At 51.8% G+C, this 68,022-nt stretch overlaps 1 protein-coding gene across 1 annotated transcript; it reads left to right on the top strand.

The window, feature by feature from the left end:
• Positions 1-13,011: 13,011 nt before the first annotated feature.
• On the top strand, positions 13,012-65,215 carry LOC136001069 (olfactory receptor 14J1-like; the record flags this gene model as incomplete). Its single annotated transcript, XM_065655117.1, has 2 exons — positions 13,012-13,473; positions 65,132-65,215. Coding segments are annotated over 2 exons (546 nt in total), but the record flags the coding sequence as incomplete, so codon positions are not given.
• Positions 65,216-68,022: the final 2,807 nt, after the last annotated feature.

Raw genomic sequence — 68,022 nt, 5'->3', positions numbered from 1 at the left:
CATGGAACGGGGGGCAGGCGACACACCTGGGGTTCAAAGTTGTCATCTGAAACTGCTGCTGGTGCAGAAGGGCCTGTCAGCATCTGCACTGTCACAGAGAATGGAACAGGATGGTAAAATGAAGTTTGAAATGATTGGGGTTTTGACAGCTTTGCAGAATCACAGAATATTAGGGATTGGAAGGGACCCCGAAAGATCATGTAGTCCAATCATTGAACTCCCCTGGAGAGTGTTGTTGGGTGTCAGAAACCCTCAGCATTTCTGCTGCACTCAGAGAGAACAGAGCGAGTCCTGCGAGACCAGAGGATGCCTGTGGGTCAGTGCAGAGTGAGGGCAGCTGCTCTGTCCCTCTGTCTTGCTCCAGCTGCCCTGGGCTGGCACCTTTCTGAGATGGAGGTTGATCACACTGCCATGTAACCCTGAAAAGCCACCAGGCACTGCTGAGAACAGAGGGATCCACCGCGGACCATGACATGTCTCACCCTTTCGTCAGGTCTCAGCACCCCACTTCTGTCCCAGGACACACACGGCTCATTTCACAAACCAAACAGCATTTCTTCCATCATAGCATCTCTGCACTTCTGCATGAGTAATTCAGATAATGCTAATGTGTTATAGGACAGGTTTGCATCCTGGAGGGAAGCTCGCAGCTTGGAAGAAAAACACTTAATGAGACAGCCAAGGGTCCTAATGATGGCATTTGATTCAGGGAGACTCAGCTCATTCCCCAGCCCCACAGACTGCATTGCCCACAGCCCCACAGGTCAGAGCAAAGCTGGGACACGTGTTCCCATGGACACAGCTGCAGGAAAGGACCCACAAGATCAGGCTGTGACTCTGCAGCTGAAACTCCCATCCCCAGAGAGCCTGACAGCAAGAACCAGATCACACCAACAGTGACCCAGAGCAGTGGAGCAAGAAGGAAACTGCGGTGAGGGTGGGTGTGAGAGAGGCCAGGGCAGAGGCAGCCGGGCACTCAGACAGCGTCACCCTTCCCCAGCTGTGCAGCCACCTCCCACACACCAGCATTGCCGGGCAGCTGCTCTCAGCCCCTGTGCTCTGCAGAGGGAACTGGAGCTCTGGCTGCACAGGAGCTGCTTCATGCCTTGGAGCCCCCGGCCCTGAGGGCAGAGGCTTTGCTGGCTGGGAGAGGAGGCGAGGGGGCTGCTCACAGGAGGGATCTGCACTGCGGAGGATCATACGGAGTTTTCTGTGTTCTCCCTCCCAGAACAATTCTGAGTTTAGTTACCTCTCATTTCTGATCATTTCCCTGCTGTCTGGAGATTCTCCCCCTGGGAGGTGTTTCCCTGTCCATGTCTCTTCCCTGTCAGCACTCACAGACCCCATCCCACCCTCTGTGCCCTCACCCTGGCCCTACAGATCCTGCCTGTTCACAGGGCACAGCCTGGGGGCATCTTCCTGTTTGCAGACTGGGGAAAAGGACAGGTCAGAGTAAGACTGACGGGTATAGCCAATGTGATGCTGGTGCTGTGCACAGGCAGAGCAGCAGCTGAAGGGATGTTATGAGGCTTCTGGCAGATGTACTGATGACTCTGAGTTGCAGTTCAGGAGTCTCAGTGACTTGTTTAAGCATGAGAGCTCATCTTCATTTTATCCTTTCCTGCATCCCCCAATCCTCGGGATAGGAAACTGAAAAGACAGGCTCAGGAAAGCTCCCTATCTCTCTGGTAATCCTTGCATTGATCTTCTGCTTGAGGCATCCACTTGGAAAAGTCCTGGGGGTGATCTGGAGCTGTGAGCAGCCCTGACCCATATAGCATCCTCTCCACAGCAGAAGCACCTTTCCTGCCCTAATAGGGGTCACTCCTTCCCCCCACAGCTTCCCCTCTCAGTGGTGTTGGTATCTCCCCGGGCAGGCTGAGCGCTGACCCTGGCAGGCAGCAGAGTCCCTGCCCCGGCACAGCCCTGGGGTGCAAGGACCCTGCTCTGCAGGACAGCCCTGGGCACCCCTGGGTGCTCACCCTGCTACACAGCTGTTCACCATTGCCTGACAAGAGCCCCCTCCTTACAGATCCCTTAAGCTGTGCCTGTGCTAACTTGAGGAGATGCCTCCAGGAGCTACAGCTGCATTGCCCTGCACCCAGAGACTTACCATGGCAAGGGCTGCAAAAGTTTCTCCTCCAGTGAGCTCTCAGTCATCCTCCCAGTCCTGACCACCTTTAATCTCCCTCTGCCTTGCTGGTCTCCCTGAGATCCCCAGGCAGAGCCCTCAGCCCTGCTGCGCTTTGCAGAGGAGCTGCTCCTGGGCAGAGCTGTCTCTCTGCAGCGCTGCCGCTTGCCATGAGCTCCCTGTGTCCCAGGAGCCCAGCCCAGCTCAGCAGCACAGGAGCAGCCCATGATGTCCCTTTCTCTGTCCCCTCTGGGCTCCCTCCAGCTGTCCCTGGGGCTCCAGGGGCACATCCTTTGAAACAACCTCAAGTAATCAGTGATGTTGATTCTCTCTCCTCTGCACAGACACTTCTTGCCAGCATTGTGTTCTTTGTGTTAAAAAATAAACTGGTGTGACAGTCATCTTTTCTTGTCCCATCATTAGACAGGACACCAGGAAGGTTACAGCAAAGGATCTAATTTCTCCAAGCTGGAAGGGGGAAATCTTCATTTGAAGGAATTTAGGCATTTTATTCTGGTTTTATACTCCTAGGTCTAGAGAGAAATTCAGCAATCTTTGACCATCTCATGTCTGTGCTTTAAAGCAAAGCATTTGCACGCATGGGATCTTGGACACTTGGTACCAGGTTTCCATGGGGCAGGTCAGAGGTTTCCTGGTGCCACAGCTGGGGTGGTTCAGCCCAGATGTGAGGCAGTGTCCTCAGCCAGGGACCTGACTGGCTGAGCTGGAGCTGTCAGTGTTGCAGACAGAGCTGTGACACGGATGGAATAAACTGCCAAGGCAGGGTGGCAGAAGTTAGTTCATCTGGTCTGCAAGCACAGCAGCCTCCAAGCACAGCAACAGGCCAGAGCAAAACTCAGTCTAGACCTGTAAGGCAATTCAAGGGCCCCATAATGAGCTGTTACTACTGCAGGAACAGTTAAAGGAGAAACAAAGACACCGTGTGGGTACTGATTAATTTAATAAGGGAAAGAAGTGATATTCTCTGTGTCTCTGGTCCTCCATCTTCACCAGCAAGCTCTCCCAGGCCTCTGTCACTGGAGGCAGAACAACCAGCAGTGGGTGGGGATCAAGTCAGGGGTCACTTGAACTAACACAATCCTTTCCAGTCTATGGGACAGGAGGGGCAGCATCCCAGGAGCTGAGACAGCAGGACCATGTCACAGTGAGGCCACTCTCCACCTTCTTGGAAAGCTCATGGAGACTGGGGGGACTCCCTGACCACTGGCAGCTCTCACACATTGGGTGCACTTTTCAAAAATGGCCAATGGGTGAGCAGGGGAACTAAGGGCTGTGCCCCAGAACATGTCCACTGGGACCCCATTTCTGGGTGTCTGAAGGTGACAGGGTTTACCCAGGGCAGGTTGTGCCTGTCCATCCTCTTTGCTTTCTGTGAGGAAAGGACAGGGTTGCTGGACGTGGGGAGAGCAGTGGTGGTCTGTTACCTGGAAGTCAGCAAGGCATTCAGCATCATCCCCCACAATATTCTTGTGTCCAAGGTAGGATATTATGGTTTGTGTCAGTGTGTAAGTAGACGGGTAAAAAATAATCTGGATGGTCAGGCTTGGAAAGCTGCTATAGAAAGGGAGAAACTTTCCAATCCTGAGGACAGTCAAGCCCTGGAAGCTGTTTCCCAGGGGTGTGCATCCACTCTGTCCCAGAAAGTGACCAAGATGTGTTTGGAGAAATCCCTGAGTAATCTGGTCCGACCCTGCTTTGAGCAGGAGGTTGGTCAAGACACCTCGTGAGGTCCCATCCAGCCTGAATGATGCTGTCCTTTCATCCCCTTCATGTTTTCAATTTAGGGACAGCTCTCAGGTTCTCTCTGACCACAGGAATAATTCACATGAGGTGCAGGGCTGCTTTACAAGTGCCCCCAAACAGCCCTGACCACATCTTGTGCATCCCTTTTCATTTGCCCCCACCCAAGTTCTTCTGTTCTGCTGTCCTCATGCCCACCTTGTTCATCCTTTCAGAGCAGGTTACTCAACAGGTGTCAGCATCCATGTACAGAGTCTGCACACCAGCCAGGCGGCAAAGCCATCGTTACAGAAATGGAGACGGGGCTCTTGACCAGCTCCTTGCACCCAGGAATCGGCACAACTTGTCTCCTGAGATTCCTGGGAACACCTGAGCTTTAAGTGCAGAGCATGTGAGTCCTCGTTGGGTATCCTGGCTCGTCTCCTGACCCATGTGGTGCTTCAGGCTGTGAAGAGAATCAAAACCAACTCTTTGGCTGGGGTGGTTTCATTTTACATGTGTCACGAAGGGCAGATGAAGGGAGCTCAGAACTCCAGTCTCTGCTGCACTGTTGGGACTTGAGAGACTGGAAATGCAGGTGACGGTGTGTGTCAGTGCACACCACATAAACATTCTGGATGCCTTTGTGCCTTTGCACGGACCTGAGATCTGTTCCTTGGCCTTCTTTGCCTAAAAAAGAAGTAATCTGCCCTGTCTCACCTCCACTCACACCAGAAAAAAAGGGGGGAAAGTATGAAAGGGGTGATTTCAGGGCAATTCTGTCCAACGAAATACTTTCTAAATGATAAAAATGGTAGAAGTGAGAGGAAAAGCTCTTAAAAAGAACTCCATGCAAGAGGTTAGCTACTGAGACATAGCAGCTGTTTTGAGAAGCAAGAACGACTGTTGGGAATGAAGTTAAAAAACTTTAGTTCATCGTCATCATCATCATCATCAAGAATAAGGAATTCCCTGTTATTCTTATTAGTGATTGTACCACTTTTCAAAAACATCCTTGAGATTGTCTCTATTTTTCGCTGGCTCCAAAACTGAGCCTGCTCAGATTTTGAAAGGACTGCTTCAAATCTCTGCAACTCAGATCTCTACGACTGTCTCTCATCGAAGATCTTTTGCCCCAGAAAGGGGAAAACTCCCAATGCAGGCACCAAACCAGTGTCCAACCTGCCTGGAGAGCCAGGTGAGTGGTGCCACACAACAGCCGACCTCGGGGGCAGCTGGAGGTGATGGGAATTGAAATGGTTTTGACTCAAATCATGATTTAGGTTGGAAAAGACCCTTAAGGTCATAAAGTCCAATCGTAAATACGACACTGCCAAGCCCACCCATTACACCATATCCCTAAGCATCATGTCTACACATCTTTTCAATACCTTCAGGGATGGAAGCTCCAATCCTGAGCTGGCAGGACAACACTGTCTGCAGTTACACATCAGATACCTGTCATGGCTGTGACTTCAGAGTTTCTCATACCCTTCACTGAGCAGGGCGGGTGTTGGGAGATGGGCGCACACTTCAGTTTCCAGATGCCAGGACAGAGCCCAAGCCATCCTGCCCTTGCCCTCTGGCATCCCATTTCTTGAGATGCAAAGCTGCTGGGCCTTCTGTGGATAATCGTGGTAAAAGGCATCAATAATCATTAAAGTCTTTGTGCAATTTCCCTAAGAGTGTCAATATTAAAAATAATAATAATTAAAAAAATAGAAAAGGGTTCATCTGCCTACATATAAATACCTGCAACACAGCAGTCTGCATCTGTGGTAGCCTCACTGGCAGTGCCAATCCAATAGGTATTTGCAGTATAAGGCACGACACCCCATCCATAAGTACACATCTAAGTGGTTCAGATGAAGGGTGGTCTGGCAAAAATCACCCTGTTCCTCCCCAGGTGCACGGACACTGCCCATGTGCCTCTCCAGAGAGTGGCAGAAGCTGGATGCCCTTCTGGGGACAGACTCCTTCCAGGAAAGACACAGCAATGGGAGTAACTCCTCAGGTCTTCATGGCATTTCACTCGGCTTCAGTTTTTATATATTTGTTTTTTTCCTGAGACTACTCTTTCTGCACAAATGCTCACAAAAAGACACCCATTTAGTAAAACATGGTCATAAAGGTGCTGTGATGGACAAGAAATCTCACCATGAGCTCTGGAGGGAGTTAGGAAGTTTATAACAAGCGCCAGGAAAAACCAAGAAGCTCAAGGCCTCTTCTGAAGAGTGAGAGGCCCTGAGCAGCAGTGAGCGGCCATGTGTGGTGTGGGAGGGTCAGGGGATGTGAGGTAGAGAAGGGTGATGGCTGATGAATTCAGCAAATCCTTACAACCTTGTTTAACTCCGCAAGTTGAATGTGGTTGATGTTTGTGGGTGGAGGGGGAACAGGAGGAAGATTTTCAGGGGGTTATGGAAAGTAGGCAGGCTTCTCTTGGACTAGTCATATATGGCAGTGACATTTGCATGCTGTGGGCATGGCTGTGCCTGGGAGATGGGAATGGCTGCTGCTGGGGGGGCTGTGCTCAGGCATGGCCCATGAGCTGACCTTGCTCTGCTCCTCTCTTGCACTGCCCACACTTGGATGGTCCTCAGGAATCATCCATGAGCCTGGAGGAAGCACCAACCTCCTGGAGTGTTGGCCTATTACTGGAGGACAAGAGCGAAAGGTCTGAGAGACACATGGGAGTGCAGGAAGAGAGGGGTCTATGCGTAGTAGTAAACGTGTTAAAGAAGAAGACCTAAAGACCATTGGCTGATCGTGCTAATGTGGAATAGATTGATTTTTCTTTTTTATTTTCGGGCAGCAGAAGAAGGAACGTGTGCTTTCAGTGCTGGGGCATGGATCCAAAGAGCGGATTCAAGCAAGTTTGGGACTAGGAGAGCTCAGGTGATTGGTGACCATTGCAGGTCTATGAAAGAAGCTGCATGGGCTTGGGGAGCCTCATAGGCATTGCCAAATCCTCAGAAAACCAGAGCCTTGTAGTAAAAGTAACAGCACTTGGCACTAAACCCACACCCAAACCACAAATACCCTCCCAGTGACCACAGGCAGAGCCTCGAGAAACATTTGACTGAAAGGGTCTCCTTTGCCAGGCCCTGGGGGTCAGGGCTTGGCCATTCTGATGCTAAACAACCATGAAGGGCTGACAGGGCACCAGAGCCACCTCCACATCGCCTTTACCACCTCTGACCATCGTCTCCAGGCTTTTCCTTCAGCAGCCTCCAGGGACAGGGACTGCTTGTGTCAGCAATGGCCCCTCGTGGGGTCCCAAACACCCTCAGAAACTTGGGGTGTGTTTCTGCCTTTCACTTCATTAGAGGTTTGTTCATTCTTTCAGTAGCTGCAGTTCAGGACCATGGCAGCAGAGGGCTCATTAACAGCCAAAATGAGCTTATAAGGCTCTCTGCAGAACTTTGCTAAAGGCTTCAAGTCTGGTGTGGATGATTAGAGACATTTCAGAACTGTAGCCAAACAGTGAGCATTTCCTTCATAAGTAGTCATAAAGCCAAATTTCTTATATTTCCGTCCCCCTCCCAATGCCCTCATTTCCAGAACAGCTGGTATCAACAATGTCCACTAAATATTGATCTAGAGAATCTCCTGATAAAGACTGAATGTGTCAGAAAAGTGGGTGCCTGGCACACCACTTGAGCGAGGAGACAGGCCAGGACACCGCAAGAGGAGTCACACAACTCTGGACCCAGAGGTGGGAGTTCCTGGGAATCTCAGGTGCCACAGCACAGCGATACTTGTGTTCAGGGAGCTGGTCAAGTGACCCATCTCCTTTTCTGTAATGGTGTCTGAGTTTGCTCAGGTAACTTCTGGCTTGAGCCCCATCCACTCCTGGCTGTTCTCCAGACTCCTGCCTTCAGGAACAAAGTCCCAGGAGACCTTGCTGGTGAAGATGGAGGCAAAGAAGCCATGAAGTACATCAGTCCTGTCTGATTCTACTCTTAGGAAGTTCAGCAGCAGGCCCACAATCACCCTGTCCATAATTTTACTGTAAGGAAGCAATGTCAGCTCATCTTGCTGCCCTCAGCCTCCCCTGCAGGTATCAAGTCCAGGGCAGCTTTGGCATCATCCCCACATCCATGGACAAGGATTCTAAATTCCTCCTTTACAACTTGACCTGCTTCCACCTCCCATGAGCTGCCTTTTTGCCCTGGAGCTCTGTCCGTTCAGACAAGCAGCCTCATGACGTAAAGTCTTCTTTTCATGGGTACTTGGAGAGATCATTCTTGTGCTTGGAGCAAGGTGTCCTGTAAGGCTTCTCGGATTTCCTGAGCTCCTTCACCCTTCAGACCTACTTCCATGTCACCACCTTTATTGGCCACCATCTCCCAGCATGTCAAAGTCTTCTCCTCTGGAGCCCACCAGCCTGTGCTCTGCTGCTGGCCTTCCTCCCTCCCCTCTGGTGCCTGGAATCCCACTGTTGCTTGGTCACCACAGCCAAGGTGGACACTGATGTGCACATCCCTCACCAGCTCTTCCTTGTTTACGAGTTCCAGATCCATGTGAGCATCACACTTGTTGGCCCACCAGGCAGTCACGTTAAGAAGTTGGCCCAAGATCCTCTGGACTGTTGGCACCTGCCGATTTGCCTGGCCAGTGAATGTCAAGGCAATGACAGTTCCCCATAGGAACCTACTCATTGACTTGTGACTTCCTCAGGTTACTAACAGAAGATCTTTTCCATTTCTTCCCCATGATCAAGAAGTTTGTAACACCCAACACGTTATCACCCTGTATTGGGTTTACACGGCAAAGTCTTGGAACTGGGGGTGAGTGTGGGTGTGCTACAGTTGTCACCTCTCTGAGAAGACAACAGGAGTTTGATGTCAGACAGAGCCGATATGAGCTGACTCCAAGATGGACCCACTCCTTGACAAATCTGAGCCACTCAGGGATGTTGGCAGCACCTCTGTGATATTGTATTTGAGAAAGGGTAAAAAATGCTGCACAACAGCAGGTAGGAGAGAGGAGGGAGGAAATGTGAGAGAAAAAACACTGCAGACACCAAGGTCATATCCCATGGGACCCAAGCAGGTCCCTCAGCAGGACAAAGCCTGCTCTCCTGAAATCCTGCTCTTTGCCTTGTTATCATCTTCCAGGAGCCTCAACTCCACTTCCCCAGCCCTGACTGTTCCATCCCTGACCAACCCTTTCTGGTTTGTAAGTGTGAAGTCCCACAGGGCACCTCACCTCACTGACCCCTCAGCCACCCGTGTCAGGAAGATGTTGTCCATGAGCTCCAAAACCCTCCTGCATGGCTGGTACCTTGCAGATATTGGGATATCTTATGTCTGCCATGAGGACACTGCCTGGAAACATGAGGCTTCTTTCATTTGTCTGAAAGAGGCCTCATCTAATTCCTCTTCCTCATCAGTGAGTCAGTAGCTGATGTCCACCCACCACAACACTGTCCATGTTGCTCTGCCCTCTCATGCTGACTCCTCAACTTTCAGCTGATATTCTCTGTCCCCAGGCAGAGCTCCACACATTCCTGCTGCTGTCCCACATGAAGGGAAACTTGCCCTCTAAGTCCAGACCGCTGGCATTACGAGCACTAGCCCCCCAAGACCGCGAAGTTTCTCCTGCAGGTGATATTCGTAGTGTCCTGTAACTCCTCATGATGTTATCTTGGGATAGACGCTCTCATCAGGATAAACCGTCTGCATGTAAACACTAACAGCTGGAGCTTCTTCTCCCCTTGGCTATGGCTGTTGTCTCCAGCTCTGATGCCTGTGAGGAGACACCTTGTCCTTACAGCACAGGGGCCTCATGGCCTCCTTGTCCCCAGCCAGGAACCTGGGAGGTGTGGGACCATAGTCCTGCCCTTGGCCTTGCACAGCCCCACATCACGCTGTCCCAGGAAGGGCCCTGGGCAACGTGGGAGGGACAGGATCTGCCTTCCCAGGGTTGGGGGTCAGGGCTTGGCCCTTTGATTAATGAAACACATCCAGGTTTATTCAGCATCAGAGAGACCTTCACCTTGCTTGTCCTGACCTGTCATCTCTGCCTCCGTTTTTCTTCTCTAACCAGACCCTGGGGTCGGTTCATCAGTAGTGTTCCTCAGGGGGACGCAGTAACATTACAAGAAACTTTGGAGTTTGAATCTGACTTGGGCTTCTTGAGAGGTTTCTTCAACTTCCTCCAGGGTCTGAGGTTCATGGACTCAGCACCAAACCCACCAGAGGGGTCATTAAAGCGCCTTGGGCTGCTCCTGTGCTGCTGAGCTGGGCTGGGCTCCTGGGACAGAGGGAGCTCATGGCAAGCGGCAGCGCTGCAGAGAGACAGCTCTGCCCAGGAGCAGCTCCTCTGCAAAGCGCAGCAGGGCTGAGGGCTCTGCCTGGGGATCTCAGGGAGACGAGCAAGGCAGAGAGAGATGAAAGGTGGTCAGGATGGGGAGGATGACTGAGAGCTCACTGGAGGAGAAATCTTTGCAGCCCCTGACCCGGTAAGTCTCTGGGTGCAGGGCAATGCAGCTGCAGCTCCTGGAGGCATCTCCTGAAGTTAGCACAGGCACAGCTTGAGGGATCTGTAAGGAGGGGGCTCTGGTCAGGCAATTTTGAACAGCTGTGAAGCTGGGTGAGCAGCCAGGGGTGCCCAGGGCTGTCCTGCAGAGCAGGGTCCCTGCACCCCAGGGTTGTGCCGGGGCAGGGACTCTGCCGCCTGCCAGGGTCAGCGCTCAGCCTGCCCGGGGAGATCCCGACGGTGCTGTGGGGAGAAGCTGTGGGGGGAAGGAGCCACCCCTATCATCGCAGGAAAGGTGCTTCTGCTGTTAAGGGGGTGCTGTGTGGGTCAGGGCTGCTCACAGCTCCAGATCATCCCCAGGATTTTTCCAAGTGGATGCCTCAAGCAGAAGATAAATGCAAGGATTACCAAAGAGAAAGGGAGCTTTCCTGAGCCTGCCTTTTCAGTTTCCTATCCCAAGGGTTGGGGGGTGCAGGAAAGGAAAAAATGAAAATGAGCTCTCATGCTTAAACAAGTCACTGAGACTCCTAAACTGCAACTCCGATTAATCATTACATCTGCCAGAAGCCTCATAACATCCCTTCAGCTGCTGCTCTACCTGTGCACAGCACCAGCATCACATTGGCTATACCCGTCAGTCTTACTCTGACCTGTCCTTTTCCCCAGTCTGCAAACAGGAAGATGCCCCCAGGCAGTGCCCTGTGAACAGGCAGGATCTGTAGGGCCAGGGTGAGGGCACAGAGGGTGGGATGGTCTGTGAGCGCTGCAGGGAAGAGACATGGACAGGGAAACACCTCCCAGGAGGAGAATCTCCAGGCAGCACGGAAATGATCAGAAATGAGAGGTAACTAAACCTGGAATTGTTATGGGAGGGAGAAATCATGCAGAGGGAGGGAGATCATACAGAGAAAACTCCGTATGATCCTCCGCAGTGCAGATCCCTCCTGTGAGCAGCCCCCTCGCCTCCTCTCCCAGCCAGCAAAGCCTCTGCCCTCAGGGCCGGGGGCTCCAAGGCATGAAGCAGCTCCTGTGCAGCCAGAGCTCCAGTTCCCTCTGCAGAGCACAGGGGCTGAGAGCAGCTGCCCGGCAATGCTGGTGTGTGGGAGGTGGCTGCACAGCTGGGGAAGGGTGACGCTGTCTGAGTGCCCGGCTGCCTCTGCCCTGGCCTCTCTCACACCCACCCTCACTGCAGTTTCCTTCTTGCTCCACTGCTCTGGGTCACTGTTGGTGTGATCTGGTTCTTGCTGTCAGGCTCTCTGGGGATGGGAGTTTCAGCTGCAGAGTCACAGCCTGATCTTGTGGGTCCTTTCCTGCAGCTGTGTCCATGGGAACACGTGTCCCAGCTTTGCTCTGACCTGTGGGGCTGTGGGCAATGCAGTCTGTGGGGCTGGGGAATGAGCTGTCTCCCTGAATCAAATGCCATCATTAGGACTCTTGGCTGTCTTCCTGAGTGTTTTTCTTCCAAGCTGTGAGCATCCCTCCAGGATGCAAACCTGTCCTATAGCACGTTAGCATTATCTGAATTCCCCACGGAGAAGTGCAGAGACGCTATAACGGAAGAAATGCTGTTTGGTTTGTGAAATGAGCCGTGTGTGTCCTGGATAGAAGTGGGGTGCTGAGACCTTAGGAAAGGGTGAGACATGTCGAGGTCTGAGGTGGGTCCCTCTGCTCTCAGCAGTGCCTGGTGGCTTTTCAGGGTAACATGGCAGTGTGATCAGCCTCCATCTCAGAAAGGTGCCAGCCCAGGGCAGCTGGAGCAAGACAGAGGGACAGAGCAGCTGCCCTCACTCCGCACTGACCCACAGGCATCCTCTGGTCTCGCAGGACTCTCTCTGTTCTCCCTGAGTGCAGCAGAAATGCTGAGGGTTTCTGACACCCAACAACACTCCCCGGGGTAGGAGGGGACATAGAGCTGTAGAAACTCCAAACCTCTCAAACTCAGTTTCTCAGGTCTGGGGGTACAGATGCTGACAGTCCCTTCTGCAGCAGGAGCGGTTCCATCTGACAAAGCTGAACCCCAGGACTGGCCCCTGCCCCACCCCATCACACAGGGTCAGGCTGACTCCTCAAGAGCCCCTGGGCAGAGACCCTGCTCTTCATTGCACACTCATCAAGCACCGACAAGGGCTCCAGCCAGGACGTTTTCCTGGAAAAAGAAAAGGGTCTTTTTGTGGGAGGGTCTGTGGGAAATGACTTTAGTTTTGCTCAGAGAAGTCTCCCTTAACTTGTCGCTGTCTTTTCCTCCTTGCACAGGTCCTCATGCCCACAGGCAGCAAATGTCCAACAGCAGCTCCATCAGCCAGTTCCTCCTCCTGGCGTTCACAGACACACGGGAGCTGCAGCTCTTGCACTTCTGGCTCTTCCTGGGCATCTACCTGGCTGCCCTCCTGGGCAACGGCCTCATCATCACCACCATAGCCTGTGACCAGCACCTCCACACCCCCATGTACTTCTTCCTGCTTAACCTCGCCCTCCTTGACTTGGGCTCCATCTCCATCACTGTCCCCAAATCCATGGCCAACTCTTTGTGGGATACCGGGGTCATTTCCTTTGCAGGGTGTGCTGCCCAGGTCTTCCTTTTATTTTTCTTGTTTGGTGCAGAGTATTTTCTTCTCACCATCATGTCCTATGACCGCTACGTTGCCATCTGCAAACCCCTGCACTACGGGACCCTCCTGGGCAGCAGAGCTTGTGTCCACATGGCAGCAGCTGCCTGGGCCAGTGGGTTTCTCAATGCTCTGCTGCACACGGCCAATACATTTTCACTGCCACTGTGCAAGGGCAATGCCCTGGACCAGTTCTTCTGTGAAATCCCTCAGTTCCTCAAGCTCTCCTGCTCAAACTCCTACCTCAGGGAACTTGGTCTTCTTGTGGTTAGTCTCTTACTAGTATTTGGGTGTTTTGCGTTCATTGTGCTGTCCTATGTGCAGATCTTCAGGGCTGTGCTGAGTATCCCCTCTGAGCAGGGACGGCACAAAGCCTTTGCCACGTGCCTCCCTCACCTGACCGTGGTCTCCCTGTTTGTCAGCACTGCCATGTTTGCCTACCTGAAGCCCCCCTCCATCTCCTCCCCATCCATGGACCTGGTGGTGTCTGTTCTGTACTCGGTGGTGCCTCCAGCAGTGAACCCCCTCATCTACAGCATGAGGAACCAGGAGCTCAAGGATGCCCTGTGGAAACTCATATCCAAGTGTTTTCTGAAGCAATAAACTGCACATCTGCTTCTACATAGCAGTTTTAATGTAACTACTTAGAGGCCCAGCCTCTCATCTCTATTTTCTGTTGTTATTGATGGTTTTTTTTATTGTGATAACATTGTCATCCCCTTTCTAAATTACTTTCTGCTTTTCTTTTATAACCACTGGCTGTGTAAATGAGGAGCCATGATCTGTGTGTATTTAAACAAAATAAAGGGTCCTGTAGTGACTTGTTTTTCAATATATATCCTTCCTGCAAGGCCTGTTTGGTGCTGCAGGGACAGTTCGTGTGTGCATGGGAGGAGGGGAAAAGAGTCCAGCCTGGCAGCCCTGCCAGGGAGCACCAGCGCTTGGCCTTCCAGAGCTGTTCTCGTTCCACTCCCACACTCTCCTTCTCATCCCTTGTGTTGGTGCAAGGCCTGAGTGCTCTGGCAGCCTGGTCACCGTCCTGCTGTGTGTGAGTCCTGTGAGCGCTGGCAGGGACAGGCCATGGGCACTGCTGTGACAGAGCTGGCCTCACAACAGCCTTTGCAGATGGCAAGGTGATCTCCTCAGGGCAGGGCCAGAAGGTTTAGCTCTTCTTCCAAACCTTCTCTCAAAAACATGCCCAAGAAAATGGCCACAGATGCAAACACCAGGTTACAGCTGCACAGTGTGTGTGTGCAGGGCTGGGCACACAGCAGTGTCCTCTCACAGCCAGGCCTCCTGCCAGAGACCTGCAGGACCAGCAGAGCAGGGGCTGGGCTGTGCCCCTGTGCACTGGACACCCCTTGAGAAGAAGTCTCAGGACAATCATTATGGACTGGCCCCTCACAACCTTCATTTCCAGCCCTGGCCTCTCTCCCCAGCTCACAGAGGTTGCTCTTCCCTCCTTGGTGGGACACTGAATGAGTTGTTCACCAGTCCATGTTGACTTTGTACAGATGAGATGTAGGCACACACATCATGTACGTGAGGTGACATGAACGCGAGTGATCACAAACACCATCAATTATTCCTTGTTTTTCCATTAAGGTCTGTGGCACAGACAAGGTCTTGAGGTCACTTGATGTTGGGAGGAACACCCCATGGGAAATCACCTGAATGCAGCACTGCGATCTTCTTCCTTGAACTGAGGTCCCCGTATCCATTCCTCATGACGTGGGACATCTCAGATGAGTGCAGAGCAGGGTGACACACCACAGGGCTGAGGTGTCTCCCGTCCTTTGGGAGTGGCAACAGGAGGCCAGAGGGACACTGTGACTCCTGCCTCTGTGTGTAAAAGGGACAGACTCTGTCTCTGAACATCCCTGGGTGCATAAGCAGTCCTGAGACCAGCTCAGACACGGATGCCTGATGGAACCCTGGCATTTCTGTGTGTGACTCCAGGAACAAACCTCAGTGGCCGAGTGAGATTCATCTCAGCTGCCTGGGACAGGCTCATTGCAAGTGCTCCTGTCTGCTACATCACCCTTGCCCATGATTCTGGACTGTGCTTTCAAAAGTGGCAGCAGAAACACGGGAGTTCTGAGTTCCTTGGGAAAGGAAGATGTCAAACCCATCTTCAAGAAGGGCAGGAAGGAGAATTTGGAGAATTACAGGCTGGTCAGCCTACCTCCATCCCTGGGAACGGGATAGGCCGCGTCTTCCTGCACCAATCTCCAGGCACCTGAAGGACAAGGAAGGGATTGCTGAACCAAAATGAGCAGAAAACCCAATGAGTCCCAAGAAATGCTCTCAACTCATTCCAGAGCTTTAAACCCCCGGGAAAGAGCTCAGTGACAGTGCAGCCCATGCAGTTGCATCTGTGTCCCTCACTGAGCAGCACAACCAGTGTGGAGTCACCCCATGGTCCTGCAGCCAACCTGCTCTGTAGAGCATCAGTGCCAGGTTGGGGCCCTGTGGGGAGCAGAGGGAAGGGGCCAGGAGCACCAGACCAGATCAGAGGAGGGATGGGGGGAGATCAGACAGGAGCTGACCGGGGCTGGAAATTGCCTTGGAGAGAAAAATGCTGGTGTTCAGTTGCCCCAAGATAATACCCAGAGTTCAGGGTGCAGGGCCAGAAGTCCTTGCCGTCCTGGTGCTTCACCAGGCCTGGGAAGTAGCTGCAGAAGGATTGGTGTCCCCCACTTGCCATCTCTTAGTGCATCATCCCTCGTGAAGGGTGGCATGGAAAGCAAGTCTGGGACCCTGTGTCACGACTTGCACTGAAGAAAGTATTCGCCCAGAAGCCACATCATTTTGCTCTGGTACTTCAGTCCTGGTGCTCATCACATGTCCTTAAGACAAACTTATGCACCCCTCTTGTCAACCTTACCCCAAAAGTCACCCCTAGACAAGGCTCCTGAGCTGGGGCCAAGCTGGAGAACTGGGGTTCAGCTGTGACCAGAGGAAGGACAAGGCCTGTCCTGGGTCCTCTAAAGGGCCGGCAGCCTCTGTGATCTCCACCAGAAAAGGCAGCATGCAGGAGACTGTAGACCATCCCCATGCCCATTGGAGGCCCTTAGGAAGAGTTCCTCTCTCCAAATATCCAGCCCAGCTTGTTGCTGCATGAACAACCAGGAGAAACTGCCGCAGGACCCTCATTCCAGACCCCATCTCCTCCACCCCATACAGGCAGTGCTCTCCCCCTTGTCACTGAGGTGGTTCCAGGGACCCAAGAGACACCTGTGAGGAGGAGATGTTGGGTAGGGACATGGTGTCTTTCAGTGCTCCTCATGCTACCTCCTGCTGGGCTTTGTGCCACTGGTCACAACCCTCTGAGCCTGGCTGTTCAGTCAGTTCTCAGTGGTGCTAAACAGGAATATGCCCATGAGCACGTTGGGCTGCACTGGGAGGAGCGTGGCCACCCAGCCAAGGGCAGTTATTGTCCATCTTGACTCCGCACTGGTGTGGTCACATCTGGAGCGGGGTGTCCCAGTGGGAGGTTCCCCACTCTGGAGAAACGGGGAGGAGCTGTTGTGTGGCCAGAGAGAGTCTGGGTCATGTGTGGAGGTGTTCAGAGACCCAAACTTCTTTAGCCTGGTGAAGTGGAGGCTGAGGAAATGTGCTGTTTTTACTGAGATTGAGTTAATTTTCTTCATGCATTTTGAATCTCTCTCCTTCATAGCTACTACAGTCTTTTGTTTAGATTTGCTATGAGAATAATAACACTGTTTCTTCCCTGGGATAGATTTAATTTTTCTTTTAGCAGCTTTACAGTGTTTGCCTTTTGGTATGAAAGGAATGTCAGAACTCACTGATATCTTGGCTGTTGTCAGGGAAACCAAGGACTTCTTTGGCCATCCAGCTGCAGATGCAAATTGGCAGGAGAGGACACAGACAGGACAGCACCTGGGTTGACGTGCAGGCTGATCAATGAAATATTCCCTATGATTAGTGTCATGCTCAGTCTAAAGCTGGAGCCAGCTTTTAGGGCTTGTTACATCCGTTACTTTGGGTTTTCCAGCTGGTTTGGTTAGTTCCATTCAGAAGTTTCATTCTGTCAGGAGTTCAATGTTAGTTCGGCCTTTTGCCATTCTGCCATTTTGCAGTTGTCCTTTGGGTCTTTCTGCCTGTTGCCCTTTTGCTCTCTCTTGCTGGGATCAGCTGTTCAGCAGCACAGGTGGGGACACACCGGGGTGAGAACAAGCTGGGGAAGCGCATGGGGTGTCTGCAGCCTGTGGGGAAACAGCCACAGGCCTGGGACAGTGTAGGATGGACTGTGGTGGAGATGGCCAAGGGTGCTGGCAAGGCTGGATGTCCCTTAAAGACCCAAGGTCTTTGTCCCCTTGGCTATGGCCGATGTCCCTGACAGCGAGGCCCAAGAGGAGACACATGGTTGTCATGGCCATGGCACCCCATTGCCTCCTTGCACCCCCCAGGGAGTGTCACACCATTCTCCTGCACTGGGCATCATCCCCACATCCCCAGGAAGAGCCCTGAGACACACATGTGAGTGGCAGGATCTCCCTTCCTAGGGGCAGGGGGTCAAGGCTTGGCCATCCTCCTTCATCAAACAAATCAAGGGTTTTCTCAGCATCAGAGCTGCTGCACTTTGCCTTTGCCTGATGCAATCACTGCCTCCAATTATCTGCTCTAACGAGTCCCTGGGGAGGCTTTGTCAGTAACAGCCCTCAGTGGGGCCCATTAATGCTTCAAGGTACTTTGGGCTTTGCTTCTGACTTGGACTTCTTGAGGAGATTCTTCAGTCTGTCCTTGGTATCTGAGGTTCATGGACTCAGCACCAAATACGCCATGGGGCTCATTGAAACAGAGAAAGCCATAACGAGCGATGTTTCTTTCCTAATTTTCTTCCAATCTTCAAGAATTGTAGAACTAACTGGAGAGGTTTCAATGGGACGCTTACTGATGAATATTTCAAAGAAGATTTCATAAAGGAGGGTTTTTTCTTTCAAGGGTATTTTCTGTCATTTTTCAGTGTGTAGAAGAAGTGACAGCAGCATTCTGCAATGGACATTGATCCAGAGGGTCTCCTGAAGCCATCTGGACAGGCAGGAGAACAGTCCCTTGAGGCTGGACACTGTATGGACACCCTTGCTCCTGACCGCCCACCCCCAGTCTGCCCGTTCCCTCATTGGCCACCTGGGACTTGCATCACTTTTCCTCACATCAGACTTCTGCACTGAGCTCTGCAGGTGGATGCTGCAGCTCCTGCACACCAGCTCCCACCTGCTCTCCTGTGTAAACACTACACAATTTCATAAACACTAAACCACTTTCCTCAACTGTGTGTGTGAGCTGGATCTAATGAGGTCCACCATCCACAAGGGACATCCACACAAGAACTGTTTTAGACAGCGAGATGGGAAAAGATTAATTAATTAAACCTCTGAAGAATGGGGCAAGTTTGTAACTCCCTGAAGCTCTGAAGCAGAAAGCAGACAGTTGAGAGGCAACTGAGTGACCAAAGAGCAAGTGGAGGAGGAAACCTGAGAGCACTGGGAAGGGCAAACGTCCAGACAGTCTGCTGGAAAGTTGTCCTTTGACATGGACATTTAATCAGGAAAAGTGGAAACTCCTGAATGAAGACGGAGATGAAATAATAGAGTGTTGGTAATAGAAGTACAGGGGAACACCAACATTTGTTTTCGTACTCTTAGTACACTTCCCGGTAATTCACTTTTTAACATTTTTTTGTGTTTCTGGTGGGGGTTTTTTTGTTTGTTTTGGATTTTTGTTTAAATATGTTAAAAATAAGCCAACAAAAAACCCCAGAAACAAACAAACAAAACAAGCAAAACAAACAAAACAAACAAAAACAAAAACCCAAACCAAACCCAAAAAAACCAACAACAACAAAAAAGTGCAGCTTTCCAGGCAGACATCAGTCATCAGTTGTCTCACCATAAACAGCCAGTGCCATTTTCGGGGCCCCAGTGCACCTGAGGTGCTGGCCTGGGATTGGCATCTATCACAGAGGACCTGGGGGAGACCAGAGCACCTTGCAATGCAGGTGGAGCCTGGGCAGGGGTTCCCAGGGCATCTACACTGGCACCAGGTGTCTGTGTCCCTGGAGCTGAAGACATTTGTGTCCTAAATCCATTCCCAGTTCTGGAAAACTCTTTCCTTTTCAAAGAAAAGAAATCGCCCCACAAAGGCTTAAAAAAAAAAAAAAAGAAAAAAAGAAAAATAAAGAGAAGTATTTTGACACCTTCCTTTGCTTTGGATCTTTGTCTTCAGTTCTTCTTATTTTAATTTTCATTGACATTAACTGACATCCGATGGGCCCACAGGCATTAAGCCAAGATCATTTTGTGTCTTGCATAGTACCCCATGCCCTCTAAACCTTCCCTGCCCAGGACTCCTCACACTTTGCCCAGAGCGAGTCATACTGAGCTGTTGACTGGTTCACTGGTTGAGATGTTGGTTTAGATGGTCACCTCCAGCACACCTGGATTCATGGCCCATAATCATCTGCTCTGACCAGTTAGAAACAGAGCCCAACATCACAATGGGATCATAAGAGAACTGAGGTTGAAGGGACCTCAGGAATCTGCAGTCCAACCTGTCAGAAACTGGGTCAGACCAAGGTGTTCAAGCCTTGATTCAATCAGAGATTGAAAACTTGCAAAGACAGAGCCTGTGCAGCCTCTCTGGGTGACCTGAGACAGCACTTGGCTGAGCTCCTGGGGAAAAAGCTTTTCCTTATGTCCTGGCTGAACCTCTCTCACCTTCCACCCATTCTCTTTTGTTCTTCTACCACGCACCATGGTGAAGAGCCTGGCTGCGTGTTCTCCATGACCTCCTATAAGAGTTGGTTCGAAGAACAGTATTTGCCTGAACGTCACCATCAGGGACTTGGAGAACAGATGCCCTGATAGAAAGAACTGTACAAGGACTTGGAGAGAGGCCTGAGGAAAAGAACTGTGTTGTACAGGTCTCTCCGACCTGGGGCTACAGGTAACAATAGCTGCTGTCCAGAAGATGGATTTTCACCTGCTGCCTCAGCCAAACTTGCCCCCACCTCCTCCCTGCTACTAAGGCCAGCGAAGCAGAGCATGCGCAGAGGCTTGACGAAGGTCTAGAGGTCACCCAGCGGACCAGTAAGAGACCCCTGAACCGAGGTGACGCAGGCGCAGACGGGTTCTGGCAAGTGAAGAGGGGACTCTTCGGGCCTGCGCAGTTAGGCCTGGATTGCGAAACAAAGGCGGTGATTGGCCTCAATCAACGGGAGAGAGGAGGGGTGAAGAAGCGTAAAAGACGATTCCCAACTGGACATCATTGAGATGTCCCCACCAAAGGATCATGGATCATGACGGAGGACTGGCAGGATGCTGCTTTTGGGACCTGAGACCATAGGGACGCCTTTGGAACTCATGGTGGTAGCTAATCCTCTTTCCCCCTTTTTTTTCTCTTTCCGTTTTCTCCACTTTCTCTATCGCGTGCCGCTTTATGGGCAAAATAATAAAGTTAACACTGTTTGACTGAATTGTAACCCCTTGGCATTTTGGTCGCCTTAATTTTGCGCTTCGAGATCAAGGTAAATGAACCATCACGAGTCCATCATTGAATGGACCGTGACATTAAATTGGTGTCACGGACAGGATTCTGAGAATACAGAGGAGTGCAGGTGCTGTGTGGTCTGTAATAGGGGAAGAAAGTTTCGCTCCAGCCACACCTGGCCCTACACCCGATAAGGTGAGAGGTGTCCAGAAAGTAAGGGGGGCGATTCAGTTTTTTTGCACACCACACATGCCTTGGTGTTGAGCACTCCAAGCTTGAGTTGAGGGCTCTGTCTCTGGGATCTCAAAGTGCAAAAATGGGTGTTGTTCTCATGTTGATGAGAATTGTCTGCTAGAGAGAGTGAAGGGGCAATCCTGTGTGTTTGCGTAACTAAGTTGAGCCTGCCCGTAGCAGATTTTTGTCCCCTCCAACCACTCGGGAAAGAGAAGGGTGACACAGCAGTTGCTGTGCTTTTGTATAACTAACTTGTGCCTTCCCGACGTGGGTTTGGTCCCTTCATAATAAGAATGACTGAAAAGGTTGATAATCAAGATTTTTGGTTAGGGAAAGATCGAGACTCATTCTACACACTTTTAGCAAAGTATGGGGCTCGACCCTCCATACCCAGAGAGGACTGGGCTTGTGATAATTGGGCTAATTTACAGAGTGTAGTTGTGGATAACTTTTTAGGAGACATAACATGTATGTGTGGTAAGCAATCCAGGGCTCCACATGGCCGCGGTTTAGGTTTAGGCTGACGCTTGCCGTCCTCTGCCAGCAGAGACATGGAACAACGTCACGGCGCGTGGACAGTGGCTGATCACCAATAGCAAATGGGGATGGGACACGTGATCAGCGCATTGTAGCCAATCATTACCGTTTCTTTAGCGCGTGCTCAGGGAAAAAGTTCTATATAGTCTTTGTTGTTATGTTGAATAAAGGAGAACGATTTAACCCACATTGGGATGCTGTCGTTATTCTGGCCAACTCTTTCCGTCCAACGAGGCTCATCCTAAGGATCCACTCCGACATGTAGTGGACCGAGTGATTTCTCTACAGACTAAGTCTAAGTTCAGATCAGATAAGAACAAAGCTATGGTCTGTGCTGTCCTAGGCCAGCCTAGTAGCAGCGATTGAAGATCACCTCAGGCAACGTAGTAATGAAAGCAAAATTATAGAATCCCTTGAAAATCTGGTGCAGATTTCGCAAAAAACGATCTCCAATTTAGAACAATTAGAAAATTCTTCACAATGATTCGAAAAAGAGAGGGAAGAAAACCGCTCATTAAAAGCTACTCTAAAGGAGGAATGTTTAAAAAGCACAGGAGTGCTGAGGGAGCGGCAGCTAGAGGAGAAAAGTATCTAAGAAATAAATCAAATTTACCCTCAGAAAGAATTGGAGGAGATGAGAAAACGTGATGAGGAATACCCACACGTGAGACCCTTAGTGAAAACAGAATATTTTTGTGCAAATGAAGAGGATACTGACCCTCACATTACAACTAAGCAAACACCTGACACTGCCACCAAGCTGGCCAAGCTAAAGAGAGAGTATGGGCGCCTCCCTAAAGAATCTGAAATGGAGCACATGTGGCACATATCCCTAACTGGGGGAGACCAAATTCAGTGAAGTGAACAGGAAGCTAATGGTTACTGGGGGCATGGAGTTTTCTTAACAACTGGTGACAGACGTGCCCCATGGTCCCTAACCCAGCGAGCTGCTTATTGGGCTGGAGGGCTGAACCCTTTAGATAGAGGAGAGCCCTGGCAATCACTGGCACACCTCATCAATTGCTAGAAAGTGCACACAAAGCAGCCTGCTTGCAAATGGTACATGAAAGAAAATTGATTCCTGAATGCGAATCCTCAATGATGCTGGCAGTGAGTCCTGACATGATGACTCCCTTGATAAGGGGACTTCAGGAATCACTTAAACCTTCAACGGACAATCGCGTTGATGAGCCCAGTAGGTTGGAAGGTTTGATTAGAAGCCAGGGTACCAGAAGTGGGAGCCAGAGAGGTGGACCTGACACTACCATTGATTCACTCTTTACCCCTGCCCCGACTTCCCCCAACCAACTAAATACTAAAAAGGTGTGGACGTGGGGGGAAGCAGCACAAGAATTGATACATTATATAATAGGAAATATGGCCCTGTAAAAATCTTAAATGAAAGGTCAAGAGCAATCCATCATATTGAAGGAAAGAATCTGCCCCTCTCTACTGGTACTGCTGCTGCTACCAGTTCTGCGAGAAAGCAGCATCCGCATATTAAAAGAGGAAAGGGAGAACAACCTAAGATCTGACAACAATGGTGGTTTTTAGGAATTAAAAAGGGAGTTCCCAGAGATATAATAAAGGGCTTACCCCTTGATAAACTGAGTAAACTGGTATCAAGGTGGCATAATCCAAAAGAACATTCACAGAGCATGAAAGAAGTCCTACCCGTTATACCTTCAGCTCCCTCCTCCACCGAGCATGAAAGTGTCTCCCAGAAACAGGAAAACTAGAACCTCCATTCCCTCCATTCCGCACTCGTACCTGAGGGCAGGATGTGACAGGCTGTGGATATTACAACATAGTCCAGGAGCTTCTCAGTCTCTCTGGGCACCTCCTTTGCTGAGGACCCTGTCAACTGACCGAGGGTCCCACCCCTCCTGCCCCCCAGCTGGTGCAGGTGAAGTCACCCTGCCCGGGGCAGGGGAGGATGTGACTGTCAGCACCTTGGTACCACCCTGGTGTGTACGTGGGGACAGGCACAGTGGGGTACAAAAGGTGCGAAGGACCCATCGACTGCCCCATTGAAGGCTCTGGATCTCAGGGGGATGTGCAACTGCCACAGTGGGGCATTGTGATGTCACTGGTGATGTCACAAAGGGCCCCACCCAGGCACCCCTTTAAAAGCGGGGCAGGGGCAGCAGAGCTGCACCCTCTGGCAGGACAGGGACGTGGCCACCCCACTGTGGCCCGGTCCTGGTGAAAGAGGAGACGTGGTGGCAGTCAGACACGCTGCCATGGCTGGGACTGCTACCGGAGCCGCTCTCGCTGCTGCTATGTCCCATCCCTGGAAACTGTGAGGCCACTAAGAGCCAAAATCTCCCATCCCTGGACACCTTGGGCCGCTCAGGGTTAAATTTCCTGTCCCTGGACCCATTAGGGCCCCAAAACTTAAAATGTCACGTCCCTGGACAACTTGGGCCACTGAGAGCCAGAATGTCCCATGCCAGACCCCGGATATCCCATCCCTAGAGACTTTGAGACCAAGACCTAAAATGTCCCATCCCTGGATCCAAGATGTCCCATCCCTAGACACTTTAGGCCACCCAGGCCCAGATATCCCATCTCTGGACCCCATGAAGCCTCTGAGACCCAGGATGACCCATTCCTGGACACTTTGGGCCACCAAGACCTAAAATGTCCCATCCCTGGATCAAAGATGTCTCATGCCTGGAGACTTTGGGCCACCAAGACGCAGGATGTCCCATCCTGGGACCCAAGATGTCCCATCTCCAGCCCCCTTGGACCATCCAGGCCAAGATGTCCCAACCCTAGACACTGTGAGGCCATGAAGACCCAAGAAGTCTCATCCCTGCACCCTTTGGGGACACCAAGTTGTAAGATGTCCCATCTCCAGCCCCCTTGAGCCATCCACGCCAAGATGTCCCATCTCGGGACCCCTTAGGCCACCAAAAGACCTAAAATGTTCCTTTCCTGGACCCACTGAGCCACCAAAACCCAGGAAGTCCCATCCCAGACTACAGATGTCCCATCCCTGGACACTTTGGGCCAATCAGACCCAAAATGTCCCATCCTTGGAACACCCAGGGAAAGATGTCCCATCCCTGAACACCTTGGGCCACCAAGACCTAAAATGTACCATACCTGGACTCTTTGGAACACCCAGGCCAAGATGTCCCATCCCTGGACAGTTTGGGGCCACCAAGACCCAGGTTGTCCCATCTCAGGACCCAAGATGTCTCATCTGCAGCCATCTTGGGCCACCAAGACCTTAAATGTCCCAACCTTTGGACCTCTTGGAGCACCCAGGCCAAGGTGTCCCATCCCTGAACACTGTGAGGACACCAAGACCCAGGATGTCTCATCCCTAGACCCTTTGGGGACACCAAGTCCTAAGATGTCCCATTTCCAGCCCCCTTGGACCACCCAGACCAAGATTTCCCATCTCTGGACAACTTTGGCCACAAAGACATAAAATGTCCAATCCCAGACCCCGAATGTACCATCCCTGGAGACTTTGGGTGATCAAGACCTAAAATGTCCCATCTCTGGACCCCTCAGACCACCAAGACCAAAAATGTCCTATCCCTGGACCCCTTGGGCCACAGAGAGCAAGGGTGTCTCATCCCAGACCCCGGATGTCCCATCCCTGGACATTTGGGCGAACCAGAGCCAAGATGTCCCATCCCTGGACCCCTTAGGCCAAAGAGACCGAGATGTCTCATCCCTGGACACTTTGGGCCAACAAGACCAAGGATGTCCCATCTCTGGACACAATATGTCCCATCTCCAGCCCCCTTGAGCCACCAATACCTAAATGCCCTAAACCATGGACCACCCAGGCCAAGATGCCAATTCCCTGGACACTTTGAACCACCAAGACCCAGGATGTCCCTTTTCTGGACCCCTTAGGCCACCAAGATAAAAAAAGTCCAATCCCAGACCCCTGGACACATTTGGCCACCAAGACCTAAAACGTCCCATCCCTGGACACTTTGGGACACCCAGGCATAGATGTCCCATCCCTGGACACTGTGAGGCCACCGAGACCCAGGATGTCTCATCCCTAGACCCTTTGGGGACACCAAGTCCTAAGATGTCCCACGTCCAGCCATCTTGGGCAACCAAGACCAAGATGTCCCATCTTTGGATTCCTTGGGCCACTGTGAACCAAAATGACCCATCTTGGAGCTCCGATGCCCCATCTCTGGAAACTTTGGGCCACTGAGACCAAGATGTCCCATCCCTAGATCCAAGACGTCCCATCTCTGGACACAAAATGTCCTATCCCTGGACACTTTGGGCCATCAAGATGCAGGATGTCCCATCTCTGGAACTTTTAAGCCACCAAGACCCAAAATGTCCCATCTCCAGGCATCTTGGGCCACCAAGTCCTACAGTGTCCCAACCCTTGGGCCCATTGGACCACCCAGGCCAAGATGTCCCATTCCTGAACACAAGAAGTCCCATCCCTGCACACTTTGGGCCACCAAGACGAGGATGTACCACCTCCAGTCATCTTGGTCCACCAAGACCAAGATATCGCATCACTGGACCCCTTGGGTCACCGAGACCAATATGTCCCTTTCCTGGAGCGAAGATGTCCCATCTCTGGACCCCAAATGTCCCATCCCTGGACTCTTGGGGCCACCAAGACCCAGGATGTCCCAACCCTTGGACCCCTGGAGCTCCCGGGCCAAGATGTCCAAATCTTGCACCGAAGATTTCCCATCGCTGGACACTTTGGGCCACCAAGATGCAGAATGCCCAATCTCCAGCCCCCTTGGTCCACCAAGACCAAGGTTGTGCCATCTCTGGACCCAAAATGTCCCATCTCCAGCGCCCTTGGGCCGTCAAGAGCCAAAATTTCCCATCCCTGGATATCTTGGGCAACTCAGCGCAAGATGTGCCATCCCTGGAACCCTTAGGCCACCGGGACATAAAATGTCCCATATCTGGACACTTTGGGCCACCAATACTGAAAATGTTCTATCCTGGGACCCCTTAGACCACCAAGACCCAAGATGTCCCATCCTTGGACACTTTGGGGACAATAAGACCAAGGACGTACCTTCTCTGGACTCAAGATGTCCCATTTGCAGCCATCTTGAGCCATCGAGATGTTAAATGCACCAACCCATGGACCACCCAGGCCAGGATGTCCCATCCCTGGACACTTTGGGCCACCAAGACCTAAACTGTCCCATCCCTGGACACTTTGGGACACCCAGGCCTAGATGTCCCATCCCTGGACACTGTGAGGCCACCAAGACCCAGGATATCCCGTCTCTGGACCCTTTCGGCTACCGAGATCAGGATGTCCCATGTCCAACCATCTTGGGACATCAAGACCAAGATGTCCCACCCTGGACCACCTGGGACACCCAGACCCAGAATATCTCATCCCTGGACTCAAATTGTCCCATCTCCAGCCCCCTTGGGCCATCAAGAGCCAAAATTTCCCATCCCTGTATCCTCTGGGCTACGCAGAGCAGGATGTCCCATCCCTGGACCCCTTAGGCCAAAAAGACCTAGAATGTCCCATCCTCAGACACTTCGGGCCACCCAGGCCAAGATGTCACATCCCTGGACCCTGTGAAGCCATCAAGACTCAGGATATCCTATTCGTGGACACTTTGGGGACACTAAGACTTATGATGTCCCATCTCCAGCTCCATTGTGCCACCCAGGCCCCGATGTCCCATGTCTGGACCCCTTGGGCCAACCAGAACCTCAACATCTCCCCTAACTTCATCCCACCTTACGTGGAGAGTATTGAACTCCAAGACCTCAAAACTTCTCCCCAAACTTACCCCCTCCTCACCTGGGGATGTTCAACCCCAACCATCTCCCTAACTTCACCGCACCTCATCTAGAGGATGTTGGACCCCCAGACCAAACATCTCCCCCAACTTCACCCCACCTCACATGGAGGAGGTTGAACTCCAGCTGAGACCAAACATCTCCTCCAATGTTGTCCCATCTGGGGAATAGTGAACCCAAGACCCCAAACACCTCTCCAACTTTGTCCTACCTCATCTAGCCGGTGGAGAATCCCAAGACCCCAACCACCTCCCCAAATTCACCCCACCTCATATGGAGCATGTTGAACCCCAACCAAGACCCCAAACATCTCTCCAACATTGTCCCACCTCATCTAGAGGGTGGAGAACCCCAAGACAACAAACGTCTCCCACGGTGTTGTCCCACGTCATCCAGAGGATGTTGAACCCCAGCATCTCACTCAATTTTGTCCCACCTGGAGGATATTGAACCCCAAGACCCCAAACACCTCCCCAACTTCATGCCTTCTTCACCTGGAGGATGTTGAACCCCAACCAAGACTCCAAACATCTTTGCCAATTTTGTCCTACCTCATCTGGAATGTGGAGAACCCAGGACTCCAAAACATCTCCCGCAGTGTTGTCCCACCTGGGGGATGGAGTACCCAAGACCCAACCATCTCCCCCAACTTCATCTCTCCTCATCTAGCCGGTGGAGAACTCCAAGACCCCCAACATCTCCCTCAGTGTTGTCCCACCCAGAGGATGTTGAACTCCAACTAAGACCCGCAAACATCTCCCCAACTTCATCCATCTTCCCCTGGGAGGATGGAGAACCCAAGACATGAACCATCTCCCCCAATGTTGTCCCACCTCACGCTGACAATGTTGAACTCGAAGACTCCAAGATCTCCCCAACTTTGTCCCACCTGGAGGATGTTGAATCCCAACTGAGACCCCCAAACATCTTCCCAACTTCATCCAATCTCATCTGGTGGATGGAAAACACAAGACCCTAACATCTCCCACGAACTCCTCCTGATTGGTGAGTGGAGGGGGTGGGGCCTGTGGGTGGGGTCTGTGGGTGGGGCCTGCCAGGGGCAGTGGCCACTGCTGCTCTCCCAGGGAAGTTCATCTGGATCCATTTTGGGGCCACCAGGAAGTTGGTGTCACCCAACAAGACGTGTGAGTGGGCGGAGGGCCCAGCAGGGGCCATCTAGTTGGCCGGCGTCTACTTGTCCATCATCCATCTGTCCATCCATCCATCCCTCCACATGGCCATCCCTCCATCTCCTCATCCCACCACCCACCTGACCCTCATTCTCCATCTCCTGGTGTCTCCACCCTCATCTGTCCATATGTCCATCCCCATCTTCTCACCCATCTCCTGGTCCCTCCGTCTCCATCCCCTGGTGTCTCCATCACCTCATGTCTCTGTCCATCTGTCCATCCTGAGCTCTCCACCCACCACCCACCCGACCCTCCCTCTCTTGGTGTGTCTATCTCCTCATCCATCCATCTCCTCACATCTCCCTCTCCTGGCCCCTCCATCTCACAGAATCACAGAAATCAGGGATTGGAAGGTATAAGAGTCGGTCCGAAGAACAGTACTTGCCTGAACATCGCCATCAGGGACTTGGAGAACAGATGTCCTGATAGAAAGAATTGGACAACGACTTGGAGAGAGGCCTGACGAAAAAGGTTCTGTTATACAGGTCTCTCTGACCCGGGGGCTACAGGTAACAATGGCTGCTGTACGGATTCCACCTGCTGCCGCAGCCAGACTTGCCCCCACCTCCTAAAAGGAATGGTGTTCTACAGGTCTCTCCCACCTGGGGACAATAACTGCTGTCCAGAAGATGGATTTTCACCTGCTGCCTCAGCCAAACTTGCCCCCACCTCCTCCCTGCTACTAAGGCCAGTGAAGAAGAGCATGCGCAGAGGCTTGACAAAGGTCTTGAGGTCACCCAGCAGACCAGTAAGAGACCCCTGAACCGAGGCGATGCAGGCACAGACGGGTTCTGGCAAGCGAAGCGGGGACTCTTCAGGCCTGCGCAGTTCAGCCTGGATTGCGAAACAAAGGCAGAGATTGGCCTCAATCCATGGGAGCAAAGCGGGGTGAAGAAGCATGAAAGACGATTCCCGACGGGACATCGCTGAGCTCTCCCCACCAAAGGATCACGGATCACAACGGAGAACCGGCAGGACTCTTCTCACGACACCTGAGACCAGAGGGACGCCTTTGGATCTCGTAGTGGTAGCCAACCCTTTTTTTCCCCCTTTCTTTTCTTTCCTTTTTCTCCATTCTCTCTATCACGTGCCGCTTTATGGGCAAAATAAAGAAAGAAATATTGATGATTGAATTACAACCTCTTGGCTTTTTGATTGCCTTAATTTTGCGCTTCAAGATCAAGGTAAATGAAGCATCACAAGTCCATCACCGAATGGACAGTGACAGGCCTGGATCACAAGTCTTATGAGGAGCAGCTGGGGGACATGAGGCTGTTTAGCCTGGAAAAAAAGAGACTGAGGGGAGACCTTATCGGTCTCTACAACTACCTGACAGGAGGTTGTAGCGTGGTGGGTGTTGGTCTCTTCTCCCAAGTAGCAAGTGATAGGACGAGAGGAAATGGTCTCAAGTTGTGCCAGGGAAGGTTCAGGTTGGATATTAGGAGACATTTCTTCATGGAAAAAGTTGTGAAGCAGTGGAACAGGCTGCCCAGGGAAGTGGTGGAGTCACCATTCCTGGAGGTGTTTAGAAGACATTTAATTGGGTTTCTTAGGGACATGGTTTAGTGCTAGAGTTGGGTTATGTTTGGACTCGATGATCCTGAGGGTCTCTTCCAGCTGAAATTTTTCTATAATTCTATTGACAAATCAAATTCAGGGCAGTTATTCCCTTTAATGCCAGTTACAGGCCTGCAGTGTTACGTGAGGTGCCAAGGCTCTCACACACCCCCACATGCACTGGGCAGGGACAGCGATGGTCCTGTCCAGGGCAGCCATCCCCATCCACAGTGAGTGTGGGACAGACACCCCAGACAGCACTGCAGACAGATTCGGTGCCTTTGTGCAAGAAACTCATTCCCACCTCTGAAGCATCGCAAGATCTGTCCCTTCTCTATCCAGTAGATGTAGGGCAGCCCAGGAAGAGGAAGAGCTTCACACCTAGGTTTCCATGCGTATATCAACACTTCCAAATCTCCTTTTTTTCTTTTCACCACCCTGTTCTCACCCCCTTGATAACACAATCAAGGAACAGACGAACCGTTGTCACATTGGGCCTGTCAGCAGCACCTTGTCATTCCTAGAGATCAGTGACACGTCTGCCCAAGTACCTCCGGGGCAGCAGAGACGCCACTGACAAAACACACGTTTCCTTCCAGGTCTGTCATTCCCAGCCCTGTTTCTCTCTGGCCTTGGGGACAGCAGGGCTTGCTCACTCTCCTGTTGCCCAGTTTCAGCCCTAACTTTCCATCTACCAAGCACTGTGACATTGCTCTGCTCTGAAGTCAAACCTTTGCACACATGGGGACCTGGATTCTTGAGACCAACCAGATTTCCCTAAGACTCTCAGAGCTTGGCCGGGTGCTACAGCTGAGGTGCCACAGCCCAACTGTGCACTGATGCCCTCAGCCAAGGGCACAGCCAGGACAAGCTGCAGCCTGTGCTGTTTGACACCCATGGAGTCACCGCCAGGCGTGGTGGGACAAGTCACACAGCTTGGGGTGCTGCAATGGCTGGGTACAGGCTTTTCAGGAGAGACGGGCTGGAAGGGTCAGCAGTGGGATTCCCTCAGAGTGAAGAAGTTGCTTGGATGTATGGAGCTCCTTTATGTGGGGAGTGACCAGATGGGTTTTCCCTTGTGAGTGAGGGCACCAATGACAAAGCCCTGGGGCTGTGGGGGCACATGGCCATGCCCCCCAACAATCTGGTGCCACTGAAAGTGGGGCACGGCAGTCAGGGAGAGGCACCAGCATAAGGAGGAGAAAGCAGCACTGAAAGACTGTGCTAGGGAAATTGGAAATTATTTCCTTTTTCTTGAATAAACTCTTGATGGAACCCTGCTACTGCTGCCATTTTAGTGGCCTCTTCCTGGGCTCAGGAGAGTTCTAGGGGCCAGGGGCCCCTTTTCTTTAGGGGGCACCGGGGGCTCCCCAGGCGAGTGGTTCCACCACTCAGGAATCTCTGAAGTTTTAAAAGGAGAAGCGGCCAGTCCTGTATCGGGGCAGGAGAATAACCCCATCCACCAGGACAGAGCAGGACCTGACACGCTGAGCAGGGACCCTGAGGAGAAGGGCCTGGGCACTACAAGGGCCGCCACACAAGCCCGTGCCGCACGCTCACCATGAACAAGGCAGCTGCACACGGGGCTGCATGAGGAGGAGCGTGGGCACCCAGACACCTGGAGTTCTCATCCCATTCGGTTCAGCACTGGTGTGGCCCCACACACACGGGTGTGTGCCAGTGTGCGGCTCCCAGTTTGGAGAAGCAGGGAGGAACTGGAGAGTGCAGGGCTGTGCCAAGGCAGGGTTCAGGACCTTGTGCACATGGTGTGGGATGCTGAGGGACCTGGGCTGCTCTGGCCCAGCAGCACTGGGGAGGCTGCAGCAGTGTAGGAGTAGCCTGAGAGTGCTGGAAGGGTGGTTTCCGAGATGGTGGAGGTTTTCTTCATAGTGGGAAAGAGCACGAGAAAGAAATAATCACACAAAGTGCAGGTGGGGAGGTCCAGGCTGGACATGAGCAGCAAGGAATGTGAGTGGAAGGGCAGTGCTGTGGTGGAGCAGGTCACCCAGAGGGAGTCTGCATCAGCCCAAGGCTTTGTGCTTCAAGGAACAGCTGGGGAGGATGGAGAGAGATCAGCAAAGGAAGGAAGATGATCAGACAAGAGCAAGGTGGGGCAGCAGGGGGGATGTCTCCAGCCTGCAGGGAAAGAGGTGCAGGGGATGCCACAGCATAGGACAGGCTTGCGTGGAGATGATCAAGGGATGTAAAAAGGCTGAAAGCCCCCAACAGACATGAGCTTCTTCTCCCCTTGGTTATGGTTGTTGTCTCCAGCTCTGCTGCCTGTGAGGAGACACCTTGTCCTTACAGCACAGGGGCCTCATGGCCTCCTTGTCCCCAGCCAGGAACCTGGGAGGTGTGGGACCATAGTCCTGCCCTTGGCCTTGCACAGCCCCACATCACACTGTCCCAGGAAGGGCCCTGGGCAACGTGGGAGGGACAGGATCTGCCTTCCCAGAGTTGGGGGTCAGGGCTTGGCCCTTTGGTTAATGAAACACATCCAGGTTTATTCAGCATCAGAGAGACCTTCACCTTGCTTGTCCTGACCTGTCATCTCTGCCTCCAGTTTTCTTCTTAACCAGACCCTGGGGTCAGTTCCTCAATAGTGTTCCTCAGTGGGACCCATTAACACCAGAAGGAACTTTGGAGTTTAAATCTGACTTGGACTTCTTCAGAGGTTTCTTCAACTTCCTCTCTGTATCTGAGGTTCATGGCCTCAGCAGCAAACCCACCAGAGGGGTCATTAAAGCGCCTTGGGCTGCTCCTGTGCTGCTGAGCTGGGCTGGGCTCCTGGGACACAGGGAGCTCATGGCAAGCGGCAGCGCTGCAGAGAGACAGCTCTGCCCAGGAGCAGCTCCTCTGCAAAGCGCAGCAGGGCTGAGGGCTCTGCCTGGGGGTCTCAGGGAGACGAGCAAGGCAGAGAGATGAAAGGTGGTCAGGATGGGGAAGATGACTGAGAGCTCACTGGAGGAGAAATCTTTGCAGCCCTTGCCATGGTAAGTCTCTGGGTGCAGGGCAATGCAGCTGCAGCTCCTGGAGGCATCTCCTCAAGTTAGCACAGGCACAGCTTGTGGGATCAGTAAGGAGGGGGCTCTTGTCAGGCAATTTTGAACAGCTGTGAAGCTGGGTGAGCACCCAGGGGTGCCCAGGGCTGTCCTGCAGAGCAGGGTCCCTGCACCCCAGGGCTGTGCCGGGGCAGGGACTCTGCCGCCTGCCAGGGTCAGCGCTCAGCCTGCCCGGGGAGATCCCCACGGTGCTGTGGGGAGAAGCTGTGGGAGGAAGAAGCCACCCCTATCAGGGCAGGAAAGGTGCTTCTGCTGTGGAGTGGATGCTGCGTGGGTCAGGGCTGGACACAGCTCCAGATCACCCCCAGGATTTTTCCAAGTGAATGCCTCAAAGAGAAGATCAATGCAAGGATTACCAGACAGATAGGGAGCTTTTCTGAGCCTTTCTTTTCAGTTTCCTATCCGAAGCGGTGAGGGGTACAGGAAAAGAGAGAAGGAAAATGAGCCCTCTTGCTTAAAAAAGCAACTGAGACTCCTGAACTGCAACTTTAAGTGATCGGTATGTCTGCCAGAAGCCTCATAACATCCCTTCAGCTGCTGCTCTGCCTCTGCACAGCACCAGCATCACATCTGCTGAACCCATCAGCCTTAGTCTGACCTGTCCTGTTTTCCAGCCTGCAAACAGGAAGATGCCCGCAGGCAGTGCCCTGTGAACAGGCAGGATCTGTAGGGCCCGGGGTGAGGGCACAGAGGGTGGGATGGTCTCTGAGTGCTGACAGGGAAAAGACATGGACAGGGAAACACCTCCCAGGAGGAGAATGTCCAGGCAGAAGGGAAATGATCAGAAATGAGAGGAAACTGAGCCGAGAATTGTTATGGGAGGGATAATAGAGAAAACTCCGTATGATCCCCGCAGAGCAGATCCCTCCTGTGAGCAGCCCCCTCGCCTCCTCTCCCACCCAGCAAAGCCTCTGCCCTCAGGGCCGGGGGCTCCAAGGCATGAAGCAGCTCCTGTGCAGCCAGAGCTCCAGTTCCCTCTGCAGAGCACAGGGGCTGAGAGCAGCTGCCCGGCAATGCTGGTGTGTGGGAGGTGGCTGCACAGCTGGGGAAGGGTGACGCTGTCTGAGTGCCCGGCTGCCTCTGCCCTGGCCTCTCTCACACCCACCCTCACCGCAGTTTCCTTCTTGCTCCACTGCTCTGGGTCACTGTTGGTGTGATCTGGTTCTTGCTGTCAGGCTCTCTGGGGATGGGAGTTTCAGCTGCAGAGTCACAGCCTGATCTTGTGGGTCCTTTCCTGCAGGTGTGTCCATGGGAACACGTGTCCCAGCTTTGCTCTGCCCTGTGGGGCTGTGGGCAATGCAGTGTGTGGGGCTGGGGAATGAGCTGAGTCTCCCTGAATCAAATGGCATCATTAGGACACTTGGATATCTCCTGGGAGTTTACATAGATGCTCTGAACTACCCTCCAGGATGCAAACCTGTACTAAAGCATCCTTGTGTTATCCGAAAGCTGCATGGAGAAATGCAGAGCTGCTGTGACAGAGAAAATGCTGTTGGGTTTGTGAGATGAGCAGTTTCCGGGCTATAATTTGGGGTGTTGAGACATTAGGAGAGGGTGAGACATGTCATGGTCCGAGGTGGATCCCTCTGCTCTCAGCAGTGCCTGGTGGCTTTTCAGGGTGACATGGCAGTGTGATCAGCCTCCATCTCAGAAAGGTGCCAGCCCAGGGCAGCTGGAGCAAGACAGAGGGACAGAGCAGCTGCCCTCACTCCGCACTGACCCACAGGCATCCTCTGGTCTCGCAGGACTCTCTCTGTTCTCCCTGAGTGCAGCAGAAATGCTGAGAGTTTCTGACACCCAAGAACACTCCCCGGGGTAGGAGGGGACATAGAGCTGTAGAAACGCCAAACCTCTCAAACTCAGTTTCTCAGCCCTGCGGGTACAGATGCTGACAGTCCCTTCTGCAGCAGGAGTGGTTCCATCTGACAAAGCTGAACCCCAGGACTGGCCCCTGCCCCACCCCATCACACAGGCTCAGGCTGACCCCTCAAGAGCCCCTGGGCAGAGACCCTGCTCTTCATTGCACACTCATCAAGCACCGACAAGGGCTCCAGCCAGGACGTTCTCCTGGAAAAAGAAAAGGGTCTCTTTGTGGGAGGGGCTGTGGGAAATGGCTTTGGTTTTGCTCAGAGAAGCCTCCCTTAACTTGTCACTGTCTTTTCCTCCTTGCACAGGTCCTCATGCCCACAGGCAGCAAATGTCCAACAGCAGCTGCATCACCCAGTTCCTCCTCCTGGCATTCACAGACACACGGGAGCTGCAGCTCTTGCACTTCTGGCTCTTCCTGGGCATCTACCTGGCTGCCCTCCTGGGCAACGGCCTCATCATCACCACCATAGCCTGTGACCAGCACCTCCACACCCCCATGTACTTCTTCCTGCTCAACCTCGCCCTCCTCGACCTGGGCTCCATCTCCATCACTGTCCCCAAATCCATGGCCAGCTCTCTGTGGGATACCAGGGTCATTGCCTTTGCAGGATGTGCTGCCCAGGTCTTCTTTTTAACTTTCTTGTTAGGTGCAGAGTATTTTCTTCTCACCATCATGTCCTATGACCGCTATGTTGCCATCTGCAAACCCCTGCACTACGGGACCCTCCTGGGCAGCAGAGCTTGTGTCCACATGGCAGCAGCTGCCTGGGCCACTGGGTTTCTCAGTGCTCTGCTGCACACAGCCAATACATTTTCACTGCCACTGTGCAAGGTCAGTGCTGTGGAGCAGTTCTTCTGTGAAATCCCTCAGTTCCTCAAGCTCTCCTGCTCAAACTCCTACCTCAGGGAACTTGGTCTTCTTGTGGTTAGTCTCTTAATAGTATTTGGGTGTTTTGCGTTCATTGTGCTGTCCTATGTGCAGATCTTCAGGGCTGTGCTGAGGATCCCCTCTGAGCAGGGACAGCACAAAGCCTTCTCCACGTGCCTCCCTCACCTGGCCGTGGTCTCCCTGTTTGTCAGCACCATCATGTTTGCCTACCTGAAGCCCCCCTCCATCTCCTCCCCATCCCTGGACCTGGTGGTGTCTGTTCTGTACTCAGTGGTGCCTCCAGCAGTGAACCCCCTCATCTACAGCATGAGGAACCAGGAGCTCAAGGATGCCCTGTGGAAACTCATATCTAAGTGTTTTCTGAAGCAATAAACTGCACATCTGCTTCTACATAGCAGTTTTAATGTAACTAGTTAGAGGCCCAGCCTCTCATCTCTATTTTCTGTTGTTATTGATGGTTTTTTTAATTGTGATAACATTGTCATCCCCTTTCTAAATTACTTTCTGCTTTTCTTTTATAACCACTGGTTGTGTAAATGAGGAGCCATGATCTGTGTGTATTTAAACAAAATAAAGGGTCCTGTAGTGACTTGTTTTTCAATATATATCCTTCCTGCAAGGCCTGTTTGGAGCTGCAGGGACAGTTCCTGTGTGCATGGGAGGAGGGGAAAAGAGTCCAGGCTGGCAGCACTGCCAGGGAGCAGCAGCGCTTGGCCTTCCAGAGCTGTTCTCGTTCCACTCCCACACTCTCCTTCTCATCCCTTGTGTTGGTGCAAGGCCTGAGTGCTCTGGCAGCCTGGTCACCGTCCTGCTGTGTGTGAGTCCTGTGAGCGCAGGCAGGGACAGGCCATGGGCACTGCTGTGACAGAGCTGGCCTCGGAACAGCCTTTCCAGATGGCAAGGTGATCTCCTCAGGGCAGGGCCAGAAGGTTTAGCTCTTCTTCCAAACCTTCTCTCAAAAACATGCCCAAGAAAATGGCCACAGATGCAAACACCAGATTACTGCCTAATAGTGTGTGCGTGCAGGGCTGGGCACACAGCAGTGTCCTCTCACAGCCAGGCCTCCTGCCAGAGACCTGCAGGACCAGCAGAGCAGGGGCTGGGCTGTGCCCCTGTGCACTGGACACCCCTTGAGAAGAAGTCTCAGGACATTCATCATGGACTGGCCCCTCACAACCTTCATTTCCAGCCCTGTCCTCTCACCCCTGCTCACAGGGGTTGCTCTTCCCTCCTTGGTGGGTCACTGAATGAGTTGTTCAGCAGTCCATGTTGACTTTGTACAGATGAGATGTAGGCACACACATCATGTACGTGAGGTGACACGCACGCGAGTGATCACAAACACCATCAATTATTCCTTGTTTTTCCATTAAGGTCTGTGGCACAGACAAGGTCTTGAGGTCACTTGATGTTGGGAGGAACACCCCATGGGAAATCACCTGAATGCAGCACTGCAATCTTCTTCCTTGAACTGAGGTCCCCGTGTCCATTCCTCATGACGTGGGACATCTCAGATGAGTGCAGAGCAGGGTGACACACCACAGGGCTGAGTTGCCTCCCGTCCCTTTGGAGTGGCTGCAGGAGGCCAGAGACCCACTGTGACTCCTGCCTCTGTGAGTAAAAGGGACAGACTCTGTCTCTGAACATCCCTGGGTGCATAAGCAGTCCTGAGACCAGCTCAGACACGGATGCCTGATGAAACCCTGGCATTTCTGCGTGTGATTCCAGGAACAAACCTCAGTGGCTGAGTGAGATTCATCTCAGCTGCCTGGGACAGGCTCATTGCAAGTGCTCCTGTCTGCTACATCACCCTTGCCCATGATTCTGGACTGTGCTTTCAAAAGTGACAGGAGAAACACGGGAGTTCTGAGGTCCTTGGGAAAGGAAGATGTCAAACCCATCTTGAAGAAGGGCAGGAAGGACAATTTGAAGAATTACAGGCTGGCCAGCCTACCTCCATCCCTGGGAATGGGATAGGCCGCATCTTCCTGCACCAATCTCCAGGCACCTGAAGGACAAGGAAGGGATTGCTGAACCAAAATGAGCAGAAAACCCAATGAGTCCCAAGAAATGCTCTGAACCCATTCCAGAGCTTTAGACCCCCGGGAAAGAGCTCAGTGACAGTGCAGCCCATGCAGTTGCATCTGTGTCCCTCACTGAGCAGCACAACCAGTGTGGAGTCACCCCATGGTCCTGCAGCCAACCTGCTCTGTAGAGCATCAGTGCCAGGTTGGGGCCCTGTGGGGAGCACAGGGAAGGGGCCAGGAGCACCAGACCAGATCAGAGGAGGGATGGGGGGAGATCAGACAGGAGCTGACCGGGGCTGGAAATTGCCTTGGAGAGAAAAATGCTGGTGTTCAGCTGCCCCAAGATAATACCCAGAGTTCAGGGTGCAGGGCCAGAAGTCCTTGCTGTCCTGGTGCTTCACCAGGCCAGGGAAGTAGCTGGAGAAGGATTGGTGTCCCCCACTTGCCATCTCTTAGTGCATCATCCCTCGTGAAGGGTGGCATGGAAAGCAAGTCTGGGACCCTGTGTCACGACTTGCACCGAAGAAAGTATTCACCCAGAAGCCACATCATTTTGCTCTGGTACTTCAGTCCTGGTGCTCATCACATGTCCTTAAGACAAACTTATGCACCCCTCTTGTCAACCTTACCCCAAAAGTCACCCCTAGACAAGGCTCCTGAGCTGGGGCTGAGCTGGAGAACTGGGGTCCAGCTGTGACCAGAGGAAGGACAAGGCCTGTCCTGGGTCCTCTAAAGGGCCGGCAGCCTCTGATCTCCACCAGAAAAGGCAGCATGCAGGAAACTGTAGACCATCCCCAAGCCCATTGGAGGCCCTTAGGAAGAGTTCCTCTCTCCAAATATCCAGCCCAGCTTGTTGAACAACCAGGAGAAACTGCCCCAGGACCCTCATTCCAGACCCCATCTCCTCCACCCCATACAGGCAGTGCTCTCCCCCTTGTCACTGCGATGGTTCCAGAGACCCAAGAGACACCTGTGGGGAGGAGATGTTGGCTAGGGTTGCGGTGTCCTTCAGTGCTCCTCATGGTACCTCCTGCTGGGCTTTGTGCTGCTGGTCGCAACCCTCTGAGCCTGGCTGTTCAGTCAGTTCTCAGTGGTGCTAAACAGGAATATGCCCATGAGCACGTTGGGCTGCACTGGGAGGAGCGTGGCCACCCAGCCAAGGGCAGTTATTGTCCATCTTGACTCCGCACTGGTGTGGTCACATCTGGAGCGGGGTGTCCCAGTGGGAGGTTCCCCACTCTGGAGAAACGGGGAGGAGCTGTCGTGTGGCCAGAGACAGTCTGGGTCATGTGTGGAGGTGTTCAGAGACCCAAACTTCTTTAGCCTGGTGAAGTGGAGGCTGAGGAAACGTGCTGTTTTTACTGAGATTGAGTTAATTTTCTTCATGCATTTTGAATCTCTCTCCTTCATAGCTACTACAGTCTTTTGTTTAGATTTGCTATGAGAATAATAACACTGTTTCTTCCCTGGGATAGATTTAATTTTTTCTTTTAGCTGCTTTACAGCGTTTGCCATTTGGTATGAAAGGAATGTCAGAACTCACTGATATCTTGGCTGTTGTCAGGGAAACCAAGGACTTCTTTGGCCATCCAGCTGCAGATGCAAATTGGCAGGAGGGGACACAGACAGGACAGCACCTGGATTGACATGCAGGCTGATCAATGAAATATTCCCTGTGATTAGCGTCATGCTCAGTCTAAAGCTGGAGCCAGCTTTTAGGGCTTGTTACATCCGTTACTTTGGGTTTTCTGGCTAGTTTGGTTAGTTCCATTCAGAAGTTTCATTCTGTCAGGAGTTCGATGTCAGTCTGGCCTTTTGCCATTCTGCCATTTTGCAGTTGGCCCTTGGGCCTTTCGCACTTTTACTTTCTCTTGCTGGGATCAGCTGTTCAGGACCAGGGCGCTCCCTTCTCTTGGGCTGTCTGTTTGGCACAACTGGAGTTATGTGAGGGATTGCACTGAGTATCATATATTTTACTTTATGTATATTCTAGTATATTAGTAGTAGTAGTGTATTATTTTTATTGTCTTATTATTTTTTTTTTCTAAACCCACAGGTTTCTCCCTTCCCCTTCAGTTCTCTCCCTTATCCCACTTGGAGACTGGGAGCAGGATGTGAGCAGCTCTCATGGTCTTAGTTGGTGGCTGTGGTAAAACCACGACAAGAAAGAGTACTAGTAGCTTCAGAAATCTTGAAAATCACTTTCCGAGATGATGGCACGCTTGTTTGGGTTTTTTTTTTTTTTTTTGGTAATGGGAAACAGCATGAGAAAGGAAAACCATCAGAAACTGCAGCTCTGGAGGTCCAGAGTGGACCTCAGGACAAAGAAATGTCATTCTGAGCACAGTGCTGTGGTCATTCAGAAGGACTTTGGATCAGCCATGACTTTGTGTTTCAAGGAACAGCGGGTGGGGATGGAGAGACAACAGCAGAGGTGGGGACACACCGGGGTGAGAACAAGCTGGGGAAGCGCATGGGGTGTCTGCAGCCTGTGGGGAAACAGCCACAGGCCTGGGACAGTGTAGGATGGACCGTGGTGGAGATGGCCAAGGGTGCTGGCAAGGCTGGATGTCCCTTAAAGCCCTGAGGTCTTTGTCCCCTTGGCTATGGCTGATGTCCCTGACAGCGAGGCCGAAGAGTAGACACATGGTTGTCATGGCCATGGCGCCCCATTGCCTCCTTGCACCCCCCAGGGAGTGTCACACCATTGTCCTGCACTGGGCATCATCCCCACATCCCCAGGAAGAGCCCTGAGACACACGTGAGGGACAGGATCTCCCTTCCTAGAGGCAGGGGGTCAGGGCTTGGCCATCCTCCTTCATCAAACAAATCAAGGGTTTTCTCAGCATCAGAGCTGCTGCACTTTGCCTTTGCCTGATGCAATCACTGCCTCCAATTATCTGCTCTAACGAGTCCCTGGGGAGGCTTTGTCAGTAACAGCCCTCAGTGGGGCCCATTAATGCTTCAAGGTACTTTGGGCTTTGCTTCTGACTTGGACTTCTTGAGGAGATTCTTCAGTCTGTCCTTGGTATCTGAGGTTCATGGACTCAGCACCAAATACGCCATGGGGCTCATTAAAACACAGAAATCTCTAACGAGTGATGTTTCTGTAATTTTCTTCCAGTCTTCAAGACTTGTAGAACTAACTGGAGAGGTTTCAATGGGACACTTACTGATGAAGATTTCAAAGAAGATTTCATAAAGGAGGGTTTTTTCTTTCAAGGGTACTTTCTGTCATTTTTCAGTGTGTAGAAGAAGTGACAGCAGCATTCTGCAATGGACATTGATCCAGAGGGTCTCCTGAAGCCATCTGGACAGGCAGGAGAACAGTCCCTTGAGGCTGGACACTGTATGGACACCCTTGCTGCTCACCCCCCACCCCCAGTCTGCCCGTTCCCTCCTTGGCCGCCAGAGACTTGCATCACTTTTCCTCACATCAGACTTCTGCACTGAGCTCTGCAGGTGGATGCTGCAGCTCCTGCACACCAGCTCCCACCTGCTCTCCTGTGTAAACACTACACAATTTCATAAACACTAAACCACTTTCCTCAACTGTGTGTGTAAGCTGGGTCTAATGAGGTCCACCATCCACACGGGACATCCACACAAGAACTGTTTTAGACAGAGAGATAGGAAAGGATATATATAAACACAACTAACTCATTAACTACCATGTTAATTAGACTTCTGAAGAATGGGGCAAGTTTGTAACTCCCTGAAGCTCTGAAGCAGAAAGCAGAGAGTTGAGAGGCAACTGAATGACCCAAGAGCAAGTGGAGGAGGAAACCTGAGAGCACTGGGAAGGGCAAACGTCCAGACAGTCTGCTGGGAAGTTGTCCTTTGACATGGACATTTAATCAGGAGAGGTGGAAACTCCTGAATGACGAGGGAGATGAAATAATAGAGCTTTGGTAATGGAAGTACAGGGGAAGACCAATATTTGTTTTCGTACCCTTAGTACACTTCCCAGTAATTCACTTTTTAACATTTTTTTGTGTTTCTGGTGGGGGTTTTTTTCTTTGTTTTGGATTTTTGTTTTAATATGTTAAAAATAAGTCAACAAAAAACCCCAGAAACAAACAAACAAAACAAATAAAAAACAAAAACAAAACCCCAAACCAAACCACAAAACAACAACAACAACAAAGTGCACCTTTCCAGGCAGACATCAGTCATCAGTTGTCTCACCATAAACAGCCAGGGCCATTTGAGGGGCCCCAGTGAACCTGAGGTGCTGGCCTGGGATTGGCATCTATCACAGAGGACCTGGGGGAGACCAGAGCACCTTGCCATGCAGGGGGAGCCTGGGCAGGGGTTCCCGGGGCATCTACACTGGCACCAGGTGTTTGTGTCCCTGGAGCTGAAGACATTTGTGTCCTAAATCCATTCCCAGTTCTGGAAAACTCCTTGCTTTTCAAAGAAAAGAAATCCCCCCACAAAGACTTAAAAAAAAAAAAAAAAGAAAAAAAGAAAAATAAAGAGAAGTATTTTGACACCTTCCTTTGCTTTGGATCTTTGTCTTCAGTTCTTCTTATCTTAATTTTCATTGACATTAAGTGACATCTGTTGGGCCTGCAGGCATTAAGCCAAGATCATTTTGTGTCTTGCATAGCACCCCATGCCCTCTAAACCTTCCCTGCCCAGGACTCCTCACACTTTGCCCAGAGCGAGTCACACTGAGCTGTTGGCTGGTTCACTGGTTGAGATGTTGGTTTAGATGGTCACCTCCAGCACAGGTGGACTCATGGCCCATAATCGTCTGCTCTGCTCCTGTTAGAAACAGAGCCCAACATCACAATGGGATTGTAAGAGAACTGAGGTTGAAGGGACCTCAGGAGTCTGCAGTCCAACCTGTCAGAAACTGGGTCAGACCAAGGTGTTCAACCTTGATTCAATCAGAGATTGAAAACCTGCAAAGACAGAGCCTGTGCAGCCTCTCTGGGTGACCTGAGACAGCACTTGGCTGAGCTCCTGGGGAAAAAGCTTTTCCTTATGTCCTGGCTGAACCTCTCTCACCTTCCACCCATTCTCTTTTGTTCTTCTACCACGCACCATGGTGAAGAGCCTGGCTGCGTGTTCTCCATGACCTCCTATAAGAGCTGGTTCGAAGAACAGTATTTGCCTGAACATCACCATCAGGGACTTGGAGAACAGATGCCCTGATAGAAAGAACTGTACAAGGACTTGGAGAGAGGCCTGAGGAAAAGAACTGTGTTGTACAGGTCTCTCTGACCTGGGGCTACAGGTAACAATGGCTGCTGTCCAGAAGATGATTTCACCTGCTGCCTCTAGCCAAACTTGCCCCCACCTCCTCCCTGCTACTAAGGCCAGCGAAGCAGAGCATATGCAGAGGCTTGACGAAGGTCTAGAGGTCACCCAGCGGACCAGTAAGAGACCCCTGAACCGAGGTGACGCAGGCGCAGACGGGTTCTGGCAAGTGAAGAGGGGACTCTTCGGGCCTGCGCAGTTAGGCCTGGATTGCGAAACAAAGGCGGTGATTGGCCTCAATCAACGGGAGAGAGGAGGGGTGAAGAAGCGTAAAAGATGATTCCCAACTGGACATCATTGAGATGTCCCCACCAAAGGATCATGGATCATGATGGAGGACTGGCAGGATGCTGCTTTTGGGACCTGAGACCATAGGGATGCCTGTGGAGTCGCGGTGGTAGCTAATCCTCTTTCCCCCTTTTTTTTCTCTTTCCCTTTTCTCCACTTTCTCTATTGCATGCCGCTTTACGGGCAAAATATGAAAGTTAACACTGTTTGACTGAATTGTAACCCCTTGGCATTTTGGTCGCCTTAATTTTGTGCTTCGAGATCAAGGTAAATGAACCATCATGAGTCCATCATTGAATGGACCGTGACATTAAATTGGTGTCACGGACAGGATTCTGAGAATACAGAGGAGTGCAGGTGCTGTGTGGTCTGTAATAGGGGAAGAAAGTTTCGCTCCAGCCACACCTGGCCCTACACTCGATAAGGTGATAGGTGTCCAGAAAGTAAGGGGGGCGATTCAGTTTTTTTGCACACCACGCATGCCTTGGTGTTGAGCGCTCCAAACTTGAGTTGAGGGCTCTGTCTCTGGGATCTCAAAGTGCAAAAATGGGTGTTGTTCTCATGTTGATGAGAATTGTCCGCTAGGGAGAGTGAAGGGGCAATCCTGTGTGTTTGCGTAACTAAGTTGAGCCTTCCCGTAGCAGATTTTTGTCCCCTCCAACCACTCGGGAAAGAGAAGGGTGACACAGCAGTTGCTGTGCTTTTGTATAACTAAGTTGTGTCTTACCGAAGTGGGTTTGGTCCCTTCATAAAAAGAATGACTGAAAAGGCTGATAATCAAGATTTTTGGTTAGGGAAAGATCGAGACTCGCTCTACACACTTTTAGCAAAGTGATGAGGAATACCCACACGTGAGACCCTTAGTGAAAACAGAATATTTTCATGCAAATGAAGAGGATACTGACCCTTATATTACAACTAAGCAAACACCTTACACTGCCACCAAGCTGGCCAAGCTAAAGAGAGAGTATGGGCGCCTCCCTAAAGAACCTGAAACGGAGCACGTGTGGCACATATCCCTAACTGGGGGAGACCAAATTCAGTGAAGTGAACAGGAAGCTAATGGTTAGTAGGGGCATGGAGTTTTCTTAACAACTGGTGACAGACATGCCCCGTGGTCCCTAACCCAGCGAGCTGCTTATTGGGCTGGAGGGCTAAACCCTTTAGATAGCGGAGAGCCCCTGGCAATCACTGGCACACCTGATCAATTGCTAAAAAGTGCACACAAAGCAGCCTGCTTGTAAATGGTACATGAAAGAAAATTGATTCCCAAATGTAAATCCTCAATGATGCTGCCAGTGAGTCCTGACATGATGACTCCTATGATAAGGGGACTCCCAGAGTCACTTAAACCTTCAAAGGACAATCGCATTGATGAGCCCAGTAGGTTGGAAGGTTTGATTAGACGCCAGGGTACCAGAAGTGGGAGCCAGAGAGGTGGACCTGACACTACCATTGATTCACTCTTTACCCCTGCCCTGACTTGCCCCAACCAACCAAATACTAAAAAGGTGTGGACGTGGGGGGAAGTAGCACAAGAATTGATACATTATATAATAGGAAATATGGCCCTGAAAAAATCCTAGATGAAAGGTCAAGAGCAATCCATCATATTGAAAGAAAGAATCTGCCCCTTTCTACGGGTACTGCTGCTGCTACCAGTGCTGCGAGAAAGCAGCATCTGCATATTAAAAGAGGAAAGGGAGAAAAACCTAAGATCTGACAACAATGGTGGTTTTTAGGAATTAAAAAGGGAGTTCCCAGAGATATAATAAAGGGCTTACCCCTTGATAAACTGAGTGAACTGGTATCAAGGTGGTGTAATCCAAAAGAACATTCACAGAGCATGAAAGAAGTCCTACCCATTATACCTTCAGCTCCCTCCTCCACCGAGCATGAAAGTCTCTCCCAGAAACAGGAAAACTAGAACCTCCATTCCCTCCATTCCACACTCATACCTGAGGGCAGGACGTGACAGGCTGTGGATATTACAACATAGTCCAGAAGCTTCTCTGGGCACCTCCTTTGCTGAGGACCCTGTCAACTGACTGAGGGTCCCACCCCTCCTGCCCCCCAGCTGGTGCAGGTGAAGTCACCCTGCCCGGGGCAGGGGAGGATGTGACTGTCAGCACCTTGGTACCACCTTGGTGTGTACGTGGGGACAGGCACAGTGGGGTACAAAAGGTGCGAAGGAGCCATTGACTGCCCTATTGAAGCCTCTGGATCTCAGGGGGATGTGCAACTGCCACAGTGGGGCATTGTGATGTCACTGGTGATGTCACAAAGGGCCCTGCCCAGGCACCCCTTTAAAAGCGGGGCTGGGGGTGCAGAGCTGCATCCTCTGGCAGGACAGGGAGGTGGCCACTCCACCATGGCTCGGTCCTGGTGAAAGAGGAGATGTCGCCGCAGCTGGAAACACTGCCGTGGCCGGCGCCACTACCAGAGCCGCTCTCGCTGCCGCTATGTCCCATCCCTGGAAACTGTGAGGCCCCTAAGAGCCAAAATTTCCCATCCCTGCACACTTTGGGCCACTCAGGGCAAAATTTCCTGTCCCTGGACCCATTAGGTCACTAAGACCTAAAATGTCACATCCCTGGACCGCTTGGGTCACCGAGAGCCAGAATGTCCCATGCCAGACACCGGATATCCCATCCATGGAGACTCTGGGACCAAGACCTAAAATGTCCCATCCCTGGATCCAGGATGTCCCGTCTCTAGACACTTTAGGCCACCCAGGCCCAGATATCCCATCTCTGGACCCCATGAAGCCACCAAGACCCAGGATGACCCATCCTTGGAAACTCTGGGGACACCAAGTCCTAAGATGTCCCATCTCCAGCCACCTTGGGCCACCAAGATCAAGATGTCCCATTCCTGGACACTTTGGGCCACCAAGACCTAAAATATCGCATCCCTGGATCAAAGATGTCTCATGCCTGGAGACTTTGGGCCACCAAGATGCAGGATGTCCCATCCCTAGACCCAAGATGTCCCATCCCCAGCCCCCTTGGGCTACCCAGGCCAAGATGTCCCATCCCTGGAAACTTTGGGCCACCAAGACCCAAGATGTCCCATCTTTGGATCCCTTAGGCCACGAAGAACTAAAATGTCCCATCCCTGGACACTTTGGGCCACCAAGATGAAGATGTCGCATCACTGGACCCCTTGGGCCACCGAGACCAAGATGTCCCATCTCTGGACCCAAGATGTCCCATCTCCAGCCCTCTTGGGCCAACCAGACCCCTGATGTCCAATCCCTGGACCCCTTAGGCCAACAAGATGTCCCATGCCTGGACTTTGTGAGGCCATCAGGTGCCAAAACGCCCCATCCTTGGATCCTTTAGGTGACCAAGACCAAGATGTCTCATCCCTGAAAACTTTGAGGTCACCAAGACAGAGGATGTCCCATGCCTGGACACATTTGGTGACCAAGACCTAAAATATCCTATGCTTGGGCCCCTTGGGCTACCAAGACCTAAAATGTCTCATCCCTGGACACTTTGGGCCACCAAGACCCAGGATATCTCATCCCTGGACTAAAAATGTCCCATTTGCAGCCATCTTGGGCCACCAAGACCTAAAATGTCCCAACCCTTGCACCCCTTGGACCACCCAGGCCAAGATGTCCCATCCCTGAACACTGTGAGGACACCAAGACCCAGGATGTCACATCCCTAGACCCTTTGGGGACACCAAGTCCTAAGATGTCCCATCTCCAGCCCCCTTGGGCCACCCAGACCAAGATTTCCCATCTCTGGACAACTTTGGCCACAAAGACATAAAATGTCCAATCCCAGACCCCGAATGTACCATCCCTGGAGACTTTGGGCCAACAAGACCTAAAATGACCCATCCCTGGACCCCTCGGACCACCAAGACCAAAAATGTCCCATCCCTGGACCCCTTAGGCCACAGAGAGCAAGGGTGTCTCATCCCAGACCCCGGATGTCCCATCCCTGGACATTTGGGCCAACAAGACCCAGGATGTCCCAGCTCTGGACACAATATGTCCCATCTCCAGCCCCTTTGAGCCACCAATACCTAAAATGCCCCAATCCATGGACCACCCAGGCCAAGATGTTCCATCCCTGGACACTTTGAACCACCAAGACCCAGGATGTCCCTTTTCTGGACCCCTTAGGCCACCAAGATATAAAATGTCCAATCCCAGACCCCACATGTCCCATCCCTGGACACATTTGGCCACCAAGACCTAAAATGTCCCATCCCTGGACACTTTGGGACACCCAGGCATAGATGTCCCATCTCTGGACACTGTGAGGCCACCAAGACCCAGGATGTCGTATCTCCAGGCCCCTTCGGCTACCAAGACCAGAATGTCCCATGTCCAGCCATCTTGGGAAACCAAGACCAAGATGTCCCATCTTTGGATTCCTTGGACCACTGTGAACCAAAATGACCCATCTCAGAGCTCCAATGCCCCATCCCTGGAAACTTTGGGCCACTGAGACCAAGATGTCCCATCCCTAGATCCAAGATGTCCCATCTCTGGACACAAAATGTCCCATCCCTGGACCCAAAATGTCCCATCCCTGGACTCTTTGGGCCACCAAGACCCAGGATGTCCCAACCCGTGGACCCCTGGAGCTCCCGGGCCAAGATGTCCAAATCTTGCACCGAAGATTTCCCATCGCTGGACACTTTGGGCCACCAAGATGCAGAATGTCCAATCTCCAGCCCTCTTGCTCCACCAAGACCAAGGTTGTGCCATCTCTGGACCCAAAATGTCCCATCTCCAGCGCCCTTGGGCCGTCAAGAGCCAAAATTTCCCATCCCTGGATACCTTGGGCCAGTCAGCACAAGATGTGCCATCCCTGGAACCCTTAGGCCACCGGGACATAAAATGTCCCACATCTGGACACTTTGGGCCACCAATACCGAAAATGTTCTATCCTGGGACCCCTTAGACCACCAAGACCCAAGATGTCCCATCCTTGGACACTTTGGGGACAATAAGACCAAGGACATCCCTTCTCTGGACTCAAGATGTCCCATTTGCAGCCATCTTGAGCCATCAAGATGTTAAATGCCCCAACCCATGGACCACCCAGGCCAGGATGTCCCATCCCTGGACACTTTGGGCCACCAAGACCTAAACTGTCCCATCCCTGGACACTTTGGGACATCCAGGCCTAGATGTCCCATCCCTGGACACTGTGAGGACATCAAGACCCAGGATATCCCATCTCTGGACCCTTTCGGCTACCGAGATCAGGATGTCCCATGTCCAACCATCTTGGGACACCAAGACCAAGATGTCCCATCCCTGGACCACCTGGGCCACCCAGACCCAGGATATCTCATCCCTGGACTCAAATTGTCCCATCTCCAGCCTCCTTGGGCCATCAAGAGCCAAAATTTCCCATCCCTGTATCCTCTGGGCTACGCAGAGCAGGATGTCCCATCCCTGGACCCCTTAGGCCAAAAAGACCTAGAATGTCCCATCCCCGGACACTTTGGGCCACCCAGGCCAAGATGTCACATCCCTGGACCCTGTGAAGCCATCAAGACTCAGGATGTCCTATTCGTGGACACTTTGGGGACACCAAGTCTTATGATGTCCCATCTCCAGCTCCATTGTGCCACCCAGGCCCTGATGTCCCATGTCTGGACCCCTTGGGCCAACCAGAACCTCAACATCTCCCCCAACTTCGTCCCACCTTATGTGGAGAGTATTGAACTCCAAGACCTCAAAACTTCTCCCCAAACTTACCCCCTCCTCACCTGGGGATGTTCAGCCCCAGCCATCTCCCTAACTTCACCGCACCTCATCTAGAGGATGTTGGAACCCAAGACCAAACATCTCCCCCAACTTCACCCCACCTCACCCGGAGGAGGTTGAACTCCAGCTGAGACCAAACATCTCCTCCAATGTTGTCCCATCTGGGGAATAGTGAACCCAAGACCCCAAACACCTCTCCAACTTTGTCCTACCTCATCTAGCCGGTGGAGAATCCCAAGACCCCAACCATCTCCCCAAATTCACCCCACCTCATATGGAGGATGTTGAACCCCAACCAAGACCCCAAACATCTCTCCAACATTGTCCCACCTCATCTAGAGGGTGGAGAACCCCAAGACACCAAACATCTCCTGCAGTGTTGTCCCACGTCATCCAGAGGATGTTGAACCCCAACATCTCACTCAATTTTGTCCCACCTGGAGGATATTGAACCCCAAGACCCCAAACACCTTCTCAACTTCATGCCTTCTTCACCTGGAGGATGTTGAACCCCAACCAAGACTCCAAACATCTTTGCCAACTTTGTCCTACCTCATCTGGAATGTGGAGAACCCAGGACTCCAAAACATCTCCCGCAGTGTTGTCCCACCTGGGGGATGGAGTATCCAAGACCCAACCATCTCCCCCAACTTCATCTCTCCTCATCTAGCCGGTGGAGTTCTCCAAGACCCCCAACATCTCCCTCAGTGTTGTCCCACCCGGAGGATGTTGAACCCCAACCAAGACCCGCAAACATCTCCCCAAATTCATCACTCTTCCCCTGGAAGGATGGAGAACCCAAGACATAAACCATCTCCCTCAATGTTCTCCCACCTCACGCTGACAACGTTGAACTCCAAGACTCCAAGATCTCCCCAACTTTGTCCCACCTGGAGGATGTTGAACCCCAACTGAGACCCCCAAACATCTTCCCAACTTCATCCAACCTCATCTGGAGGATGGAAAACACAAGACCCTAACATCTCCCGCGAACTCCTCCGGATTGGTGAGTGGAGGGGGTGGGGCCTGTGGGTGGGGTCTGTGGGTGGGGCCTGCCAGGGGCAGTGGCCACTGCTGCTCTCCCAGGGAAGTTCATCTGGATCCATTTTGGGGCCACCAGGAAGTTGGTGTCACCCAACAAGACGTGTGAGTGAGCGGAGGGCCCAGCAGGGGGCATCTAGTTGTCCGGAGTCTACTTGTCCATCATCCATCTGTCCATCCGTCCGTCCCTCCACATGGCCATCCCTCCATCTCCTCATCCCACCACCCACCTGACCCTCATTCTCCATCTCCTGGTGTCTCCACCCTCATCTGTCCATCTGTCCATCCCCATCTTCTCACCCACCTCCTGGTCCCTCCATCTCCATCTCCTGGTGTCTCCATCACCTCGTGTCTCTGTCCATCTGTCCATCCCGAGCTCTCCACACACCACCCACCCGACCCTCCCTCTCTTGGTGTGTCTATTTCCTAATCCATCCATCTCCTCACATCTCCCTCTCCTGGCCCCTCCATCTCACAGAATCACAGAAATCAGGGATTGGAAGGTATAAGAGTCGGTCCGAAGAACAGTATTTGCCTGAACATCGCCATCAGGGACTTGGAGAACAGATGTCCTGATAGAAAGAATTGGACAACGACTTGGAGAGAGGCCTGACGAAAAAGGTTCTGTTATACAGGTCTCTCTGACCCGGGGGCTACAGGTAACAATGGCTGCTGTACGGATTCCACCTGCTGCCTCAGCCAAACTTGCCCCCACCTCCTCCCTGCTACTAAGGCCAGTGAAGAAGAGCATGCGCAGAGGCTTGACGAAGGTCTTGAGGTCACCCAATGGACCAGTAAGAGACCCCTGAACCGAGGCGATGCAGGCACAGACGGGTTCTGGCAAGCGAAGCGGGGACTCTTCAGGCCTGCGCAGTTCAGCCTGGATTGCGAAACAAAGGCAGAGATTGGCCTCAATCCATGGGAGCAAAGCAGGGTGAAGAAGCATGAAAGACGATTCCCGATGGGACATCGCTGAGCTCTCCCCACCAAAGGATCACGGATCACAACGGAGAACCGGCAGGACTCTTCTCACGACACCCGAGACCATAGGGACGCCTTTGGATCTCGTAGTGGTAGCCAACCCTTTTTTTTCCCCCTTTCTTTCCTTTCCTTTTTCTCCACTCTCTATCGTGTGCCGCTTTACAATCAAAATAATAAAGTAACACTGTTTGATTGAATTATAACCGCTTGGCATTTTGGTTGCCTTAATTTTGCGCTTCGAGATCAGGGTAAATGAACCATCACGAGTGTATCATCGGATGGACTGTGACAGATGGGACCTTGAAAGTTCCTCCAGTCCAATCCTCCCGCCAGAGCAGGAGCACCCAGATGAGGTTACACAGGAAGGTGTCCAGGTGGGTTGGAATGTCTGCAGAGAAGGAGACTCCACAACCTCCCTGGGCGGCCTGGTCCAGGCTCTGTTACCATCACTGAGAAGAAGTTTCTTCTCATATTTAAGTGGAACCTCCTGTGTTCCAGTTTGCACCCATTGCCCCTTGTCCTATCACTGGTTGTCACCCAGAAGAGCCTGGCTCCATCTTCATGACACTCACCCTTCACATATTGATCCCCATGAATGAGGTCACCCCTCAGTCTCCTCTTCTCCAAGCTCAAGAGCCCCAGCTCCCTCTGCCTTTCTTCACACAGGAACTGCTGTCCCTGAGGCTTTTTCAAGGTGAGGGGTGGGAGTGTGATCGCCATCACTGTGGTAACGCCCACGCCACCTCCGCCACTCTCGCAAGGGCTCCCAGGGGCTTCCAGGTGGCGAAATCAAAACCCAAAAAGGTCCTTCAGCAGAGGGAATCTCACAGTTAGGGTTCCAGTTAGGTGCCTTCCGCTGCCCTATCAGAGACACTGGAAGTTGTGAGCTTAAAAGCACACATCCCAGAAACAAGTCATGAGCTGAACTATCAGCTATTAATATTCCAGAAAGGATCATCGAATCATAGAATCATTTCCGGTGGAAGAGTCCATTGAGATCATCGAGTCCAACCATAACCCAACTCTTGCACTAAACCCTAAGAACCACATCTATACATCTTTTAGACACCTCCAGCAATGGTGACTCAACCACTTCCCCGGACAGCCTGTTCCACTGCTTCACAACCTTTTCCATGAAGAAATGTTTCCCAATATCAATTCTGAACCTTCTCTGGCACAAGCTGAGGCCATTTCCTCTCATCCTATCACTTGCTACTCAGGAGAAGACCAACACCATCCATGCTACAACCTCTTTTCAGGTAGTTGTAGAGAGTGAAAAGGTCTCCCCTCAGTCTCCTTTTCTCCAGGCTAAACACCCCCGGGTCCCTCAGCTACTCCTCAGAAGACTTGTGCTCCAGACCCTCAACAGCCTTGTCCCCTCCTCTGCACTCACTCCAGCACCTCAAGGTCTTTCCTACAGTGAGGAACCCAAAACCGAACTGAGGATTTGAGTTGTGTCCTCACCAGCACCAAGTACAAGGGGATGATCGCTGCCCCGGTTCTGCCCACTACACTATTCTTGATGCACACCAGGAGGCCATTGGCCTTTTGGCCACCTGGGCACACGCTGGCTCATGTTCAGCACCTGTCAATCAACACCTCCAGGTCTTTTTCCGCCAGGCAGCTTTCCAGCCACTCTTCCCCAAGCCTGTGTTGTTGCAGGGGATTGTTATGACCCAAGTGCAGGACCCGGTGCTTGGCCTTGTTGAACCTCATACAATTGACCTCAGTCAGGCAAGATCCCTCTGTATGGCCTTCCTGTCCTCCAGCAGATCAACACTCCCACCCAGTTTTGTGTCATCTGCAAACTTACTAAGGGTGCACTCGATCCCCTCATCCAGATCATTGGTAAAGAGATTAAACAGAACTGGCCCCAATACTGAGCCCTGGGGACACCACGCATGACCGGCCGCCAACTGGGTTTGGCTCCGTTCACCACAACTCTTTGGGTCCGGCCCTCCAGCCAGTTCTTTATCCATCGCAGATACACCATCCAGGCCATGAGCTGCAGCTGCTCCAGGAGATGCTGTGCGATACGGTGTCAAAGGCTTTACTGAAGTCTAAGTACACAACATACACAGCCTGTGTGGCGGATTCAGACTTTCCCTCATCTGCTAAGCCAGTCACCTTGTCACAGGAGGAGATCAGGTTGGTCAGGCAGGACCTGCCTTTCATAAATCATGCTGATTGGGCCCGATTGCTCGTCTCGTATGTGTGACCCCCCAGTCCCTTTCCCAGCCCTGTTCCTGCTGTCGGCCTGTCCCCTGCAGAGGCACAAGTGACTCACAGTCCCCTCCACAGCCATTGGCTTCCTACTGGACTGTGAGTTCCTGAGACACAGCTGAGCACATGACATCGTACCCAGCCATCGCCCTCCTTGTGCTCCAGTGTGTGAGCAGGTAAAACTAAGCTGGTTTCATCAAATGTATCTAATAGATTTCCTATCAAGGGTTTGAGTGGAGAAACGTTCCTCAGAGGAGCTGCTGTATTTATACTGGGGCATTTTATATCTCTGCTTCTGCCTCTTTTTTTTTTCTTCTTCTTCCTCTTCCTGTGCCTGTTCTGATGTGAAAGAGCTCTCCAAGAAAATATTCATGGAATCCTAGAATAACGCAGGTTGGAAGAGATCCCTCAACACCATCTCTCTCCCACTGACCTTTATGGCACCCCAAGGAAGAGCTGATAGCATTTGTGCTCCCTTGGGTTCATCTTACCACATGCACACAGTGGACATGCACATGATGGGTATGTTTACAACTCATCTGTACAATGAAAACATAGACTTTTGACCTAGTATTTCATAGAATGATAGAATGTTCTGAGTTGGAAGGGACCCACAAGGATCACAGAATCACAGAATCGCAGAATGCTGGGGATTTAAAGGGACCTCAAAAGATCATCTAGTCCAATCCCCGTGCTGGAGCAGGAACACCCACGTGAGGTTACAGAGGAACCAGGCAGGTTTTGAATGTCTGCAGAGAAGGAGACTCCACAACCTCCCTGGGCAGCCTGTTCCAGGCCCTGTCACCCTCATTCTGAAAAAGTTTCTTCTCATATTGAAGTGGAACCTCTTGTGTTCCAGGATCATTGAGTCCAACTCCTGTCCTTCCACAGGACAACCTCACAGTTCACACCGTGTGTCTGAGGATGTTGTCCAGTCTCTTCTTGAACACTGTCAGAATTGGGGCCGTGACCCCTCCCTGGGGAGCCTGTTCAGTGTCCAGCACCTCTGGGTGAAGAACCTTTTCCTCATGTCCAACTGACCCTCCCCCGGCACATCTTCCTGCCATTCCCTTGGGTTCTGTCACTGGTCACCAGAGAGAAGAGCTCAGTACCTACCCTTCCTTCTCCCCTTGTGAGGAAGCTGTAGCCACCATGAGGTCTCCTTTTAGTGTTTTCTTCAGCTCTGATGCTCAGAAACCCCTTGGTTTGCTTTCTGAAGCAGAAAGGAGAAGCCATGACCTCCAGGCAACGGGAAGGGGGATCCTGTCCCTCACACACGGCTCAGGGCTCTGCCTGGGACCGTGGGATGTGGGTGTGCAAGGCCGAGGGAAGGACAACACTGGTACAACACCTTCCAGCTTCCCCATGGGGCTGCAAGGAGGCAACGAGGCCCCAGTGCCATGAGGACAACATGTCTTCTCATGGACCTCAGTGTCAGAGACAACTTCCATGGCCAAGGGGTCAGAGACCTGGGTCCTGTTGGTTCCTTCCAGCCTCAACAGTGGCCTTTGTCATCTTCATTGCAGACTGTTCTGCACAGTCCTACACCTGCCCCTCTTTCCCTGCAGGCTGCAGACACCCATCTGCTTCCCCACCTGCTCTCACCCCAGCATTTCTGTCCCTTCACTGATGTGTCTGCACCTGCACTGGCTGTTCTTTGGAACACAAACCATGGGCTGATCCAGCTCCCTCTGGGTGGCCTCTTGCACCACAGCACTGCCCTTCCAGTGACATTTTTTCCTCCTGATATCCAGTCTCCACTTCCCAGTCTGCACTTGGTAGCTTTTTTTTCCTCTCCTGGTTGTTCCTACTACTTGGGAAAGCTATACCACCTCAGAAACTGCCCATCAAGCAGGGAACCCTACCTGTTAGTCTTCTTGTGGTCTTCCACTAGACCAGAGAGAAGTAACCTCACCATGACTGCTGCTGGACCTTCAGCTTCTCTGATAGACATGAGCATGTCCCTGTTTCTGTCCCATCATGTTCTCAGGTAGGATGGACATGACAACCTGTCTCCAAGGCCTCTTCCTGGGTAGGGCCTGTGGGTACTTATGCAGAGGTTCTTTCCCAGCCACGTTCCTGCTGCTGGGCTGTCACCTCCAGAGACAGAACTGACCTCACTGTCCCCTTCACAGTCACATACTGCTTACTGGATTATGAGTGCCTGAGACACAACTGATGTCATAACACACCATACCCATCCATAAAACCCCTATGGCCCAGGACCTGACCAGATGATTGTATGTTTCTTCTATCAAAGTTATCAAATATATTTCCTACTAACGATTTAAGTGGGGAAATATCCCAGTGCTGCATCTAGGCTGATTTCTCTGGTATGTAACATCCAACATGAAGTGAGCTCTAGACACTGTCTGCCCCACAGGCCTTCATGGAACCTCAAGGAATGGCTGTTTGTTTTGACCTGGGCTCATTTCACCTGAGGTTCCTCTCACCTCACATACATGACGTGCATGCTCACAGCTCATCTGTTCAATGAAAACCTCCTGTTGCCACTCCGAAGGGATGTGAGGTACCTCAGCCCTAAGGTGTGTCCCCCTGCTCTGTATTCGTCTGAGATGTCCCATGTCACGTGGAATGGACACAGGGAGGGATCTCAGTTCAAGGAAGCACATCCCAGTGCTGCATTCTGGTGGTTTCCCATGGGATGTTACTCTCAACATGAAGTGACCTCGAGACACTGTCTGTCCCATGGGCCTTCATGGAACCCCCTGGAATAACTGATGGCGTTTGTGCTCACTTGGGTTCATGTCAACTCGTGTACATTATGTGCATGCTCACATCTCATCTGTACAATGCAAACTTGGATTGCTGAGCTACTCATTCAGTGTCCCTCCATGGAGGGAAGACAACCTCTGTGAGCTGGGGTGAGAGGCCAGGGCTGGAAATGGTGGTTGTGAGGGGCCAGTGCATGATGATTGTCCTGGGGCAGCTTCCGCGGGGTGTCCAGTGCACACGGGCACAGCCCAGCCCCTGCTATGCTGGTTCTGCAGGTCTCTGGCAGGAGGCCTGGCTGTGAGAGGACACTGCTGTGTGCCCAGCCCTGCACACACACACCTTTTAGCTGCACACTGATGTTTCATCTGCCAGTTTCTTGGGCATATTCTTCAGAAAAGCTTTTGAAGAAGACCTAAACCTTCAGGCACTGTTCTCAGGAGATCACTGTTCTTAATGGAAGGTGGTTCTGAGGCCAGCTCTGTCACAGCAGTGCCCATGGCCTGTCCCTGCCTGCGCTCACAGGACTCACACACAGCAGGACGGTGACCAGGCTGCCAGAGCACTCAGGCCTTGCACCAACACAAGGGATGAGAAGGAGAGTGTGGGAGTGGAACGAGAACAGCTCTGGAAGGCCAAGCGCTGCTGCTCCCTGGCAGTGCTGCCAGGCTGGACTCTTTTCCCCTTCTCCCATGCACACAGGAACTGTCCCTGCAGCTCCAAACAGGCCTTGCAGGAAGGATATATATTGAAAAACAAGTCACTACAGGATGCTTTATTTTGTTTAAATACAGACAGATCATGTATCCTCATTTACACAGCCAGGGGTTATAAAAGAAAAGCAGACAGTGAATTAGAAAGGGGATGAAAATGTTATCACAATTTAAAAAAAGGCTAATAACAAGAGAAAATACAGATGAGAGGCTGGACCTCTAACTAGTTACATTAAAACTGCTATGTAGAAGGAGATGAGCAGTTTATTGCTTCAGAAAACACTAAGATATGAGTTTCCACAGGGCATCCTTGAGCTCCTGGTTCCTCATGCTGTAGATGAGGGGGTTCACTGCTGGAGGCACCACTGAGTACAGAACAGACACCACCAGGTCCAGGGAAGGAGAGGAGATGGAGGGGGGCTTCAGGTAGGAAAACAAGGCAGTGGTGACATAGAGGGAGACCACGGCCAGGTGAGGGAGGCACGTGGCAAAGGCTTTGTGCCGTCCCTGCTCAGAGGGGATCCTCAGCACAGCCCTGAAGATCTGCACGTAGGAGAGCACAATGAACACAAAACACATAAAAACTAAACAGGCACTAACCACAATAAGCCCAAGTTCCCTGAGGGAGCTGTCTGAGCAGGAGAGCTTGAGGAACTGTGGGATTTCACAGAAGAACTGGTCCAGGGCATTGCCCTTGCACAGTGGCAGTGAAAATGTATTGGCCGTGTGCAGCAGAGCATGGAGAAACCCACTGGCCCAGGCAGCTGCTGCCATGTGGACACAAGCTCTGTTGCCCAGGAGGGTCCCGTAGTGCAGGGGTTTGCAGATGGCAACGTAGCGGTCATACGACATGATGGTGAGAAGAAAATATTCTGCTGAAATGAAAAAGAGAAACAAAAACATCTGTGCAGCACATCCTACATATGAGATGACCCTGGTGTCCCATAAAGAATTTGCCATGGATTTGGGGACAATGCTGGAGATGCAGCCCAGGTCGAGGAGGGCGAGGTTGAGCAGGAAGAAGTACATGGGGGTGTGGAGGTGCTGGTCACAGGCTATGGTGGTGATGATGAGGCCGTTGCCCAGGAGGGCAGCCAGGTAGATGCCCAGGAAGAGCCAGAAGTGCAAGAGCTGCAGCTCCCGTGTGTCTGTGAACGCCAGGAGGAGGAACTGGGTGATGGAGCTGCTGTTGGACATTCGCTGCCTGTGGGCATGAGGACCTGTGCAAGGAGGAAAAGACAGTGACAGTTTAGATGAGACTTCTCTGGGAAAAACCGAAGCCATTTCCCACACACCCTCCCCTGCTCCACACCCCCTTGTCCTTTTCCCGACCTTCCTTCGGGTCCGTGGCTGAGCCCTGGGTGGTGCTGGCTGGAGGTGCCGTGAGGAGCAGGGCCTGTGCCCGCTGGCTGCCCAGGAGTCAGCCCTGCTCTGCAGCAGGGGTCATGGAACGGGGGGCAGGGGACAGACCTGGGGTTCAGCTGTGTCAGATGGACCCGTTCCTGGTGCAGAAGGGACTGTCAGCATCTGCTCTCCTAGTGATAATGAACCAGGACGGAACAAGGCAGTTTGAGAGGCTTGTTTTTTTGCAGCTTCCTGCAATTCCCCTGGAGAGTGTTGTTGGGTGTCAGAAACCCTCAGCATTTCTGCTGCACTCAGAGAGAACAGAGCGAGTCCTGCGAGACCAGAGGATGCCTGTGGGTCAGTGCAGAGTGAGGGCAGCTGCTCTGTCCCTCTGTCTTGCTCCAGCTGCCCTGGGCTGGCACCTTTCTGAGATGGAGGCTGATCACACTGCCATGTTACCCTGAAAAGCCACCAGGCACTGCTGAGAGCAGAGGTTTGCAGGCTCCAAAAAAGGACAGGTCCATCTAAGCCAGATGTGTCCAGCCAAGGTGATGCTGCTGCTGTCCATAGGCAGAGGGGTGGTGAAGGGATGTTATAAGGCTTCTGGCAGATGTACTGATGACTCTGAGTTGCAGTTCAGGAGTATCAGTGACTGCTTACAACTCGAGAGCTCCTTTTGCATTTATCCTTTCCTCCATCCCCCCACTCCCCAAGTCTTGGAATAGGAAACCGAAAGGACAGACTCGGGAAAGCGCCTGATCTTTGTAGTAATACCTGTATAGATCTTCTCCTTGAAACCTCCTATTGGAAGAGCAGCCCTGACCCACGGAGAACCCAGAGGCAGAATGACCCTGCCCTGCTGGGGGTCGCTCCTTCCCCCCACAGCTTCTCCCCTCAGTGTTGTTGGGATCTCCCCGGGCAGGCTGAGCGCTGACCCTTGCAGGCGGCAGAGTCCCTGCCCCGGCACAGCCCTGGGGTGCAGGGACCCTGCTCTGCAGGACAGCCCTGGGCACCCTGCAGCTGGGAGATGGCAGCTGTCGTGCCCTGTCCATGCTAAGGAACAGATCCTTCTCCTCCACTCCAGCCATGGGATCTGCCAGCTCTGGGAGATAATTGCAGGATCCTCATCTGCACCACCCTGCACCCAGAGACTTACTGTGTTAAGGACTGTGAAGATTTCTCCCCCAGTGATCTCTCAGCCATCTCACCACCCCAGACTGCATTTCCCTGTCTCTACCTGGCTCCTCTGTCGTCGGTGCTGCAGGCAGAGCCCTCAGCCCTGCTGCGCTTTGCAGAGGAGCTGCTCCTGGGCAGAGCTGTCTCTCTGCAGCGCTGCCGCTTGCCATGAGCTCCCTCTGTCCCAGGAGCCCAGCCCAGCTCAGCAGCACAGGAGCAGCCCATGATGTCCCTTCCTCTGTCCCCTCTGGGCTCCCTCCATGTGTCCCTGGGGCTCCAGGGGCACATCCTTTGAAACAACCTCAAGTAATCAGTGATGTTGATTCTCTCTCCTCTGCAGAGGCACTTCTTACCAGCATTGTATTCTTTCTATTAGAAAATAAATTGGTATGAGAATCATCTTTTCTTGTCCCATCATTAGACAGGACACCAGGAATATTACAGCAAAGGATCTAAATTCTCCAAGCTAGGGGAGGAATCTCTTCATCTGAATGAATTTAGGCATTATATTTTGCTTTTATACACTCAGATCTAGAGAGACGTTCATCAATCTTTTGACCATGTCATGTCTGTGCTCTGAAGCAAAGCCTTTGCACACATGGGCTCTTGGACACTTGGTACCAGGTTTCCATGGGGCGACTCAGAGGTTTCCTGGTGCCACAGCTGGGGTGGTTCAGCCCAGATGTGAGGCAATGGCCTCAGCCAGGGACCTGACTGGCTGAGCTGGAGCTGTCACTGTTGCAGACAGAGCTGTGACACGGATGGAATAAACTGCCAAGGCAGGGTGGCAGAAGTTAGTTCATCTGGTCTGCAAGGACAGCAGCCTCCAAGCACAGCAACAGGCCAGAGCAAAACTCAGTCTAGACCTGTAAGGCAATTCAAGGGCCCCATAATGAGCTGTTCCTAGTTCAGGAAAGGAGAAACAAAGAAACCTTGTGGCCACTCATTGATTTAATAATGGAAAGAAGTGATATTCTCTGTGTCTCTGGTCCTCCATCTTCACCAGCAAGGTGTCTCAGGCCTCTGTCACTGGAGGCAGAACAACCAGCAGTGGATGGGGATCAAGTCAGGGGTCCCTGGAACTAACACAATCCTTTCCAGTCTATGGGACAGGAGGGGCAGCATCCCAGGAGCTGAGACAGCAGGACCATGTCACAGTGAGGCCACTCTCCACCATTTTTGAAAGCTCATGGAGACTGGGGGGACTCCCTGACCACTGGCAGCTCTCACACATCGTGTGCACTTTTCGAAATGGCCAATGGTTGAGTGCTGTGGTTTGCTTGCGGGGTGAAAATAAAACCGTGGCAGATGTATTGTTAACTCCCTCTTCCACCCCTTCCCCCTTCAGCCCCTCCCTCTCCCCTCATCCCACTAAGGACAGGCAATTGGGAGGAGGAAGAAGGACAGAGACAAGAGAGTTGGAAAAATTAAAAATGTTTTACTAATGCTACTAATATGAAATAGAGAAAATAATACAAAATATACAAAACCAATCTTGAAAGTCCCGGCAACTGCTCCGGCAGATGTGGGGCTGGCACCCGAAGTCCTGGGCTGGACACTGCAGCCAACCGGAGCTGGATTCAGTCTGTCACTAGCCCTCAGTTTGCAGGGACAACTCGCAAGGTCCTCTCCCAATGCTGGCCATAAGGAAAACAGGGACGAGATCCTCGTGATCCCCCACTTTTATATGAAGTATGACGTTAATGGGATCGAATACTTTAGTTGGTCAATTTTCAGTTCACCTCCTGCTTGCACATCTCGCGAGATGCATCATTATCAATGACCTTGCATTCCATTGCTATGTCTACCAAAACATGTATCTAACTTTCAGGAAAACTGCAGTTAGTAAGAAGACTTTAGATGACAGGGAAATTCACTAAAAGAGCAACTTGTTTCTGATAAAACCAGGACAGTGAGCAGGGTAACTAAAGGCTGTGTCCCAGAGCATGTCCACCCTGACCCCATTTCTGGGTGTCTGAAAGAGAAGGTGACAGGGTTTACCCAGGGCAGGTTGTCCCTGTCCATCCTCTTTGCTTTCTGTGAGGAAAGGACTGTGTTGCTGGATGCGGGGAGAACATTGATGGTCCGTTACCTGAAGTCAGCAAGGCATTCAGCATCATCCCGTGCAGTATTCTTCTGTATAAGGTAGGATAAAACCCTGAGTAATCTGGTCTGACCCTGCTTTGAGCAGGAGGTTGGTCAAGACACCTCCTGAGCTCCCTTTGAGCCTGAATGATGCTGTCCTTCCTTCCTCCTCATATTTTCAATTTAGAGAAATCTCTCAGGTTCCGTCTGATCACAGAAATACATCACATGAGGTGCAGGGCTGCTTTAAAAGTACCCAAACAGGCCTGACAACAACTTCTGCACTCTTTTCATTTACCCAAACCCAAGTTCTTCTTTTTTGCTATACTCATGCCCAACTTGTTGACCCTTTCAGAGCAGGTTGCTCAAGAGGTGTCAGCATCCATGTACAGAGCCTGGACATCAGACAGATATCAAAGCCACCATTACAGACATGATGACGAAGCACTTGACAAGCTCCTTGAACCCAGGAATCAGCATGTCTTGTCTCCTGAGATGCCATTAAACACCTAAACTTTAAGTGAAGAGTATGTGAGGTTTTTTTGTGCATCCTGTCTTGTCTCCTAAGCCATGTGGTGCTTCAGGCTGTGAAGAGAATCAAAACCAGCCATTTGACTGGGGTAGTTCCATTTTACATGGTGTCACGCAGGGCAGATGAAGGAGCTCAGAAGTCCAGAGTCTGCTGCACAGTTGGGACTTTTGAGAATGGAAATGCAGGTAACAGTGTTGTGTCAGTGCACACTACATAAAGATTCTGGCTTCCTTTGTGCCTTCTTGCTGACCTGGGATCTGTTCCTTGGCCTTCTTTGTCTCAAAAAGAAACTATTCTCCTATGCCACCTCCACCTCACACCAGGGAAAAAAAAGGAGAAAAGTTATGAAAGAAGCATGATTTGGGGGTAATTCTGTCCAAGAGGTGCACTCTTTATACAATAGAAAAAAAAAAGAGAGAAAAAGCATTGTTTTAAGAACTTCTCTCAAGACAACTACTGAGGTGTAGTAGATGTTTTGAAAAGCAAGAATGACTGTTAGGAATGAAACTAAAGACTTTTAGTTAATCATCATCATCAGTGAGAATAAGGAGTTCCCTGTTACTGTTATTAGTGGTAGTACCACTCTTCTAAAACATCCTTCAGAGCATCTCGATTTTTCCTGGGCTCCAAAGCTCAGCCTGCTCAGATTTTGGAAGGATTGCTTCAAACCCCTGTGACCCAAATCTCTACAACAGTCTTTCCTCAACCGTCTTTTACCCCAGGAAGGGTAAAACTTCCCATGTAGGCACCAAACCAGTGCCCAACCTGCCTGGATAGCCAGGAGAGCTGTGCAAAGCAACAGCCGCACTCAAGGGGAGTTGGAGGTGATGGGAATTGAAATGGTTTCACCCCAAATCATAGAATCATGGCATCATAGAATCATTTAGGCTGGAAAAGACCCTTAAGAACATGGAGTCCAACCATAAATCAAACACTGCCAAGGCCACCACTAAACCATATCCCTAAGTGCCACATCTCCACATCTTTTAAATAATTCCAGGGACGGAAGCTCAAATCTTTAGCTGGCGGGACACCATTGGCTGCAGTTAGACATAAGATACTTGTCATGCCTGTGAGTTCAGACCTCGCTGGCAGAATGTCTCACACCCCTCACTGAGGAGGGCAGGGTGCTGGGGGGATGGGAGCACGTTTCAGTTTCCCAGGTCCCAGGACAGAGCCCAAACCATCCTTCCCTTCAACTCTCCCATCCAGTTTCTTGAGATGCAAAGTTGGTGGGCCTTCTGTGGATAGTCATGTGTAAAAGGCGTGAATAATCCTTCAAGTGTTTGTGTACTTTGTCTAGGAATGTCAGTTTTTAAAGAAAATAAAAAGTTTAACGTGCTTACATTTAAATATCTGTAACATAGTACTCTGCGTCTGTGGTAGCCCCTCCAATGACAATTAAATAGGTATTTGCACTATAAGACCATACCTCATCCACAAGTACACATCTAAGTGGTTCAGATGAAGGCTGGTTTGGCAAAAGTCACCCTTTGTGTCCCCAGGTGCACGGACACTGCTCATGTGCCTCTGCAGAGAGTGGCAGAAGCTGGATGCCCTTCTCGGGACAGACTCCTTCCAGGAGAGACACAGGCGTAACTCATCAGGTCTTCATGGCAGTTCACTCAGCATCAGTTTTGACATATTGGGTGCTTCCTGTGACTACCCTTTCTGCACAAATGATCATAAAAAGACACCCATTTAGTAAGCCATGGTCATAAAGGGGCTGTTATGGACAAGAGAGCTCACCATGAACTCTGGGGAGAGCGAGGAAGTTTATAATAATCACCAGGAAGAACCAAAGAGCTCAAGGCCTCTTCTGAAGAGCGGGAGGCCCTGAGCAGCAGAGATTGGCCATGTGTAGGTGTGGGAGAGGGACAGGGCATGTCAGGGAGAAGCAATTAGATGGCTGATGGTTTAGTGAACCCTTACAGCCATGGCTGAGCCCAGGAATGGAAAGCAGTTGTTGTCTGCAGGTGGAGGAGGAATAGGAGAAAGACTTTCCTGGGAATATGGAAGGAAGGAAGAAAGGCCTCTCTTGGGCTAATCATATATGGCAGTGACATTTGCATGCTGTGGGCATGGCTGTGCCTGGGAGATGGGGAATGGCTGCTGCTGGGGGGGCTGTGCTCAGGCATGGCCCATGAGGTTTCCCTGCTCTGCTCCTCTCTTACACTGCCCAGTCCTGGATGGACCTCAGGAAATATCCATGAACCTGGTGGATGCATGAACATCCTGGAGTGATGGGATATGGATCCAAATAGAGGATTCAAGCAAGTTTGAGACTGGGACATTGAGGTGATTGGTGACCATTGCCAGGGGTATAAAAGAAGATTGATGAGTTGTGAAGAACTCACAGGCATTTCCAACTCCACAGAAAACCAGAGCCTTGCAGCTAAAGCAACAGCACTTGACATAAAACCCACCCCCAAAACACAAAACACTCACACTGACCACACAAAAAGCCTTGAAAAACATTTGAGAAAAATCTACCAGGTCCCAGGGGTCAAGTCTCAGCCATTCTGGTGATAAACAAGCATCAAGGGCTGACAGGGCATCAGAGCCACCTCCACATTGCCCTCACCACCTGTAACCAGTGTCTCCAAGTCTTTCCTTCACCAGCCTCCAGGGACAGGGACCTCGACTGGTTGTTTCCCTCACAGCTGTGTCAGTGCTGGCCCTTCATGGGGTCCCAAGCACCCTCAGAAACTGGAGTTCCACTTCTGCCTTTCACTTCATCAGAGGTTTGTTCCTTCTTTCAGCAGCTGCAGTTCAGGATCACGGCAGCAGAGGGCTCATTAACATCCAAAATGCCCTTACAAGCCAAGGCTCTGTGCATCATTTTCCTAAAGGCTTCAAGTCTGGTCTTGATGATTAGGGAGATTTAAGGAATAGCCAAATAGAGAGCATTTCCATAATAAAGAAGAATAAATCAGTATTTCTTCTATTGTCTTTGCCCCTCTCCCTCCTCCCCGTTTCCCAAAGAGGTGGTATCTTATTGATCTGGAGCATTTTCTGATGAAGACAAAACAATATGTGTAGGAAAGTGGGTGCCTGATGCACCACTTGAGTGAGGAGACATGCCAGGACGGCTCAAGAGGAATGACACTCCTCTGGAGCACAAGGCTGTCCTGCAAGGCTTCTCAGATTTCCTGAGCTCCTTCACCCATCAGACAGACTTCCATGTCACCACCTGTATTGGCTGCTGTCCCTCAGTATGTCAAAGTCTTCTCCTCTGGAGCCCACCAGCCTGCACTCTGCTGCTGGCCTTCCTCCCTCCCCTCTGGTGCCTGGAATGCCACTGTTGCCTGGTCACCACAGCCAAGGTGGACACTGATGTTCACATCCCTCACCAGCTCTTCTTTGTTTCCCAGTTCCTGATCCAGGTGAGCATCACCCTTGTTGTCCCACCAGGCAGCCATGTTAAGCAGTCGGCCCAAGATCTTCTGGACTGTTGATACCCACTGCTTTGCCTGGCCAGTGAATGCCAGGGCAATTACAGTTCCTTATAGGAACCTGCTCATTTACTGGTGACTTCCTCAGGTTGCTGACAGAAGATCTTTTCCATTTCTTCTCCATGATCAAGTAGTTTGTAACATCCAACACTTTATCACCCTGTATTGGGTTTACATGGCAAAGTCTTGTAACTGGGGATGAGTGTGGGCGTGCTACAGTTGTCACCTCTCTGAGGAGACAACGGGAGTTTGACCGGCATCAGGCAGAGCCAATTTCAGCTGGCTCCAAGATGGACTCACTCCTTGCCCAGTCTGAGCCACTCAGTGATGCTAGCAGCACCTCTGTGATATTGTATTTGAGAAAGGGTAAAAAACGCTGCACAAAAGCAGGTGGGAGAGAGGAGGGAGGAAATGTGAGAGAAAAATCACTGCAAACACCAAGGTCATATCCCATAGGACCCAAGCAGGTCCCTCAGCAGGCCAAAGCCTGCTCTCCTGAAATCCTGCTCTTTGCCTTGTTAGCATCTTCCAGGAGCCTCAACTCCACTTCCCCAGCCCTGACTGTTCCATCCCTGACCAACCCTTTCTGGTTTGTGAGTGTGAAGTCCCACAGGGCACCTCACCTCACTGACTCCTCAGCCACCCGTGTCAGGAAGATGTTGTCAATGAGCTCCAAAACCCACCTGGATGGCTGGTACCTTGCAGATATTGGGATATCTTAGGTTTGCCATGAGGACACGGCCCTGGAAACATGAGGCTTCTTTCATTTGTCTGACGGAGGCCTCATCTAATTCCTCTTCCTCATCAGTGAGTCAGTAGCTGATGTCCAGTCACCACAACATTGTCCATGTTGTTCTGCCCTCTCATGCTGACTCCTCAACTTTCAGCTGATATTCTCTGTCCCCAGGCAGAGCTCCACACATTCCTGCTGCTGTCCCACATGAAGGGAAACTTCCCCTCTAAGTCCAGACCTCTGGCATTACGAGCACTAGCCCCCCAAGACCGCGAAGTTTCTCCTGCAGGTGATATTCGTAGTGTCCTGTAACTCCTCATGATGTTATCTTCGGATAGACGCTCTCATCAGGATAAACTGTCTGCATGTAAACACTAACAGCTGGAGCTCCTTCTCCCTTTGGCTGTGGCTGTTGTCTCCAGCTCTGATGCCTGTGAGGAGACACCTTGTCCTTACAGCACAGGGGCCTCATGGCCTCCTTGTCCCCAGCCAGGAACCTGGGAGGTGTGAGACCATAGTCCTGCCCTTGGCCTTGCACAGCCCCACATCACACTGTCCCAGGAAGGGCCCTGGGCAACGTGGGAGGGACAGGATCTGCCTTCCCAGGGCTGGGGGTCAGGGCTTGGCCCTTTGGTTAATGAAACACATCCAGGTTTACTCAGCATCAGAGAGACCTTCACCTTGCTTGTCCTGACCTGTCATCTCTGCCTCCAGTTTTCTTCTCTAACCAGACCCTGGGGTCAGTTCCTCAGTAGTGTTCCTCAGTGGGACCCATTAACATTACAAGAAACTTTGGAGTTTGAATCTGACTTGGGCTTCTTCAGAGGTTTTATTCAACTTCCTCCAGGGTCTGAGGTCCATGGCCTCAGCAGCAAACCCACCAGAGGGGTCATTAAAGTGCCTTGGGCTGCTCCTGTGCTGCTGAGCTGGGCTGGGCTCCTGGGACACAGGGAGCTCATGGCAAGCGGCAGCGCTGCAGAGAGACAGCTCTGCCCAGGAGCAGCTCCTCTGCAAAGCGCAGCAGGGCTGAGGGCTCTGCCTGGGGATCTCAGGGAGACGAGCAAGGCAGAGAGATGAAAGGTGGTCAGGATGGGGAAGATGACTGAGAGCTCACTGGAGGAGAAATCTTTGCAGCCCTTGCCATGGTAAGTCTCTGGGTGCAGGGCAATGCAGCTGCAGCTCCTGGAGGCATCTCCTCAAGTTAGCACAGGCACAGCTTGTGGGATCAGTAAGGAGGGGGCTCTTGTCAGGCAATTTTGAACAGCTGTGAAGCTGGGTGAGCACCCAGGGGTGCCCAGGGCTGTCCTGCAGAGCAGGGTCCCTGCACCCCAGGGCTGTGCTGGGGCAGGGACTCTGCCGCCTGCCAGGGTCAGCGCTCAGCCTGCCCGGGGAGATCCCCACGGTGCTGTGGGGAGAAGCTGTGGGAGGAAGAAGCCACCCCTATCAGGGCAGGAAAGGTGCTTCTGCTGTGGAGTGGATGCTGTGTGGGTCAGGGCTCTTTCACAGCTCCAGATCACCCCCAGGATTTTTCCAAGTGGATGCCTCAAGCAGAAGATCAATGCAAGTATTACCAGACAGATAGGGAGCTTTCCTGAGCCTGCCTTTTCAGTTTCCTATCCCGAGGGTTGGGGGGTGCAAGAAAGGAGAAAAGGAAAATGAGCTCTCCTGCTTAAACAAGTCACTGAGACTCCTGAACTGCAACTCAGAGTCATCAGTACATCTGCCAGAAGCCTCATAACATCCCTTCAGCTGCTGCTCTGCCTGTGCACAGCACCAGCATCACATTGGCTATACCCGTCAGTCTTAGTCTGACCTGTCCTTTTCTCCAGTCTGCAAACAGGAAGATGCCCCCAGGCAGTGCCCTGTGAACAGGCAGGATCTGTAGGGCCAGGGTGAGGGCACAGAGGGTGGGATGGGGTCTGTGAGTGCTGACAGGGAAGAGACATGGACAGGAAAACAGTTCCCAGGGGAGAATCTCCAGGCAGCAGGGAAATGATCAGAAATGAGAGGAAACTAAACTCAGAATTGTTATCAGAGGGAGAACACAGAAAAATCGATATAATCCCTTGCAGTGCAG

The sequence above is a fragment of the Caloenas nicobarica genome, chromosome 37 (assembly GCF_036013445.1).
Source record: "Caloenas nicobarica isolate bCalNic1 chromosome 37, bCalNic1.hap1, whole genome shotgun sequence".
NCBI lineage: Eukaryota > Metazoa > Chordata > Aves > Columbiformes > Columbidae > Caloenas > Caloenas nicobarica.
The sequence above is the reverse complement of the archived record's forward strand: the minus strand, read 5'-3'. Positions and strand labels throughout refer to the sequence as shown.